This window comes from Panicum virgatum, chromosome 4N, assembly GCF_016808335.1.
Source record: "Panicum virgatum strain AP13 chromosome 4N, P.virgatum_v5, whole genome shotgun sequence".
Classification (NCBI taxonomy): domain Eukaryota; kingdom Viridiplantae; phylum Streptophyta; class Magnoliopsida; order Poales; family Poaceae; genus Panicum; species Panicum virgatum.
In genome coordinates, this window is record NC_053148.1 from 39702175 (window position 1) to 39763122 (window position 60948).

A 60948-nucleotide genomic window follows, 5' to 3' on the forward strand; every position below is an offset into this window, starting at 1 on the left:
ATGCTGGATAATAATGTAGAAGAAGAGGACAGGATTCCTGACTTTGCAGCGAATTATGATGCTTTTTTCTATGACACTGCAATGGGTGAGTCTGAAGAAGATACTGAAGGATATGTTGTAGAAGATGATCTTGGTCAGATGCTGCGCGAAGCCGAGGAAAGTTGCGAAACAGAAAAGGAATCGAGATATCTGAAGCGTATGTTGGAGAACTATAGAATATTGTTGTACCCTGATTGCAAACAAGGCCAAAAGAAGTTGGGTACCACATTGAAATTGTTGCAATGGAAGACATCAAATGGTTTGTCTGACAAGGGATTCGAGGAGTTGCTGAAACTTATAAAAAACTTACTCTCTGAGGGTAACACCTTGCCGGCGACAACATACGAGGCAAAAAAAGTTGTTTGTCCTTTAGAATTAGAGGCACAGAAGATACATGCTTGTCCTAATGACTGCATCCTATATCAAGGTGAGTATGAAAATTTGGATTCATGCCCTGTATGCAATGCATGCCGGTATAAGATCCCTCGAGATGATCCAGGCGACGTTGAGGGGATGCGTGTCAAGAAGAAGGTGCCTGCCAAGGTGATATGGTATTTCCCTCTAATACCACGTCTGAAACGTTTGTTCATGAACAAAACGAATGCTAAATTGATGCGATGGCATAAAGAAGAACGTAAGCAAGACAATATGTTGAGACACCCCGCTGATGGGTCGCAGTGGAGAAAAGTGGACAGAACATTCCCAACATTTGCAAATGATGCAAGGAATATAAGGTTCGGCTTAAGTACGGATGGCATGAACCCTTTCGGTGAGGAGAGCAGTGGCCATAGTACCTGGCATGTGACACTCTGTATATACAACCTTCCTCCCTAGTTGTGTATGAAGCGGAAATTCATTATGATGCCGGTGCTTATCCCCGGCCCGAAGCAACCCGGTAATGATATAGATGTGTATCTGAAACCACTGATTGAGGATCTTCTATTGTTGTGGAAAGAGGAGGATGTTCGTATGTGGGATGCGTACGCAGAGGAACATTTTAACCTTCGTGCATTGCTTTTCGTAACCACCAACGATTGGCCAGCACTAAGCAACCTCTCCGGACAATCCAATAAAGATTATAGGGCATGCACCCATTGTTTAGAAGAAACCAACAACACGTACCTCAAGCACTGTAGGAAGATCGTGTATATGGGTCATCGTCGATTTCTTCCGATCAGGCATCCATTAAGGCGGAGGCATGCTCACTACGATGGAAAGGCAGATCATCGTACCAAGCCTAGGCACCGTTGTGGGAAAATAGTATTTGAAATGGTCAAAGATATAAAAGTACTATTCGGAAAAGGACCCGGCAGCAGATCAGTGCAGAGTGATGACGGACGTGCACCTATGTAGAAGAAGAAGAGTATTTTTTGGGAGTTACCTTATTGGGAAGTCTTATATGTCCGCCACGCAATTGATGTGATGCACCTAACAAAGAATCTTTGTGTGAACCTTCTAGGCTTCCTTGGTGTCTACGATAAGCCAAAGGATACATTGGAAGCGCGGCAAGATCTTCAACGTATGAAACAACGGGCCGCCCTACATCCAGAAAAAGGGATAAAGGACGTCATTACCAAGGTCCGGCGTGCTACACTCTTAGTAAGGAAGAGAAGCAAAGTATGTTCGACTGTTTGAACAATATCAAGGTCCCATCAGGCTACTCTTCGAATATAAAGAGGCTACTCTTCGAATATAAAGAGGCTACTGAACTTGAAAGAGAAGAAATTCGCACACGTAAAGTCCCATGACTGTCATGTGTTGATGACGCAATTGATTCCAGTTGCACTTAGAGGTATTCTACCATCTAATGTTCGATCAACAATCATAAAGCTATGCGTCTTTTTCAATACAATTTCTCAAAAGGCAATCGATCCATCGAGTTTAAGCAGACTACAAGAGGATGTTGTCCAAAGTTTAGTCAGTCTTGAAATGATATTTCCTCCATCATTCTTCAATATTATGACGCATCTTCTAGTTCACCTGGTCAAAGAGATTGGTATTCTCGGTCCTATTTTTCTTCATAATATGTTCATTTTGAACGATAATTTGCAGTCCTAAAGAAATATGTTCGTAATCGGGCTCGTCCAGAAGGAAGCACTGCGAAGGGTTACGTCACAGAGGAGGTCATTGAGTTTTGTGTTGACTATGTGGAAGAACTCTGCCCAATTGGGATTCCAGTATCACGTCATGAGGGGCGGCTGATTGGAAAGGGCACACTTGGAAGGAAATCAGTAAATGCCACAGATCATGCCACGTTAAGCAAAGCACATCTCACAGTTCTACAACAATCAGACTTGGTGGCTCCATACATGGAGGAGCACATGCAAATTGTGCGAAGCATGTACCCTTTGAAGTCTGAGACATGGATTACAAAACATCGTAACGATACATTCGCCACCTGGTTGCAGAAGAAAGTCATGGCCAACGATCAAATTCATGAGCAGCTAGCTTGGCTGGCCAGGGGTCCGGCAAATTCAATCCTGATGTACCAAGGATATGAAATTAATGGTTATACATTTTATACAAGAGCCCAAGATAACAAGAGCACCAATTAAAATAGTGGTGTCCGTATAGTTGCCACTGACTCTAGTGGTCAAACGAAATCATATTTTGGTTACATTGAAGAGATCTAGAAATTCGACTATGGGCCGTTGAAGATCCCTCTATTTCGTTGCCAATGGGTTAAACTCACAGGAAAAGATGTCAATATCGACGAGTACGGGATGACAACGGTAGACCTCAAAGAGCTTGGCTATCGAGACGAACCATTCGTCCTAGATAAAGATGTCACTCAAGTTTTCTATGTGCCGGACATATCTAGCAAACCGAGAAAGGACAAGTCCAGGAATAAATCAAGTTTTGTAGGTGCCGGAGATGAGCCAAAGCGCCATATTGTTCTGGCAGGAAAAAAGAAAATTGTGGGAGTCGACGATGTCACAGATGAAGAAGAATACAATAAGGTTGAAGATATGACTCCGTTCGCAGTGGAGGTTGACACAAATATTCTTTTAGCCGAAGAGGAGGCTCCGTACGCACGTCATGATAATAATGAAGGGACGATTGTAAAGCGAACCATCATTAATATTCTCTTAGTTGAATGATTATGTCTTGTAATATTTTCTGTGAACATTATCAGATTTCTTATGCAATGAATTGGTTTATTGGGCAATTAAATGATTTATTATGCAATTATTTGATTTATTATGATTTATTATGCAATTAAAATGATTAGTTATGCACCTAAATAATTTATCAAGCAGTAATTAGAATTATTGTGCATTTAAATGATTTATTATGCAATTATTTGATTTATTATGCAATTAAAATAATTAGTTATGCACCTAAATGATTTATTATGTAATAATTAAAATTATTGTGTATTTAAATGATTTATTATGCAATTATTTGATTTATTATGTAATTAAAATAATTATTTATGCACCTAAATGATTTCTTATGTAGTAATTAAAATTATTGTGCATTTAAATAATTTATTATGCAATTATTTGATTTATTATGATTTATTATGCAATTAAAATAATTAGTTATGCACCTAAATGATTTATTATGTAGTAATTAAAATTATTGTGCATTTAAATAATTTATTATGCAATTATTTGATTTATTATGATTTATTATGCAATTAATATGATTAGTTATACATTGAAAAGATTTACTATTCAATTAATCGATTTTGTAAATAACCTATTGGCACCAGTTGAAGGTTTCAACCGGTACCAAATTTTTGGCAAAAAAAAAGTGGCGCGCGGGAGTCGAACCCGGGCCTCCGCGGTTAGAAAACTTAGGGTTACCACTGCGTTACACGGTGCTTTCGATAGGTTTGGCGGCAAAAGCTTTAAAGTACAAATATTTCAGCAGCCTTAGACACTGGTTTTTTGTTACTAACCGGTGCCTTAGGCACTTTTCAACTCCCGCCCGTTGTAGCCCTAAGGTACCGGGTGGAATTATCACCCGGTGCCTTTGGGTTAACTAAGGCACCGGGTGGGTTACAAACCGGTGCCTTAGGACCTCAAAGCCAACAGTCGAAATTATCACCCGGTGCCTAAGGCCTTTGGTGTATATAATTCCGTGCCCTGTATTCTTCTCTTCTTCCTCACTTCTTCCTTCCACGCACCAGCGCCGATCCTCCTCTGTCGTCTCCTCCGACACCGATCGTCGTCCGCCGCCCCCTCCGCGCCGCGCCCGGTCGCCCCTTGGCACGCCTACTCGACGCCGCCGCCAATCCTCCACCGACGCGCCTCCTCGACGGCCCCGCGCGGCCCGTTTCTTCGGTGCGCCGCCTCCACGACGCCGCCCCGCGCGCTCTGCCGCCTCGCCTTGACCTCTCCGGCTTCCTCGACGACCCCTCGACGCCGAACCCCAATGCGCCGCCGCCATTCCCCTTGGCGCCTCCTCGACACCGGCCTCCCCTGCGCGCCACCTCGACGCCGGCCGCCTCAACGCTGCCGGCCCTTCGGCCGTCGCCGCCCCCTCGCCGTGTCGACGCCGCCTCGACGCCACCGTCCCTTGGACCGCTGCCACCCCTCCTCGCCGTAAGTGCAGGCCGACCGGGCCGTCAGAGCGCCGCCGCCCCTTTTTTTAATTTTATGACAATTATAAGATAATTAGGATAGAATTATTAGTGATTTGGTAAAGAATTAGGGAATTAGGGAGAATTATTAGTGATTTTATAGAGAAGTAGAGAGAAGTAGAGAATTAGGGAGAATTATTAGAGAATTAGTAGAGAATTAGTGGACAATTAGAGAGATTTAGTAGACAAATAGAGAGAATTTAAAAAATTAGTTAGAGAATTTAGTTATTTTATTTATATACATTAGTTAGAGAATTTAGTTAGACAAGGAAATAGAGAGAATTTAGTTAGAGAGAATGTAGTCATTATTTTTTTGCCATTATTTGATATTATCTAGAATTTAGTTATTTCATATATAGAAGGAAATGAAGAAAATTTAGAGAGAATTTAGTTATTTCTATTATTATGTCTGTAGTGTATAATTGTGTCATTCAAAGATTTTATTTAATGATGTATTTAATGGTTAGACGATGATGACATGTATTGCACTGTATAATGTAACGATGACAATGAGTAATGACGACGACGACGAGTAATGACGAGTAACGACAACGAGTAATAATTTTATGTACAATTCTTGATTACATGTATTGTATTTGTAATTAAGATTGATTTAAATTAATTCTCGAGCTCGAACCCGTTCGTATTCGCTCTCTAACTCACTCACGCATTCGCCGTCCCTCGACCCTCGACCCCGACTCTCAACCCCCATCCCTCGACTCTCGACCTCGACCCTCAACCCTAGACCTCGACCCTCAACCCCGTTCCTCGACCCCGTTCCACGACACACACACACTCCCACTAACACACACACAGACAGACACACAGTCTAATACACTCTAACACACACACACTCTCTCTCTAACACACTCTAACACAATTGTATAAAGTATCGACCCTCGACACACACACACTCTAACACACTCTAATACATTTATATAAAGTATCGATCCTCGACCCTTGACACACACACAGAATCACTCACACACACTCACACACTGACTCACACACACACTAACTCTCTCTCTCTTTTTCTCTGTCCCACTAACACACAAACACACAGACACACACACCCACACACACACTGACTCTCACACACACACTCACTAACTCTCTCTCTCTTTCTCTGTCCCTCTAACATACACACACTCTCTCTCAAACACGCATATTCGTTTAAAGAATTGAATTCTCCTGCTTCATTTAAGGATGGACACATACTCTAACACATTTTTACGATTTCAGTTAAGGATGGACCCCTTCGGTGATGACGAGGTCGCCAGGCAATACATGTTGGACGCAATAAACAAAGACACGAGGGCCAACACCACCCAGCCAATCGCTGAAGAAGATGCTCGGACAGCTTATTCGTTCCTGAATATGTCTGGAGATGCCGATGAAGAAGATGATGACTTTGCGCCGCCGCCCAATCAATAGCAGCATATTCCAGTACGAATCTTAAAACTATATGCATGGTGATTTCGGTAGATTATTTTTGCGATTAATATATCTTTTCTATAATTTAGTCGACCTCCGCATCGACTTCGTTAAGTCAGTCAAAAGGGAGACGCTAGCCAACCTAGAAAATGGAGGGAAGACAGGTCGTTACAGAAGTGGACGCAGAGGGCTGTCCAATTGCTCCAGAGGCTGCTAGCACAAAATTTGTCAACCAATGTGGGGTTAGGCAAGAATTCCGATCACCACAAGACTATGGAAAACGAGCAAACCTGAAGAATATCAACACGTCGTGCCTGCACATCAGAAGAAAATGCTATGGGCATAACTCAAGGATATGTTCACTCTTCCTGAAGGAGTTGACCAAGAACTTGTGAAGAAATGTGCCTTGAAAAAGATGGCCCTTGCCTTTGCAACTTTCAAGAAGAAGTTGTACATCAATTACATCAAGAAGGATAAGGAGCCGAACTGGGACGATCTTCCTCAGGTAAAACCATACTGGGAGGAGTTCAAACAATACAAACTATCAGAGGAAGCCCAAGAAAAATCCGAACAGGCCAAGGTGAATGCAGCAAATAAGAAGTACAACCACCACCTTGGGGCTGCCGGGTACAAGAAGTCAGTTAAAAAATGGCAGAAGATGGAGCAGGACCTTATGGATAGATGCATCAGGCCGACGACTTGGGACTGGCTGGATAGATCCAAGTGGTGGTTATTTACTAATGGCGTACACTAAACCAGTTGGATGGAAGTTTGGTCGTGCTCGAGCATATGCAAGAAAGTGTCCTGCGATCTAGTCGCTGCAATAGATGAGACCCAACAAGGAACATTCCAGCCTCAAAGGGAGAATGATGAGCTGACAAGGGCATTAAAGAATCCGGAACACCCTAGACGAGCCCGCGGCATCGGCGTGGTCCCATGGAAAGTTGCTTGGGACGGAGATTCCTCTTACAAGACTCACCGAAAGAGCCAAGCCGAACAGGAAGAGAAACTCCGTGCCATACAAGAAGAGATGAACAGGAAGGTTGCGTCCTTGGAATCTCAGATGGACGCCAGGGTCAATGAGGCAGTGCAGCTAGATCTGAGCCAAAGGGGCACTGCTGGGTCGCACCCGGATGTTCTGATAAGTCCGGCCTCTCAGCGACGCAGCAACTGTGCATCCACCGACGTACAAGCGGAACAGCAACCCCAGATTGAGCCGATGGCGGTAGATGACCAGAGGTATCCAGTGTATGAAGTCACCATGCCGACACCGTGCGAACTTCAAGTGCGAGCAAGGAATATATCCATTCATGTCGCATACGGGTCAGCTCTGCCTCTGAATCCTTCTACTACAATTCATGGAAGGCCGATACCCCCTGGCTACATCTCCGTCACAGTCGACCAGATAGTTGGAAACAATAAGGATGTTGAGCTCGACTTCGTTGGAGGGGATGGAGAGAAAACATTGGGAGACGCACTGCACGGGGTCGTTCTATGGCGCAAGGCCGACATCAAACTTACTGCAAGCACAACGGCTCCCGTGCAGACCGATCGCCCGTCTCCGCGGCCTCCCTCACCGCCGTCCCCACAACCACCTCCTTCACCACCGTCTCCACCGTCGCAAAGGGCCACGAATACTCCAACTCCTCCTGCACCAGAAAAAGGAAAGAAAAAGACAGCATCCCTCCCAGCGGCTGGACCCTCAAAGAAGAAGCAGAAAACGGTCGAAAGAAAATTAACCTACGAGAAAACCGCTGAGGAGTTGGAAGAGGAGACTGCTCTATATATAAAAGAACAGTTGAAGCCTAAAGTCCCCCCACTGAGGGAAAAGGTACCTCTAGAACTAGGGAAAAAGCTTCTCGCAAACCTAGACAACCCACCAAAATCGAAAAGCTTACCCTCGGACTATGATCGTACTCTGACAAAGGCACACAAGGTGAGAAATCTGAAGAAAAAATGTGGCAAGACCATTCCTCAGCTTGGCACACAATAAAAAGAACTCGAGCCCCTTCGGGTGCCAGGGTTGACACTCCTACACCCGACGGACGTACAACTCCAGGCGGACCTACAGGCCGCGATATTTCTTTCTGAAACTAGATTAACACTAGAGAATGCAACGGGGCAAGTGGAGGCGGAAATCTCTGTCGCTCCCGTTCTTACTCCATTCCAGCATGAAAAACCTTTTGTCACTGAGGAAGAGGAGAAAAGTCTAGGCACGCAGATGTTCAATTTGCATAGATGGTACCTGCGAATGTCGAATGACGAAGGGAAAATGTTTGGAGTCAAGTATCGTGACCATGATTTCTTCTGCGGGGAGGACGACTTCTGGGTGTACTTCGAAAATTTATATCACATTTACTATCGACAAGCCCTCGACGCCTCTATCATCACCATTTGGGTTTTGTAAGTATCACTTACCTCTACATTAATATTTTTTGTTAACAAGAACATAATTATATGTGTGCATTATAAAATTTCTATTGTATCATTTAGACAGGAGACCCAAAGAAGCTGAAAACATGGATGGCACCATCAGATCGGCTTCATGTCTCATTTGCTAGTCAACCAGAAAGTGCTCATCGAAAATTACAAGGAAACGTGCCAAAACATGTACGATTTGTTGACTAGGCAAAATTACAAATCCTATATATTCATACCATACAACTTTGGTTAAGTCTTGGTCGACTCAATCCTCTGTTATATTAATAAATAAATATTAAGTCGTCTAATGCATATATGTATATATTCTATCTATATCTGCAATTATCATTGAATTTTATTCATACTTTCCGTAGAGACCGGCAATCTTATAGTCTTTGACTCAATGAGAAATCCAAAGTCCGCAATCCAATATATCCTAGACCCCTTGAACAGGTAAGTTCAGTTTGCACAATCAAATCTTTTTTCTGTTAATAACAATTTTTGAATATCAAACTTAAAATTGAGCGCATGGTTTGGAAAAAATTTGTGAAAAATAACAAAGGACGTGGTCAATGGAGGCCCGAACTGAACGTTAACATGGATTATCCGGTATGTTGATTCATAAAGATTTGTCTAGTTAAGTATATAATCCCAAATTATTCTAAATTGAGTAATTTATTTGTTTTTCCTTAGGTGTGCGAGGCAACAACAAGAAACTGATTGGTGCGGGTACTACGTATGCGACTACTTGCACATCATGACTCCATGCGGGAAGGCTACTGATGAAGATACGAGAGTACGTCCAACCCATTCACTAGTACATTTTCATAACTGTACTAACGCACATGATGTTAATCCTTTTTTCCTAAATGATAGATGTCTCAAATGAGGGATGAATGTTACTCTACTGATCGGATCAACGCCGTGTGTGAGCAGCTCGCCGGATTCATTTTGAACGAGATCTTGGATCCTAGAGGCGAGTTCTACCACGACGGTCACATCCATAGAGGACTTCCATCGAGCTCCTGAGGGAACCAGTAGTTGGACTACAAACATGACTTGTACATTTGTAAATATTTTTAAACGTTATGCCTTGATGTTTGTAAATATATTAGTTCATCTAATTAGCTTAATTATATGCTCGCATTTCACTTTTAGTTAGTTTCAAATATTCTCTGAAAACGAACACGAACGACCAATAAACGTATAGTACTGTAGAGCTTGAGTGCGTTTAGCAACTATAAAAAAATAAATAGTAATAAATATAACAAATAAAACTGGATTTGAGAAAAAAAAAGAGAAAATGTCATTGGTACCGGTTGGAAAGACCAACCGGTACCAAAGGGGCTGCCACCTTGCGTCAGCATGGCAGCCTCTTTGGTATCGGTTGGTCTTTCCAACCGGTACCAATGGAAGCCTAAGACACCGGTTGAAAAACCCGGTGTCTAAAGGCGAGGCCATTGATCTCGGTTTGCGAGAACCGGTTGGAAAACCGGTCCCTAAGGCCTTTTCCAACCGGTTCCCATAGCCTGTTTTCTAATAGTGTAAAGAGCCCCTAAAATATAAATTATATTTTATGTATACTAATATAAGAGGCTTCAATTTCATTAATTTGCAGCCCAATGCATAGGAAAACAAGGCCCAAATTGCATCCCAGAAGCTTCCACTCGGCGGCCGTGGCGGCTTTCGACTAAATCACTGACATAGAAGGCAAGACCGACGCCGCTTCCTCTCGTGTCGTGCACTGACACTCGTGTCTCGCGGAGCGGAGCGAACTCGCGCCTGACGGTCGCGATATCGACTCGCTGATGCCGGTTGCAAGCGCCTCAGGTTTCTATTGTTTAATTTTGCTAGGCCACTAGAGCGCATCTTAATATACCGCACTAGCCTCCTATTTGCCCGGGACGCCCCTGGCGCTTGTGCCCTGCCAGCCGGGGTTCGAACCCTCTCGTGGGTGGACTTTCGGCTGGAGAATGTGTGCGTGAAAAAAAAAACTCTCTCATCTGCCCATGCCAAAGCATAGGTCTATGGCCTTCTCGGCCTGTGTGAGAAGATTTTTTTTTAGCAAAAATGCTCGGGAGCTGTCTTACCCCCGCGAGTTGAGTTTTTTATGATGACTTGATCTTCCTTCCATTTCAGAAAATTCTATGGAGCACAGACCGTCTGAAAACTTCAGCTGGCGGTTCAGCTGCAATGGTTCAGAAAAGTTCAGAGCAGATCAACTCGAGCCAACTAACATACTACCATCACTCTGACGACGATCCTTGCATCATCAGCCTCAGAAGAAAAAAAAAAGAAGAAGAAGAAGAACAGCCTGTATGTTACACAATGTCGTCTGACGCAAATCACATACTGTATTGTTTCGCCTAGCTGGCGCTGGATTGTTGTACAGTGCGCGTTCCGGTTCCTTCAGCGTGTTGCCTTGCGACGATCTCTTTCAGTCTGCCGTTGTGGCGGTGCGTCAAGACGCCGACCGACGAGGCGACGACACAGTGGTTGGGCGCACTTTTTACGGTTTTTTTTAGTCTGAATAAAGGCGTCGCGTTTTGACTGATCTCGTCAGGTGGTTCGTCGTCGAGCTTGCATCACGACGCAGGGGGGTCGAGAAAAACCAAAGCCAAACCGCTTCCTCCTTTCGCTTTACACGGAGGCGGTCTGCCGGCCGGCGCTGAAAGCAGACGCGAGATCGCGTCGGCACACGCACTCGCAGTTTGACCCAGCTGCGGCAGAGTGCCGTCCGGAGCCAGCAGAGATCGACTGCTTCTTCGCTCACTTTGTCAGTGTACTTTGCTTAGCTTAGCTAAACCGCCAAGATGCGCCATTGCACTACTATGCATATAACCGAAAGTTTGAGGCCTTTCTGAAAGTTGCTTTCAGAACTGCACTCCAGTTGAGGCTTGAAACGTGTAGGAAAAAAAAAAGAGGGAACACTAGAAATTCCCACAGGAAATGGGACATCCGATCATCGATTTGGTGGACTCAAACGTCATCAACGATAAAAACCATAGGTTATAAATTACCCACATATGCCATTACGAGAAGATTAACCCAAAAGTAGCCACGATTTGCTTCTAAATTTATCATATGTTACATTATGAAAAAAAATGATCTCTGATGCGAATGAAAGATCAATTGTAGTTTAAACTGAAGATATTGAAACCGGATCGGATCAAGCATCGAGTACAAACAACCAAATTCGACGGTAAATTAAAATATACCAAAAATCCATAAAACATCATGTAAAAGAAAGAGAGGAAGGGCAACAATCAATTTATCAGGCACATATATAATTGGAGTGCCGATAGCTTGGAAGCTCTTCCATGATCTATATATGAACGTAGATGGTGATTCGTTTTAAACTTTGTGTGTAAGGAGCAGTAGGACAGATTTTTGTTCTAGGGTTAATAATAGGACAGATTTACACGGGGGCGGATATACAGTACGTGCATGGGGGTACAGCTGTACCTAAAATCCATTTTTTTAAAAAAAACATCTAAAGAAAATTTTTACAATGATTGAAAAAAATAGAAGCCGTCTACACAACGCCTTGCAAATACAAGGTACAAGAGCTAAACGAGAGCGAAACAGTGACAAACAGTCCGCTGTGTTATTCTCCAGAGCAGACACAATGTTATTGGTTTTGTTATTGGAATGTAACCACATTGACAAAGGTAATTTGATTAATAGTTGTGAGGAGAACGCTATGTAGTTCCTTCCAAACTTTAATTAAACCAAGCACAATCGTTTTAGCCTTCTTTATTTAATTTGTTGCTAAAACTGCTACATATCCTTCTTGTTGCTACTAACTGGTAGCTGCGGCAAGGAGCGAGAGTACCTTTTTACAATAAATCATGCAAAGATAAGGTTACTTCCTGGATGTGTTATCAATGAAGATGTTATATCACCTACTAGAATATTAAGAAAAAATATATTTTTCTGCAATATACGATGATATCGTTTCACTTCCACAACCAATATCCTTCAAATTTTAGTGGACCGTTCGTACCCATAGTTGAAATTCTAGATGCGCCACTGAATTCAAATGCAAATACTAGCGTGGAACAACACTAGTCCACTCTCTGCAGTGCGGGTCACGAGATTCAGTGCGGCCGGCCGGCCCTTAATTAAAGTGAACGATGCGATTCGTATCTCTACTTCTCTATCGCGACATGACGTTACCGATCATTGATCGTGATCTACGTTAGTTGTGTTCCACAAGCCAAGTGGCGGCAATAACGTGTCACCCTCAAGCTGTTGGATTTGACGCACGTAGTAGGCAGTATGTTGTGCATGTAGTACTTAGTTTCGAGGGGACAACTAGTCGTCTAATCTACCTTCTACTAAAATTTATCTTTTTTTTCCTTTCTCTACATACTTGTTGAATTTTATGTTCAATTTTGGTGGGTTGTAGGGGACACTATAAGTTATGTTAAAAAATAAATCAAGACTTTTCATGAATAATTTTATATGTTAGGACCATCTAATACAGACTAAGATTAGTCTTAGTAAATATGGAAGAGATCAGTCTTTTTCTAACATGTATCATGCTCTATCATGAGACAAAAACTTAGTTGAAACTCAATTTTTATAGAGAAACAAAAAAGACATATTTCATTGGGGGTTAGATTAAACCAATTAAAATAGTTTATTTGTTGAGGCATGAATTAAACGAAAATATTATTCCGGGCTAAGTTGGGTTGTTCAATGTAGTTAAATTGACATTTTTTTAAAAAAATTTGTTTTGCAGGTTGCGGCTTTCCACTTTAAATGGATAAGAAACAAAAAAAAAGTACTAGCAGTAGAAGGCTAATTTCAGTTAGAACCATCCGGACGAACGAAGTGTACCTGTGACCTGTCGACGATTGATCCGTTTGAGGCGTCGCCGGAACTGGTTCCTTGCCACAGGAGGCAACAGGCGCGGTGAGCACGATGGCGCCCTCGTTGGCAACGAGATGCGTGTGCGTCAGGGCAAGGTCCTGGACGCGAGGCAACGAACATGCATGTGTGTGCACGAGCACGACATGGTCGAGATCGACCGGGCGGCGGACTGACCGATGAGCGGCCATTGTTAACGAGATCAGTTAGAGATCTCCCTACCTCCGATGTCATGAACTGAATAAGTACGGTTAGGCAGTTTAAGTGGAAATGTTATAAGTGTTTTTTAGTATTAAACTTTATGTTCATTATGAAGAGAGAGGAATGAGAGCTTCATAGGATGAGATTCATGTCATTAACATTTCTCCAACTCAGTTATCAAATTCTCAGTCCTAGTAACTGTATAATAGCAAAAATACAATTCACTCCTCCAATCCTTTGGGCCCCCAACATCGACAGGCATGCATGAACCCTAGCTAAAGATAAACGCCTGTACTTAACTTCATCCGAGGCCGAGTACGACAAGCCAAGAGCCCCGTCGTGTCCCGTGCCAACGGGCGACCACGTGCGCCCAGGAATGTTCCTCGCAGCAGGCATGCCGGCCGCGCAGGCCACCGGCGGCGGCAGCGGCAAGCAACCGTCGCCGGGGGTCCGCGCGCCGAGGCCCGGCCCCGAACCCCAGCGTCGTGCTCCGCCCGCGCCCGGCACCGTCCCGCGCGACGCGGCCCTCGCGCCGGGCCGCGGCCGCCGTCTCCATGCGCCGCGCCCGCGCGCGCGCGCCAACGTGCGCGCCGCGACGAGACGTGCCGGCGACACGGGCGCGCCTGCCCCGGCCCGGGCGGGGCCTGTCTTTCCGCGCGCGCCCACCTCGTTTCCCGCCGGGTCCGGCGCGGCCGCTGATCCGTGCGTGCATCGTCATCAGGCCGCAGCGACACCCAGCCATTGTCGGCTGGCATGCATCGCGCGCGCCACGTCGGCTGGCAGGTGGCAGCGCGGCCTGACGACGTGTCACGGGCCCGCCACCGCCTAACGGGCTGCCCTTCGCGACGACGTCAGTCACCCAGACCTCCCAAACGGAGATGCCGCCGCATGCGTCAGCGTCCTTTGAGAGCTCCGATCATGGCGTGCGAGGACCAGACGCTGCTGGGCTTAGCAAGCTAGCTCAGTGATCCGCCAGCATTATGGACGGAACGTGATGCCGGCGGTTGGGCGGGCGCGGCGCCAACGCGGACTCCATGTGGCGCGCGCGCGGCAGCGGCAGCGGCGCCGGCCGCGGTCGCCATCTGCCGCCGCGCGCAACCACCCGGCCGGGCCGGAAAAACCTACCACTGGGTCTCCCTGTCGTCGTACTTGTTTTCCCTTAGATCTTGTACTTGGACCTGGACATGCCACCTCCGGTTGAGTAAGGCTGTCGCCAAACAGATTTCTTCGCAGGATCAGGAAAACCAACTTGGATTATTGATATGTATGATTAGGCCAACGTAATCTCGATTATTCATACATGCATTTTTTTTTCGAACAATTCTTTCATAAACTTTTTTTCGAACAATTCATACATGCATATGGAGAAACACTAACACATACTTGTACATGTGAAGTTCAGGAACAGCTTTTTTATAATAAAAAAACAGAGAGAGAAAAGAAAACACCTTGTATGTATCTGACGGTTGAGGAGATTTTTTTTAATACTGCAACTACTTATTACAGATGATGCCAATTTTATATTGGGAGAATTTCCTCGGGTTTGTGACCACAAGAAAGCAAAGGCCAACGTACGAGCTTAAGCGTGACTTGGACGACAGAACGAGGTGGAGATGTGGGCTCTTGTAGGGGATTGCTTCTTGGCACTTCTGACTTTTGACAAAGATCTGTTCGTCCTTTACCCAAAATAAAGTTGGTAATTGACATGCATATTCTACGAGTACCTGGCTAGACAAAGAACCGCGAATATAACGATATCTCTGGCCTTTGTCTTCAAGTTTACCGCTTTTTCCCCCGTAGTGGAACACTTGTACCGCAGCAAAAAGGGCGTACTAAAGGCATCACAAGTTTCTAAGACAAGGACTTTCAGTGGTATTTTATTACTATACAGGGGGATAAAAGCTAGGGCTTTCAGAGACTTTTCCCCTTTTTTATCTTGTGATAGGAACTACTAGTACTAGGACATTCATCAGTCGCTTGGGCAACTGTTCTAGCACTGAAACACTAATCAAGAACTCTTATTTACATGTTTGATTACTTTATATTCCGGTTTGCTTTCAAAGTAAAATGAAGTTCTTTATATTTCATCAAAATCATGCAGAAATTAGAGGCTACTTGTTACAGACATGCTCGACCTATTTCTTTGTCAGATGTCGACCAACTGATGGACATGGTTGAGACGCGAACGCCTGGAGATTCTGAAACCAGTTGCTCATCAGTGTCCAAGTACAACTAACCGCTCGCCCTCCTGATTTCAACGAGATAAACGGTCATCAGGTCCGGGCGTTCCCAACCAACACGCTAATCCAAACCCCCTTTCATCATTAGCAGGTGATGACAATCATCAGGCGCTCTGACAAAACCACACCAAGGATTGGTAGGTGGTCAGAAGAGGAAGACAACTTGTCCATGGCAGGTCATCACCATCTACCTCCTCTCACACACGCATCTCTCTCTTTAGAGCTTCCTCGTCGTCTCGACTGAGCTGAGCAGAGCAGGAGCAGATGCCATGTCAGCAGGCTGACATGGTCAGTGCATGCAGAGGAAGGTGCCGAGCAGGCGCAAGCAAAAGCAAGCCCACATCGTTGACTCCTCCCGTGTGTGGGGGCGGCGGGGCCGCCAGCAGCTCTGCTATATAACGGCCTCCGGCTTCCCGCCCTCCTGCTTGACTGCTCATCGTCATCGCCTCCAAACAAACACAGGCAGCCTTGCTGCAGTGGTCGGGACACGCACCCGCGAAAGCAGGCGCCGTGTTCCCTTCCTTCCCTCCCGTCGGCAAGCACCCTCGATCGACCTCTCTGTTCCCGGAAGCAGGGGAGGCGCGCGCGATCGATGGCGGCGGCGGCGTACTCGCCGGGGTGGTGGTGGACGTGGAGGGCGGTGGCGGGCGTCGCCGCGGCGGGGGCGTGCCTGCTCCTCCTCCTCCTGCACGTGGCGGCGCGGGTGGCGGACGCGCTCTGGTGGCGCCCGCGGAGGCTGGAGGCGCACTTCGCGCGCCAGGGCGTGCGGGGCCCGCCGTACCGGCTCCTCGTCGGCTGCGTCACGGAGATGGTCGCGCTCATGGCCGAGGCCGCCGCCAAGCCCATGTCGCCGCCGGACTCGCACGACGCGCTCCCCCGGGTGCTCGCCTTCTACCACTACTGGAGGAAGATCTACGGTAACGCGCGCCTTTGCCATGCCCGGCTGTCGTTGATTCGCTTGTCCAGCTCCGGGGTGGTGATCGATTGATTAATGGCGGCGGCGGTGCAGGGCCGATGTTCTTGATATGGTTCGGGCCGACGCCGCGGCTGACGGTGGCGGACCCGGAGCTGGTGCGCGAGATACTCCTGACGCGCGCGGACGCGTTCGACCGGTACGAGGCGCACCCCGTGGTCCGGCAGCTCGAGGGCAACGGCCTCGTCAGCCTCCACGGCGACAAGTGGGCGCTCCACCGCCGCGTCCTCACCCCGGCCTTCTTCCCCGACAACCTCAACGTACGCGCACGCCGCGCTGTCTCCTCCTCCTCCGGTTGCTTTTAATCCGATTGCTGTCGGCAATCAATGGTTCGCGCCTCGCGCGCGACACTGACACGTGCCGTGTCCTTTCCTTCCCTCCGTGCGCAGCGGCTGGCGCCGCACGTCGGCAGGTCGGTGGCGGCGCTGGCGGAGCGGTGGCGGGCGATGGCCTCCGCCGCCGGCGGCGAGGTGGAGGTGGACGTGGCCGAGTGGTTCCAGGCGGTGACCGAGGAGGCCATCACGCGCGCCACGTTCGGGCGCAGCTACGACTCCGGCCGCGCCGTGTTCCGCATGCAGGCGCGCCTCATGGCCTTCGCCTCCGAGGCCTTCCGCAAGGTCCTCGTCCCCGGCTACCGGTACGTCGGCGTCGCCAGCAACCGGAACCGTGAGGTCACCCGCAGGCTGTCTCTCAATCTCTTTGCTCCGGGACTCGAATCGATTCGCAGGTTCCTGCCGACCAAGAAGAACCGGCTGTCGTGGAGCCTGGACAGGGAGATCCGGCGGGGGCTCGTCGCCCTCATCGGCCGCCGCAGCGACGAGGCCGAGGAGGACGAAGACGCGGGCCTCAACGACAAGGAGAGCGACGGCTTCCGGGACCTGCTGGGGCTCATGATCAATGCCGGCGGCAAGAAGGCGCCGGCGATACCCGTGGCGGACATGCTGGAGGAGTGCAAGACCTTCTTCTTCGCCGGCAAGCAGACGACCACCAACCTTCTCACCTGGGCGACCGTGCTCCTCGCCATGCACCCGGACTGGCAGGAGCGCGCCCGCCGGGAGGTCCTCGCCGTGTGCGGCGCCGACGAGCTCCCGTCCAAGGACCAGCTCCCCAAGCTCAAGACGGTACACCCCTTGCACACTGCTTTTCCCCAAATTAAACCACCAACAAACCGGACACATCTGCAGTCCCTTTCATTCCCCAAGGGCATTTCGGTAACTCCGCTACGACAAAAAGTCTCACTTTGTTGTGTTGCTCCCTGCAGCTGGGCATGATCCTGAACGAGACGCTCCGCCTGTACCCGCCAGCGCTGGCCACCATCCGCCGCGCGAAGCGCGACGTCGTCCTCGGCGGCGGCCTGTCCGTCCCGCGGGGCACCGAGCTGCTCATCCCGATCATGGCGATGCACCACGACGCCGCGCTCTGGGGCCCCGGCGCCGCGCGGTTCGACCCGGGCCGCTTCGCCGCCGGCGCGGCGAGGGCGGCGGCGCACCCGCTGGCGTTCGTCCCCTTCGGGCTGGGCCCCCGGATGTGCATCGGGCAGAACCTGGCGCTCCTCGAGGCGAAGCTCACGCTGGCGGTCCTGCTCCAGCGCTTCGAGCTCGCGCGGTCGCCCAACTACGTGCACGCGCCGACGGTGCTGATGCTCCTCTACCCGCAGCACGGCGCGCCGGTGATCTTCCGGCCGGTGGTCACGCCGTCCCCGCCGTCGGACCAACCGGCCGGCGACGGGGATGGCAGGACAGGAAGATGACCCCCGTGCTGCCCCGATGTGCATACGTCATACGAGTAGTAGAAGCGACTAGTGAATAGTGATAGAGCAACAGAAGAGCCAAGGAAATTAAACCGCTAACAAAAGCTTGTCCTGTCGTGTCGTGGCATGGCCGGTGGCCGGCGGCCGGACCTCGCTGCCTGCCGCTGGTGTCGGCCGGGCTGGTTGCCGGAAATGCCCCCCGTTGGTAGACCAGACCAGGCTCCGGAGCAGGAAGGGTGGGAGCAACTTTTGGACCTGACGACGATGGCGTGGACGAACACCAGCAAACCTACCCCACATATGCTGTCGGGTCGGTTCCATTTGTTGGCTTCTCCTTCCCCGGATTCTTTTCTTTCTCATGTGTGTGTATAGTATGCAGCAGCTATGCAGATGTGTGTGTGTGTCTGTACAGGTTTATTTGTTCGTTTATTTATATATATTTACAAAAGTTTTTGCAGTGTATCGTAGATGGATTGATTGGAAGGAGAAAGTCCAGCGAAAAAGGGAATGGGGACGGGATCGATCGACTTTTTTGGTCGCGTTGCGTTGCACGCGGTATTCCGTTCCGGCCAGGCCTGTGTCTCGTCTACTTTTTCGAGTGTGGTTGGTCGGCGGCGTTCAGGTCGGTGCGTGTTGTCGGGTGTGGGCTCCCGTAAGGGTAAGAATGGAAACATGTCGAATATGTATGGAAACAAATTCGAATGTCCAGATATTTATTTTTATATTTTCTTACAATTTCTATCCCTACGTGAGGGTGAGCCGTGACAATTCGATGGAGAATCCGCAGCACCCGGGGCCCTTTGTCCAGCCTCGGCCTCAGCTGCTGGCCTGCCGTGCTGTGCAGACACGTTGGATTCTAACTGAACTCAACTGTAGCCGGCCGGCGTATCCGTACGCCACAGTTCCGTCGTGTTGGGTCTCTTGTCGCCGGCATCGTCTCTGTGTCTCTGACGCTGACACGCGCTCTCACTGCTCACGTCAGCTTGTGGCCGCCCCTCTCCGCGGGCTGCCTGCTTGCCACTGTAGACATGTTTAGCCCGGTAGTCTCGCTAGTGAGCCCTCACCCTGACCGTCTATTGATCTGGGTGGAGGCTTGGCCTACGACGAGGACGAAAGGAGGGCTTGCAAGAAACATGAACCATATAACACGTCAGGATTTTTTTTAAAAAAAAACCACCAGGTGGATGAAAATTCGATCACTCGTTGGCCGAACAAATACTACATATAGGTAGGATTAGCCAAATCTGAAATCTTTTTGTAACAAAAGTCACCGAGAACCAAACTATTGTATGCACGGGTGATCCGCTAGGATCAAACATAGTTTCAAAAAATGTTTACGGCACAATATATATTGGGTCATCAGCATACATCTAGGCCTGCTAATGAGTTGGGTTGAAATGGATTTTATGGGGTGGGTTTTGAAATGGAGTGTGTTTGGATGATTTAAAATGGGTTGTATTAGTTAATGGGGTGGGTCGGGGCGGGTTCTATATAAATACGGGTTGAAGCGGGTTGGGGTGGGTCGAAATGGATACTTTTTACAAAATAGTATAACTATATATAAATGTGGGTCCCACGTGAGAGCTGGACTATGAAATTAAAACCACGTGTTTATATCAGAAAATTTTATCGAAATTGACTGAATTTTGTTGGAGATGACTCAGTACGACTGGCAGCTATTTTGTGCAAAGCAGTGTGGCTAGAACTACCTGTGGGGCCCACATGAAGAGCCGGACCCTAGAATTAAAACCTCGCGTTCACACTATAAAATTTTATCGAAATTGACTGAAATTTGTTGGAGATGACTCAGTACGACTGGCAGCTACTCTGTGTAAAGCAGCGTGGCTAGAACTACACGTGGGCTCCACATCAAGAGCCGGACCCTAGAATTAAAATCTCGCGTTCACACTATAAAATTTTATCGAAATTGACTGAAATTTGTTGGAGATGACTCAGTACGACTGGCAGCTACTCTGTGCAAAGTAGCGTGGCTAGAACTACACGTGGGCTCCACATCAAGACTCGGACTCTGGAATTAAAATCTCGCGTTCACACTATAAAATTTTATCGAAATTGACTGAAATTTTTAGAGATGAGTCAATATGACTGACACATACTCTGTGCAAAGTAGTGTGGCTGGACATATATGTGATCCCCACATTAAGTGTAGAACCACTAAATTCCTCTGCATAGTAGAATCCATGGGTTTTTATGGGTTACCCGCTTATAATGGGGCGGGTTGGTTAGAGTTGAGAAATTAACTAATTGGGTTGGGTAGGGTTGGATATCTAAATATGTTAATTTTGGGTGGGGTTGGGTATGGTGCGGGTTCCAACCCATTAGCAGGGCTACATACATCTCTGCCATCTAGCAACCTCACATTAACATAAATCTAGCATTGACGTGCGAGTCTAGCTGTGCGAGATGGTTAGCTGCGGTAGTGTTTGGACGGTGAGTCGATATGGGTTCCACTCCCTTCAACCCGTGTTTGGTTGTAATTCAAGGTAGGTTCGGATGGACACATAAGAGAATATTCCTTATAGATATGGGTTCACCTGGTCCCCCAAAAATGAAGAAATTAGTACGGCCCACTTTTCCAACCCATTTAAACGGCGTCTCCAATCTGTCTCCTCCAAGCAGCTCTCCGGCATGCCATGCGGCGGGGAAGCGAGCTCCGGCTCCGGAAAGCGAAGAACGAGCAGCACAGGGGGAGGAGTGGCTTGGGGGGCGCTGAGGTCGGGACACGGCGGTGGAGGAGTAGGCAGAGGCGAGGCCAGGGGCGGCGCAGCGAGGTCGGGGCAGGGCAGCTTACCCGTGCCCCGTGCCCCGTGCCCAGCTCTGACTGAGGGGCAGAGCAGGGCAGCTCGCCTACGCCTAGCTCCGGCAGAGTAGCATAGCACAGCGGGGTGAGCTCTGGACGACACGGCTAGCCTGCGCGGAGGAGAGCCGTGTGGCGGGTGAGCTCGGCCCGCTGCGGCCGACCCGGGCAGTGTAGTAGAGCGTGCCCGAGCTCCATTAGGAGGAGGAGATGTGCGAGCTTGGCTCACGGCGGCGTGCCTCTAGTGGAGGACCTGCGGAGAACGGCATGACGCGACCTGTAGCGGCACGACGAGAAAGTGGGCGAGGTCGAAGCAGGCCACCGTGAGCGGATGGTGTGGGCAAGCGGAAGATAGAAGAGGAAGATCGAGGAGGTAGAAGCTGAAGAGAATGATAAGTGGGTACAACATGATGGTCCTAACAGTGGTTTTGTTTGGATACTCCCTTGAAGATACTGAAATGGACTTTGATCGTCTATTAGGGGTGTCAAACAAAGGCAGTTTACAAAACCAACTCCAGAGCCCCTGCGCTAGGAACCTTGAAGAATCTAATGAGATCTTTGACCGTGTGATTAGAGGATAGTTATTGTAGCATCAATATAGCCAATCATAGATTAATTACTATCATTAGATTCGTCGTGAAAAGTTACATTCATTCTTAAAAAAATTGCAAATAGACTTTATTTAGTACTTCATGCGGGCAAGATTCTTTTCTCAGGAAACGTATTCTATGATTTCTAGAAAGAACCAAACACGGCCTGTGTTAAAAAACAGCCACCTCATCCCACATCTATTATTGTAACCAAATACAAAAACAGAGTGCAACCTATTCCAGCTAGCAGACAAGAGATTTGTTCAAACAATACTTAAAAATAGATCCAATCTATCTCCAAACCAAAAACATATACTAAGAGATTCATCTCATTCTCCTTTATTGAACTCTCCTTTTTTTTTAGACTATTGAACACTCCTTCTGCCTTTTCTCTTCCCTTCCTCTCTTTCTCTTCACGGTGCTCCTGTGCACCCCTCCACACATACACACCACCCATCACCCACCCAACACACAGACCATGTGCAACTGTGACAAGCAAATACTACCTCCACCTCAAAAATATAGCAATTTTTAGACTTGACCAAAGTTATCTTTAAATAATAATATTTTTAAAAATAATTACTTTAAAATAGAAAATTATATGTTTTAATAGTTCATCATTATGAATAAATTGATATAACTTTTATGTTTTTAATTTTTATAGTCTTTTTACCATCTACGGTTAAAAAGATTTTACTTGAAGAAAATTTAAAAGTATCTATATTCTCAGATGGAGGTAGTAGCACGTAAAGCTAAATTGATGTCCAGCATCCGATATGATGGGAGACTACCGATCCAAACTGGCCGCGGTTGCAGGAGAGACGCGGGGGCGCCAGCCAGGTCGGGTCTGGATGCAATCCCCCCGGATCGGGCAGCCTGCTGACACCGCTGCCATGACCGGTAAAATCCGCAGGCCGGCGGCCGCGCGGTCACGGACCGTACCCGGTGGCCCGTCCCAGCCCGTGCTCGTCCGCGTCCAGTAACCAGCCAGCCGGCCCCAGCCGCGCGCGGCAGCCTTTGCTCGGTGGCGGGACGGGACGCGACGGCGCGCGCGCTAGCGGCCAGCCACAGACAAGCCAGGAGGGCGGGCTGGCGCGCGACGTCGCGACATGTGGGTGGCAAGCAGGCGGTGACCGTCCGCGCGGGGCGCTTGCGACCACAGAATCCGGCGGGGCCGGCGCTCCGGTCGGGTGTGTGGCGGCGCCCGGCCGCCTGCCTGTGCCTGCCGCGGTGGGGTCGGCTCGCTCGACACGCGCCGGGTTCCACTCCGTCCCTCGCGTGCCCGGCCGGGGGAAGCCCGGGGTCGGGGGGCGGGGCGGGGTCGCCGCGGGCATGTGTTCCGCATGCGCATGCGCGCGTCGTGACCCACCCACACCCTGACCCGGCGACCCGCGGTGGCAGCGGGTGCTGGCCTACCGGCCTGGGCTCCCCAGTGGCCCGCCGCGTACTTGTCGCGGGCTCGCGGCCGCCGCTGGGCGCTGGCGGCTAGCGTCCGGCCCCGATCCCGGACGCCCGCGTGGGGGCCGGGTCGATCGGCGGCATGAGAGGACGACGGCCAGCGCCATCGCGAATCGTAAAGGCGACGGGTGGCGCCGCCCGGTGTTTCCTCTCCTCCGGCGTGACCCGAGACAACGAATGCGCAACTGAATGAAGCCAGGGTCGCGGTCGCTCGCCGGCCTGGTCGCCGCCGTGACCGGTTGCTCGCCGGGCTTTCCGAGGCTGTTGCATCTGATGACCGACCGGGCATGCGGCGCGCCAACGTTAGGCGAAGAAAATTGGGAAACACGAAATCTATCGATCGATGGAGAAGAAGAACGACAGGTTGCGGTTTCTGCATCCGCACAAGTCAATGCAGGGAAGAAATTTTCGGCGTGTGTCTTCCGACAAGGGCACCTCGATCACGTGCTGCGACTGGGATACGAGTACGCTGATTCATGAAGATAACAGCAATGTGCAAGAACAATGACAGAGAAGAAAGAAAGATGTTCTCATAAGGAGCGTCATCACCGTTGTTGCCGAGTCTATACTAGTCACTTGCTAGTTGTTACTGCGAAGAATGTTTACCAGAGATCGTGTAAAAACCAGGCTGCCAGGGCCCTGCTGGCTCTTGGATGGAACAGCAAGCTCAGATCAACTAAAACGTGGTAGGACTTCTAGGCTGCTACGAGACGGACGGTCCCAAAGACATCAGAGCGCCTGCCGTCACCAGCATGCATGCCGGGCGCCCGGCGGGCGGCCGCCGCCACCAAGCCTGCCCGGCCGGCCATGGCCGGAGAGTAGAAGCTAGCAGCAGCAGCGCCGCACGGAAAAGGCGCGCGTCCTCGCGCTCGTCGCCAGATCGCTGGTCCATCTTTCCGGGCATCAATGATTGAGTGGCCGCCGGCCGGGCAGGCAGGCATCAGGCTAGAGAGCGCCCACCGCGGCATGCAGTGCCAGGAAGAGTACTGCAGCCAGCGCCGCGCCACTGCCCACTCTGGCACTACTGCAAAGACGACGACGACCACTCTGGGATCGATAACGATCGACCAGCAGCTAGCGTTTCTTCAGCGTGCAAATCCTGTATATGATTGGCAACGCGTTGTTCATCATTCAGTTCAGTTGCAACATATGCAGATGCAGAGCGAGGGTGTCAGCCTCATCCATCTGGACGAAGCGATGCGAGGTTCATCTATCCAATCATTTTTACCACCGGTTTCAGCCTTTATTTGTTGGTAGGTCGCAGAGAAGTGCTACTGCTATCCATGTCCAAGATGGGCATGCAGAGCTTCCTCGGCATGTGTACTTCAATGGCTATGGTCCCCTAGCTAGCTAGACTGCTAGAGGGCTTTGGGGATCGGAGGCATGTGCTACAGAAACAGTAGAAGCAGGACGAGTCCTTTGCTGCTTCAGTTCCTGGGCGTAGCACTTGCCGCACTACTAGGCGTAGTACTTCCTATCCATAAACTAGCCAGAGAGCAAGACTGACGTAGAGCGTTCAGCGAATAATCTTAGGTGCGTGAGGTTTGAATTTGAATTTGTCTTCCTTTTGTGTAGTGGTGACTGGTGATCTGAAAGAGGCTTTCGTTTCAGTTCCTAGGATGGTAGCCACCACATTCCTCGTTTGCGAAGGACGAACAGACTTATGGCTCAAACATGGGGTGCTTACCTTTCTAGGGACATGGATGGCGTGAGCAGCGTAGAAGCAGCAGATTAGCTAGCTGAAGTTGGCCAGACTTTTTTTTTTGTTTTCAAAAAAAAGTTGGGCAAACTTTTTTTGTTTTCTAATAAAAAAAGTTGGCCAGATTTTTGCTTTCAGCAAAAGGCCTGGGCGACTGAAGTTGATCGGACTTAGAGCAAGGCTAATGATTTAGCCTGCTGCTGGCTGCAACAATTTTTGCAGCTCATATCTCAACCCCCTTTATAGTGATTTAGCTCTTTATCATTAATACATGGTCCACTTGTCTATCTCACCAAATTTCTTAGTTTTTGTGTCGAAACTGGCTGTAAGCCAGCCCACTTCTCCTCTATCTTCTTTTTTCTCTCCTCCACCTCAGCATTCAGTTTGTTTATAGCCACTAACTTCTCCTCTCTCTTCTCTTTTCTCTCCTCCACCTCAGCATTCAGTTTGTTTATAGCCCACTATAATACTTACTCTTACTAGCTGGTGGAGAGATATGGGTTTCTAGCTAGGACTGAAATTAGCCCTGCAATCAAGGAAGACGTGCATTGTCAAGTAGGAAGCTAGAGAGTGAGAGACCCCTTTTAAATTTGGTGGCCCTCACAAGCAGCAGCTTTTACGTCATCTTTAGTGCTCTCTCCTTTCCATTCTGATGATGTCTGAAGCAAGGCCTGCAAATCACACCACCCTAGCTAGAAGTGTGCCGAGGAAACATCACGTGGTCCTTTGAGAGTTCAACAACTGTAAGATGGGATGTGATTGATGCTACCGTCGCATGATTTCATTATTCTAGGTCGCCTGTCACAGTTCCAAATGTGAAGTTTTAGGTTTGCAATGAAACATGGCGCATATGCAAAGCTGAACAGCATGATATATATAGAGAGCAGTATCTGCCTGACTCTCATGAACCAACTCCTGCATGATCACTCTGAAAACAAGAATCCCCTCTATCTAGAAACTGTGCAATGATTCGATCGCACACCGCCATGGATTGAATTACGCTATATATGAATGCTACGGATGAAGATGAGAACAAACTTGTACCAAACAACTGCTCTTACTTCTCAAGCCGCAGACGCCCCATTCCCTTCTGCCTGCCTCTGGGTCATCTGGCAGCCCCACAATACTGTCGTGAAATGAAACTTGCAAGACGTGGCATATCATCGATCATGTGCAGTTAAGGGGTTGGTACTTGGTACGGTTGTCCTGCGCATCGGTTCTGAATTCTGAATCCCAGTACGGACATGCAATCATCTGTGATCCAGTGAAAGAAACTCATGGAGTCATGGTGCAGTGGAATCACGAGGATGAACTAAGAGCAAGTATTATGAGGCTGATTCAGCTGGCGAAATACGACATGGCGGAGAGAGAAGGTAGGAGAGAGAAGAAAGCATGCGACTCCCTTCACGCCGGCTCAAAGCGGGCGATTGCACAGTTGGGCAGTTTTTGAGCCTGCCATCACTATTCCTTCGTCGCCACGTTGCTGCTGAACCTGCAGAGCATTTAATTTTGTGTGGGGTCCGCCACCACCGCTTCGTGACATGGCATCTCTCCCAGCCGGCACTCGGCGTAACATAAGCCATGCTCTAAGCAGATGCGTTGGGAAGGAACAATGATGAAATACATGTTGCCGGGAGAGGCATGCTTCTTGAGCACTAAGAAAAATGCCGCACCAAAATAAGGACAACTTGGTACTAATGTACTAACTGACTACTCCCTACGACCCCCTACCAAACAGTCCAGAAACAAAAACTGACAAGATTAAGGGGTTACTGGCCCGTGATCCAAAGGACAACTATTTATCTTGCGTGTTCTTACTTTAAGCTATCATCAGCACATGACAGCGAACAAAATTAGCTGTAGCCTTGTAGGCATGACAAGTCCTGAAATAGTGACACTAACTACTCGAACACAGTGGCACACTAACTACTACCAAAGTAAGGGCTGGATGGAGCTGGCCGGCATCTATGGGTTAACCGACAGAATGGTGGTTGACCATGGTTTTAACTTATTGGCTAAACTGCAGTATCAAGATCACCATGCGTGCCGGCCAGTGCTTGCTGTGTACTTCATAAATCCAGTAATAGGGCACATGAACAATTTGCTAGTTGGTACAACACAACTTGATTTTTTTTTGAAAGGACAATACAACTTTATTGATAACATGACTCGTGGTTCATCAGTAGTTTTGTTTACTGGTATTGATTCCATAGCCGCCTATGGTGGGCTAGCTGAGCGATTATGTGACGGAACCGCCAAATTAAAACTCTAAATTAAACGTAATGGCCGTCATTTGAACACATCGGGCGCATTAGCTTAATGGTTTAATTTGACAGCCCTTTCTCAGCCCACGTCCCGATCGAAACATCACCGATAGTCTCACGCGAAGGTGAGCGCAGATAGTACAAGCACGACACATATTTGAAAATACAACAATATACACGAGATTCTGCCATAAGTTTTTCAAACCAAGTTTAAATACCTGCATAATCTACAAACTTTACATCACCGAATCTAGAGTTCGAACAGATGTAAAAGGCCTACATCTGCCACAAGTGTACAACGAGAAATCCCCTAACTAGGCGTCGGGCTCCACAACCTCCCATCCCACTGCGTCCCGACGGATGAACTTAACGCAGCAGGGACAGAAGTCAACGTCCGGGTGTCCTGAAATAATTGTGGCAACAAACCCTGAGTATACTAATACTCAGCAAGGCTTACCCGACCAGGGGTATACATAGCCCCTATCTAGACATGCACGGCTTTCTGGCCAGCGGGTTGTTTTGCAGAAAAGCATCTATAGTTGAATCCTTACTTTCAATGTTTTAGCCACATGTTCTATATAGAAAGACTCTCATCTAATGTTGGCATATCTACAACAATCATGTTGGAGCATTACAATAATGATTCAAAATAGTTCCATCATTTATCACTAACATTTCTAATTCATTTCGACGAGGCGACAAAGAGACCGAGGCCATCATATCCGCGAGACACGGTGAATCGATTCGATTTAACCTTGCAAGGTAGACCTAACCAACACGGCACGCTTAGGCCCCGTCGGACCACACGCACGTTCCCCTCCCCGCCACGAACTATAGGACCGCCCCACCAGCGTATAGTCAGCCGAGCCCTACGAGAGACCACCAAAAGTAAATACATGCAAGCCAATTCTCCGCGGCCACTCGACTAACCTAAGGGGTGGGAAGGAGTCCTGTACTTTTGAAGCAGGGCAGTACTAGACTTACTGGTTTCGACTACCTCCTACTCCCGGTATGCGGTTAGTACAGTTCCATCCCCGATCAGCACTGTCAACAACGGACGGTCCTTAATCGACACAGACGGGGCTAAGACACTCAGGAACCCTGTCTTGCTGCCATACCTATACATTATCATCATTTCCCCGTCCGGTCTCACATTATCCATTTATCTCAAATCATACTCAAATATTCATGTACTGAAATAGCCATATATCATATATCTCGCGAGTAACCGGAAATTACTCGACTTCTAATCATCTTATATCTCGCGAGTGGCAGGAGAGCACTCGTCTTCTACCGGAAACCATTAAGCATAGCACTTCTATCGTCCTATACATACTAGTATAACTCAAGGAGACATAGGGATCATGCAACTAGGGTTTCAAACAATTTCCTAAACCTAATGCACAAATAATAGAGACATATAAATGTGTCATAATTTGAAATAATCGGATGTGCACCGGGGCTTGCCTTCGGGCTGTTGCTCAGAGCTAGGGTCAGGCGGGCCTTGGGCCGGGTTCTCATGCCTCTCCTCCTGGGCTTGCTCTGGTTGCTCCTGCGGTGCCGCAATCACCTCAAACACGACGTCCTCAACGGCGGATGCTACACGAATGCATATGAAATAATTGAGTGCAGCTCAATGATACAACTACCATACTTCAAACTGAAATGCCCTGCGGACTGTCCGCACCCAAGTGGCGGACCGTCCGCGGTTCAACTCTGCAGACCCACCAGAACCAACTACCTCTCTGGACAATTTCAAATCTATACGGCGGACTGTCCGCTCCAAAATAGCGGACTGTCCGCAGTTTAACCTCGTAAAACCACCAGAGGCAACGATGCCTCTGGACAAATTTTTAATTTTTACGGCGGACTGTCCGGCCCTCCTTGGCGGACCGTCCGCAGTTCACTCTGCCAATTCCACCAGAGACGATAACGTCTCCGGACAAAATTCTAGACTCTACGGCGGACTGTCCGCTCTCCATTAGCGGACCGTCCGCAGTTCAACCCTGTGAAACCCACCAGAGACAACATCGTCTCTGGACAAATTTCGAACTCAACGGCGGACTGTCCGCTCTCCAATAGCGGACCGTCCGCAGTTCAATTCTATGAAAACACCAGAGACAACATCATCTCTGGACAACTTCTAACTTGACCTGCGGACTGTCCGGCCCTCCTAGGCGGACCGTCCGCGATTCCTATCTTTTGACACAACGCGCTGCCACCAGTGAGGCCGGCGTGGCGCCGCGGCGCGCCGTTCCCGCCGACGGTGGTCCGACCGACGGCGAGGCTAGCACTACACCATCTACTGGACGAGGCACACATAGGCATGGGTGATGCACGCGAAGAACTCAAGCCTAACCTAGTCGGCGACGTGCGGCCCGTGGCGGTCAAAACGACATCGTCGTGAACGTGTGTGGAAACAACAAGAACGTGGAGGAACGAGGGGAGCATGAGCATTAGCGACTCACTTACAATCGATTTGAGCCCTTGGGCGAATGAAACGGTGCTCGGACGATGGAGTTCCACGGTGAGGTCGAGTTTGGACAAAACTAAGACCGACGGCCGGGGAATCCGAGATTCCAGGCGAGGTGGGGGTTGTGGCTGTGGTTGGAGGGGTTGAGGAGGGAGCTAGGGAGGTGATCGAGCTTCCGGTGCGGTGGATTTGAAATCCATGGGGGAAATGCGCGGATTTGGCCGGTGAAGGGGAGGGCGCTCAAACGTCGCCCATGGCGTCGGGAGGGAGAGGGAGAGTGAACCGAGAGAGAGAGAGAGAGAGAGAGAGAGAGAGAGAGTGTGTGAGGGAGTGGGCGCGGGGTGGGTGGGGGCAGTGTGCGACTTCAATGCGGCATACGGGAATGGGCAGGGACGAGCTCGTCGGTCGGCACGTGGCGGCGACCGACGAACCTTGGTCTTGGAGTGGTTGAAGCAGGGCCGTCGCGGACCGTCCGCAGCCCCAAGCGGACTGTCCGCGAGGCTGGATGTTACAGATTACCTCTGGGCTGCCCTAGATTCTTGCTAATCTTTCACCAACTAACACATGCTGGCGCGTTGACAAGAAATTAATCTCACACGTGGACGATATTATTGTATACATACACTCTGAGCTAACACACAATGTGCTATGACCACGAGCCTAGGAGTCGGATGACGAATCATATAGTCAGTACGTGGTATCACAAGAACATTGTAGATGTATCAAACCTTTGCTTACCTGCTTGTAACTTGTCAATTTAGTTTTTTGAAACCCTCAGTAAATTTTTAGATAAAATCAGTAAATTTTCATAAAAATATTTTGATACGGCTTAGTAGCTGAGTACTGGGGTGTACTCACCTGACCTGCATCTCCGTCGTATATATATATCCAGTAGTTAGGTCATTGCCGACACATGAATGAACTGGCCTAAACTGAAACCGAGCTCCATTATTCCGTTGCCGGATGACCAATCTTCCGTTATCCGTCAGCATCAGAGCCCCAGCAGAACACACTGGAAATCCGCGGCTTCTGAAGAGATGTCACTCTCTACGCTGCTAGCGTGTGCGTCGCGCACCCATGTGACACAATCAACACTCGGAAAGCAATCAGCTGACCCGGTTCACAAAGGATCAGTCGGACAACGAGTGTCATGGCTTACGCGATCCGCAACTTTATTTTCCAATCAAGTGCCTAATCATGCCGGCAGCATCAGCCTCTCGAGCATCACATGCCGGCCGGGCACATGGCAAGACAGGGGCGGACGGGCGGGCTCGACCTTCAGAAACATGAGTTGCTCCAAACGGACAGGTGAAGTGGAGCTTGTCATGGATGCAGCTATCTATTCTAGGAGAGCGAAAGCTACACACACGGCAGGTCCACAGCTAGCAGCAGCAGCAGCAAGCACACCTCGTAAGTTTCTTTTCTTTGTTGCAAATGCAATGCATGCAACGTACTCTGCATGATCACCTGTCATGAGACTGAATGATGGATCTTTTTTTTTAACTTAATGACTGAATGATGGATCAAGGTGTTGCCAGCCGCCACATTCTTGCCTGCAGAGTACTGACACGGAGTGAGTGTACTCTGCATGTGCAGAGTACTAGCAGAAGGATATTGCGCAGAAGCCTTTACGGTGATGCTTCTGTTGGTCAGAAGGAGTTGCCCCGGAGCACGACGCATCAGCAGCTAGCTGAGCAGCCATCCCAGGCCCATGACGCGCTGCGGCGGCAGACGCGGCACGGGGTCAGAGAGCAGAGCGCTGAGGAGTTCGTTAGGGTGGTGGCGGCAGCGCTGCTGGTGCAGTGCTGGCTGTCTGCAGCAACGCACCGATCATTATGGCTGACGGCGACGTTGTTTGTCGTCGTCGGCGGCGGCAGCCGCGGCGGCGGCAGAGTGCAGATGGGCACCACCGGGACCGGCCGGATCGGAGAGCGGCAGCCTGGTCCCCGCCGCGCCGGCCGGTCGCGCCGCTGTCGCCTGATCCCCGCGCCGGCGCGGCCCCAGCTTCTCTGAACCTGCTGCAGTGCTGCCGGGCGACGAGATATGCTTGTCAGCTTGTGGAGGTGGCTTGGCTCATTGATCGATCTCACATGCAGGCTGCAGAGTGCAGAGGCAGCCTTCCCGGAACAGGCCGGGCGGGCTTCCTTCCACTTGGCTGGCACTGGCCTTGAAAGACGGGCACGTCGGGCGTGCCTTCCATGGAGTGGAAACTGAGGCGCCCGCCATATATGGCCATGCCCGATTCTTGGTGGTGGTGCTCTACTGCGATGCTATGAGTATCTATAGTTGGCCAAATGGCCCAAAGCCCGTGGGGGCCCGAGGCACGGCCCAATAAAGCCCGACCCAAGCACAGGCCAAGCACGATGAATTTAGGACCCGGGCCGGCACGGGCCCATAGGTGGGCTGTGCCTGGGCCTCAACCTCGACACGCTGGACGCGTCCACGGTGGGCCGGCACGGCCCAAGGCCCGCTCCTAGTGTCAGTTTGATATATATAGATGTCATGAAGTATTATATATGATGGATGGATTAGGTATGTACTGGTGACAATTTGTTATATATATATATATATATGTCAATTTGTTATATTTTGTTGATTTTCTACCAATGCTTTGTGAATCACGATAAAAAACTGTGTTGAATCAGTGTTTTAGTGCCCTGTGGTGCTTGGGCCTGATGGGCGGCACGGGCACGATGGGCGGCACGGCACGGCACGTCACGAAATCATTTCGGGCCGTGCCTGGGCCTCAGGATCGGCACGGTGGGCGGCATGGCACGAAAAGGCTTTCATGCCGTGCCCAAGCAGGCCGTGCCTAGGCGTGCCTGGGCCGGGTCGGGCCGTGCCGCCCATTTGGCCACCTATATGAGTATCATCCAAAGCATAAACTTGTTTTTTTTTTTTGCTTTTGTGAAAGAATCCAAAGCAGAAACATCAACAGGGAGAGCATCACTTGATAAAAAGGAAAGGAAAATGCTTCGTTGTTCGTTCCATGACTGATGATTCTATTAATGGACGGACGATGGTGCGGTGAAAATTTTCTTACTTGTTTGGATTGAACACAAAGATTTCAGAAAGGAATATTTTTTGCTCTAAAATCAAACAGCAACGACCAAGTTTGGTGCAAACTAAGTGTAGTTATGTTGGTTTGGTTTCTTTGTGAATTGTGATGGTGCAGCATTTATAGAGGTGAGTAACATCCGTGAATGTGAGCATCTGCATCTGTGTTTCGAAAAGAGTAAATTGCACCCACCATACAACAATTTGGTAGGTGGGTGTAAATTAGTCCAACAACTTGTAAAATACTCAATTTAGTGCAATTACTTGACGGTGGGTGCAGATCGGTCTAACAACTTGTAAAATATCTAATTTAATGCAATAACTTGGCAAATATGTGCATTTACAGTCCAAACATTACACGGCAATGTAACTAACGCAAAGTCTCAATAAAGAGTATATTCATGTTAGAACAAATTATTAAGTATTATTTGACCATTGATTTTTGTGTTGCGCCTGCGTGTCAATGTATTTGGCCAGGATAAAAACCCTCACTATTTAGAAATTAATATTATGTCTTTACATTAATTATTTTTGTATAGTGATTGAGTTTTAATTAAAACTATCTAATTTGATATTCAATATTGAAAAATTCACCCTCATTATTTCCGATATGTTTGATTATATGCACTGTTAAACTAAAAAAGCCAATACGTTGATACAAACTATCGATACCTTTTAGGAGCTTGGTGCACATATTTTTAAAGCCTCATATATTCGTTAGAAAGAAAAAATGAGCTAAATAAATAGAAACAAACATGAGCAGAAGCACACAAGAAATCTAAGGTTTCAGAGTCTCTCTTATCAACTTCAGTGTTTAAGTGATGATAATGGTGTAATTTTAAAATTTATTTGTATTTGAACTAATAAAAAATTGTACATAGTTGAAAAGCAACGACCGGATCACCATCAATAATTTCCATTTACAAAATTTAAGAATTATTGACGTTCATCTATTTTGCTTAATATGTTGATGTTGTAATGGTGGTTAAATAATATATTATTTTTAATAAAATCATAATTAATTTATTCTGAGAATAAAATTATTGGTGTCCATTATGACACAAAAATCTATGGTAAAATAATACGTTCCGACGTGAATATACTCTTTATTGTGACTTGACGTTAGCAAATATATTGTCGTGTAATGTTTGGACTGTGAATGCACCAATTTACCAAGTTATTACACTAAATTAAGAATTTTCGAAGTTGTTGGATCAATCTGCACCCAGCTATTAACTTATTGTGCTAAATTGAGCACTTTACAAGTTATTAGACCAATTTGTACCCACATGTCAAGTTGTTGTATAATGGGTGCAATTTACTCTTTCGAAAATACAACAACCGATTTTGGTACTTGGGCCTGATGAGTTAGATCTGGCCCAGCTAAATTCGGTCTACGAAGTTTGGATGTGCCCAGCTGGGTTATCCCATTAAGTCTACAAAGTTTTCAATGAGCCCTGGCTTTTTAAATCTGGCTCAAGCTAGGTTAGCCCATTGGGCCAACGAAATTTCGACGAGCCCAGGCCTGATCGGTAGGCCCTTTAGGCCTACGAAGTTATAGAAGTGCGTACATTGATACATGCACTGGGCTTGGACTTGGTCATTGGCACTGGGCTTGGACTTAGCGAAGTTATACCCATAAAAATTCCCTGAATCAGCGAAGGGAATACGAGCATCAGTTCGGCAGCCTGGAACCAATAGAAGTACAGCGAAGTGAACTGTGCTCCTGAGCGAACAAACAAATACAATCCCAGACGTGTGACTCCAAAGTGCTGATGAGCAAGGTTGAAATCAAGAAAAGAATGCAGTAGGTTGGAATGGTAACTAGGAGAAATGGAATTCATGAGGATGGAGACGGAAATTCATGTAGCATTCCTACATGGGTAATTCTGAATACTATAACCCAAGCTTAATACAACTACGTTTTAAACAATCTGTGAAGTAATAACTTGACATTAGAGGTGAAGTACAGAGCAGAGATCTGGTCATTCCAGCCAAGAGAGTTAAGCTACCATATCAAAGCATTAACCATTCCATCAAGATAACCCAAGCATTCAGAGGAGCAATCAGTGTTCAGTATCCAGGAGGAGTAGCTGCTGTCAAAAACTTTCCTTCTCAAATGCCAGAAGACAATGATCTAGATGTATCCATTTCCTCGGCAAATTAAAGCCAAAGGCATTCGAGTGGATTTAACCCGACTTGATACATCTAAGCAGACAATATTCACCAATCGCTCGAGAGTATAGTGTATAGACCACAACTTCTGTTCTACAATTAACTGCCCACGAGAATGGTGTGACAGAATTTGACTAAATAGTACAACATAAACTCGTTGCGAGCAAATAGTTACCACAAACAAATAATTCTGAAGCACTATAGAAAACAGGCTGCTGTTCAGTATTAGGATGAAGCTAAAAGATTCATGTAGGGCTGCTTTACGCCCAGCTTATTTTGTTTCATCAAACGTCAATGTCTCCATGAGTTCTTCATTGATACGTATGTCTACATGAAGCCCCCAGCTCTTTGCCCCCCGACGTGGATTTACAGTAAGTATTCCCCTGAGATCAGAAATATACAATAAGCTGACTACTTAATAGTAAAATTTCAGTGGGTATTTTACAGTAAGCGCTTTCTGGTTGGGTAAAAACAAATTACAGGAGTGGATGGTACCTTGAATTCTTGACAGCCAACTCATCCTTTGGGGAGACCTACAGGTTGTCAAATACTGTCATTCACAAGATGCATGCACATACAAAATCATAGTACATTTTAGAAGTTCACACCAAGTCTGGGAAGCTTACTAAAGAGCAAAGCATAAGAATAAGAAAAGAGAACTTCACCGAACTATAAGAAAGAAGTGGGTATTCACAGGTAGGAGGACGTCAATCCGCTACCGTCCACGTCATGTCGCCCTCGAAGATCCAGTGGCACACCTCGACCTCACCGGGCTTCCCGCCGAGCGCGACGAACGCGCCGTGCGTCGGGCTCCAGTCGGACGTGTCGAGGTGGCAGATGGCAACGCCGTGGTTGATCTTCTCGCGAGGGCCGTCGGCCGCGGTGATGTCGGCCTCGTACACCCGCACCTTGGGCACCGAGTGGCAGTAGTACACCAGGTACGGGAACAGGCTCTGGTGGCACGACACGGACCGGGTCACCCTGCCGCCGTCCACGCCCGTGACGGCGCCGAGCTGGATGTCCCCGCCGCCGCCGGCCGTGGAGGCCGTGCTGCGCACCACGACGTCGTTGCCCAGCATCTCCACGGCGAAGTCCACGACGTCCTCGGCCGAGGTCGCGCACCGCTTCGTCTCGCCCTTGCTGGGCGCGCGCTGGCACTCGGCCACCGTGGACGCCACGGCTTTCCCCATCGCCGTGTCGAGGGGCACCCCGAACACCTCCGAGACAGCATCGGACTCGAATGGTATCCTGGTGGCGATCTCCCTGGGCAGGAACGCGCGGGGCGGCATCTTGTCCCTGATGTCCGGCATTGGCATCCGGTTCCCGGCCACGAGCTCCCGCTCCCTGAAGAATTTCTCGGGCTCCGGCGACCACCTGAGGTGCTGGTGCTGCATCGACGTCGCTGCCTCCGCCGACACCGTCAGCGCCGCCGCCGCGGAGCTGGAGGTGTTGTGGTACTCCTTGAAGTCGACGCCGCTCTCGGCGTAGCCCTTGAAGGTGTTGTTCTCGCCAGCGTACTCCTTGAAGCCAATGTGATGGTTGGCGTTGGTGCCCTCGCCGTACCCCTTGAAGGTGGTGCTGCCCGGGTTGGCCGAGTTCCCGTAGCTCTGGAACTCGGCGGCGCCGCCGTTGGCGCCCTTGGCGTAGGAGGAGAACCTGTCGTCGCCGACATTGGCGTCGTCGCGGTACTTCTTGAAGGTATCGACGCCTGCATTGGCGCCGGCGCCGTAGCTCCGGAACGTGTTCTCGGGGACGTTCCCCTCGACGCCGTAGCTCGTGAAGGTGTCGGTGGCGCCGTTGGCGGACTCGCCGTAGTTGGCGAAGGCGGAGGCCAGGACGTTGGACTCGTTGCCGTAGGACGCGAATGTCTCCCGCACGCCGTTGCCGCCCTTGCCGTAGCCGGAGAAGCCGTTGCCCCCGTGGTTGGCCTCCTGGGAGTAGGACGCGAAGCCGCGGCGGCGGCCGTTGGCGGCGGCGTCGTAGTTGGTGAAGGTGGAGTCCGGGACGTTGGTCTCGGAGGCGTAGGCGGCGAAGGAGCCCGAGCCGCCCGTGGCGCCGCCGGCGTAGGAGGTGAAGTTGGCGGTGACGACGTTGCCGTCGGCCTCGTAGGACTCGAAGCGGTCGGTGCGGCCGGACGAGTCGCGCCCGTAGCGGCGGAAGGAATCGGCCGCGATGTTGAGGTCCGGGGAGTAGTTCCGGAACGCGTCGGCCCCCGCGTCGCCGCCGGTGCCGTAGTTGGAGAAGTTGGCGTTGCTGTAGCCCGTGAACGGGCCCGCGGCCGCGGCGAGCGACGCCGCGGCTGCGTCGGCCGGGCCGGCGCAGAGGAGGCCGGCCCTGGAGCAGAGCGCGGGGAGGCGGGCGCGGATGTCGGGCAGTGCGGAGGGGAAGGAGGCGGTGTCGGCGGCCGGGAGCGGGGAGAGCTTGGCGACGAAGAAGGCGGGGTGCGGGCGGTTGTTGGGCACCTTGCGGTTCCAGTAGCGGATGAAGGCCGCCTTCGCCGTGAACGGGTTCACCGCCGATGACGCGCCGGCAGCGGCGGCGGCGGCATTGTGCGGGAGGAGCAGCAGTAGGAGTAGGAGGACGGCGCGGGGAGGCGGAGGGGGAGAAGGCATTGCCGAGTTGGAGATTGTGGGGTGGGGAATTTGGGGATTGAGAGTAGAGTGAGCCAGAGTGCGGAGGGAAGGAGTGAGTTCCAGGGTGGCAAAAAGCAGATTTTCGAAAGAATTGGAAATTCTTTGACTCTCTTTCTCTCTAACCTTGTTTATTTTCGTTTAGGAAATTTGGTTTATTTTCTCTTTCCCTAAAACATTGTACTAAATTTGGTTTATTTTCTCTCTAAGAATTAAATCTGTACTAGAGAAAAAGAAAAGAAAACAGTGAAATTTGCATTCGAATTTGATCTTTGAGAGGACGCGTTTTCAGCTGTGAGGCCACGCGTTTGACGGTAATGGGCATTGTTCTTTTGCGAAGGACTAGTGCGCTTTTTACCGTAATAACAGTTCAGACAAAGAACAAAAACTGTATATATGAAGACAGAAACGCTACAAACTTGTCAAACACATACACATCTGAATTTCATAGGGTAATAACGAGGTTCAAATGCAACAAGGTACATGGATTTTCCCGACGAGAGAACAGCGTAGCCGCGGGCACATGCGGCAGCCGGCATGCCGCCGCAAGTCTTTCACGGGCCTCCCGTTCCTCCCGAGAGCTTTGCATTTGCATGCGTCGTCTGCCAGCTAATGTGTCGTCCGCATGCATCATGAGACCAATCAGCTAAAACAAGTACAAGCTCAGAGCCATGTCACAGTAATCTTCTGATACTACCTGATAAATCCACAATGCTCTTTACCTTTTTGGCGATATCAAGTACCTGCGAATCCCAAACGAAACCTGAGATCATCCAACTGTTAAGAAATGAGAGTCAACTTTACTAAATGAACCAGCATATGCTCCATATGGACAGCACATTTGAACATAAATGTAGCAGGCAGGATGAGCACCACATACAGAACCTAAAAGTTCTCTGAGCAAGCATGTTATGGTTGCTTTTAATCTGGAGCAAGGTCCTAAAAATACCATATCTCCAGGTTTTGTAACACTGAACAAGAGCAAGATTGTACTGCAGCCTGCAAATGCTGGGAAATATTATAATCCCGTATCTCCAGGTTTGATAAGTGGATATGGAGTAGTACACAAGGTGAGAGATCATATGCCCAAGTGTGTTTCAAATTTTAAACTAAACCTTAATCTTCAGACTCTGAGTTGTATATGGAACAACATCAGTAGTCATCATTGATTGGACTCGGGCGGTGGCAAGAGCTGAATACCCTGCAAATACAATTTACAAGAGATAAAAAATTCAGGCACTGTTTAGTTCAAGCATGGCCAAATCAAGATCCAACATAAATAACTTTTCTTTCCAATGTCATTGTACCAACCAAGAAATCATCAACAAACTAGTCAAATAATAATGAGTTTGAGGGAAAGTTGACTGGAACTACAAGAATTTAATAGTGAGCAACCAAAGCAAACAAAACTGCACCAGGCTATTCATTGACCTGGCTGCAGTTCAATGTGATTTTGTGATTAACAAGTTAGGAGAGTTCATGCAAGCTGCCGATAACAGATGCATCGTACAAAGAGTTTTGAAGCACAAATTTTGTGCTACCTCAGTGTCCAGTTCTGTATGTGGATGACAAAGTTACTACCTTACCACGCATTTGTCCTTAGTGTAAATCATATATGTAAAGAGAAAAAATGCATTTTGCAGCACCAAGATTCACTGCAAAATCAGTTCCCCATTGAAGCGCAGATTCCTACAATACCAATCTTTTGGCAAATCATATGCATATGCAGTAGATAAAGTATGTGAAACAATCGAAGTCGTCTATCGAGTATCATCACAAACAATTGCAGAGGAATCAGATAGTGAAAAGGCAAACCTCTTTCTTCTTACACCCCTTGTAATAGTCAAACTGCTGCTGCCATATGCACTTGTCTTGGTTGGCCTCCAAACTATGGCCAACCTCTTTCTTCTACATGTTCGAGAAGAAAGATTGCAGTGATACGCAGATCTCCTACGTGTTCGAGAAGAAAGATTGCAATGATACACAGATCTCCTACGTGTTCGAGAAGAAAGATTGCAGTGATATAGCAAACCTCTTTCTTCTTACACCTCTTTCTTCTTCTATTATTGCAATGATACGCAGATCTGCGTGTTCGAGAAAAAAAAACACATTGCGCATTGAAAAGCTCATCAAAGCAGAAAATTGTTCAGGATTGTCCTTTGCAATAACGATGTGATAATCGGTTAAAATCTTGTTAAAAAATTGGCACTACACCATTATACCGTATCCTTACATAGCATCTGTCTGCAATTGACCCTTAGGAGATCGCAGAAGCAATGATCTAAAAGAGAGAGTATGCATCAATTTTTAGTTATAAGTATTGAGTTGTGCCCTGCAATGCATTTCAAGAGTCCAATACAACATTTCGTGCATGGAGTACAAGACAATTTTATGCCATAAATAGTATTTAAAAACCGCCTAGTGTTCAACACAAAACCTGTTACTCACACAGAACAAGCATATTGTGTAATGCAAAGTTATTGTGAAGGTGGTTGCTAAGAAAGATCTTCAATGTGGATCTCCAAATATTTCAAGCATATATGGGATATTACTATTCCATTATCTGGCAAAGGCTTCAACTAAATGATGATCCATTCATGGAACGATATCTTATCCTGATGCATGATTTCTTAAGTGAATACCCCCTAATGGTAGTATAGCCCAAGTCTGTTGGTCGAAGTTGAAGTAACATGTTCTAGCCCTAGTCCACATTTTACCATTTCTATGACTTTTAACTTAAACAATCTGGCAATCTGCATACTGTAACATGTCTTGAAATAAAGACTTCTTAGCTTCAACAGAATGAATCTGTGAACTTTATTCAAGCGACCAAAAACACTGCTGACATCAATAACTGCTACTTTTGCTGAAGAGTATGTATCAATTGCAATTTAACTTACTGAAAATTTGAGCACTGTTTACCATAATGTGCATAAAAATTGCAAGACTGTTGGTTGTGTAATTACCTGAAAGGAGTAGTATTGCGTCCTCAAAAAGGTGTTAAAATAAAAGAGTTCCGGTAGCACTTACCAAAGAGGGAACATGCTCATTCTCTCAAAAATCACCAACAGACAGATTACCCTTTTGTCTTTGGATCATAAAACCAATCCAAATTGACCTTTTCCATCCAGCAACCATCATTAATTTGGAACCGCAATTCTGATCCTGCTTGACCTTAGTTTGGAACAAAAAGATCATAATAAATCTTCAGGTCCAAGTTTGAGGTAAGTAGATACTAGCAGCCACACAGGTTCTGTGTTACTATACTTGTATTTATAAGTAATCAAACTGAGTGCTCCTTAGATCGTTGTTCTAGTGTTGTGAACGTTATGGAAGCTCACATGGAAAGTACAGTTCATTAATGTTGCATTGAATTATCTTGGCACACTACCCTAAAAAGAAAAAAAATAAAATGAATGAAGTACCAATGGAAGTTCGATGGAAATGTTGCCACATTTATCGCACTGCAAACCATGTGGCAGACTCCTCCATCGACATGAACCTATGGAAGGATGCTTTACAAGCCTCCAACCTCGGCCCTGGAAAGTTCATGAGAAGTATCAGATTTCCTTTCTCCAAATTTAAGAACAATCTTAAAGTGGAACTTCCCATTCAAAACAGCTGCTACTAAATAACAGAAAAATGCATTAGGAATTAGTCAACTCACTAGAAAACAGAATGTCAACAGTATATACAGTATTTCACTCTCCATTCTCACAAATTTTCATGACATTCGGCGACAAGTATAGCACAACATGAGTAAGAACCGTTGACACCACAAAGACTACCATGTACACAACTTCACTTCCTGAAGAAGACTTATATTGTACCTTTGAGATAATAGTAGCTGCTTGCACATGCTTTGATCAAAATATTATAATTTTCAGTCATAAGCAGTCAAAGATATTTTGGTATTACAGTACAGTGCTAAACATCAAAATAAGTTAATGCAAAGCTAAAAAGAGGCATTTCAGTATGAAGAACATAAACAGATGGAGACTCTTGCAAAATTTCAGAAATCTTGGCATAACTGTAGTACAAAATTTCCCCACTAACTCTTTTCACAAGTAATACTACATATGAAGTACTCCAACACCTCAAATCCATAATGAGATTTCCCAACTGACAATAGTTTCAAGATAGAAGATATGAAAATATCGCCAAGAAAGTAACTACAATAGCTATCTGGAAGTAACAGCATGGGTAACCAAACTCCTCAATTCAGCTAGATGTTCATCAGTTGAGATGTTCAATGTTAACCTTAGGTTAGTCAACAAAGCCTCTTGCTCCCAGCTAATTGACCCACAAGCATACAAGGCTAACATTGTTGCACGATAAGCATGCAACTCCAGCAAATGAGTTTCTTCCCTTGATCCATCATTATCATGTTCTGATGTTTCTCTTTCAGATGTAGAAGCCTCATCATCATCAGTTCTACTACAGGTATCTCCAGTTTCGTAGACCAAATTATAATGCTGAGATTTACGGGGGCTACTGTTAGGACTACAGCTAGCAACAGAGGATGATATACTCTCAGTGTCACTAAAATCTTCAGCTGTTATAGTACGCCCTTTATAATTAGCATGCATGTATTTTTCACCCAGCATAAAGCATGGGGAATCAACAGCATCTACCTTTTCAGCCAAACGGAGGGAACCTCTATCAACCAGCTTCGAGTGCCTTCCATCTCTTTGCGGCGTCTGCAATCTCTTTGTGATTTCACTACATTGAGGATGTGTTGTCATAGCAGACGATTTTCTCTTTATGCCTCTAGATGTAGCACCCTCAAAGGCATTCTTGTTTTCAAGTTGAATATGGCTGTCCATTCCAAAGTTGCAGCCTAAATTTCCATCTTTCAATCGACCTCTGAATGAACCATCCAAGCATTTTGCGGAATACTGAAAATGATTGGAAAGACAACTCATTAGGATCTAGGGTATTCCAATTAATACTTGCGACAAAATTGGAACAAAATTAACTGCTAATGGGTGACCACCACAGAACCACAAAGTTAAGGTAATTCATTGGACGTACAACAGTAAGACCAGGTGAACCTTTTGATTGAGCTAATGGACATAATAATAACATCTTTATATTGATAATTTATTATAAATAAATATAATTTAATATGAGAATTTAAGGAACAAAGTATTACCTTCTGAGTCACAATCCATTTGTCATCTACCCAAAGCTTCCTCAATCGAAGATCTGATGCCTGTGCCATCAACTCCAGGGAGGACCCAAGGAGACGGACAAGATACTGCTTCTTGCCAAGCACTCTCACTACCTCTGCAACCTTCCACGAGTAGCTATCAAAGGCCTCAAGAATACTACCCACAACCCAGCATACTGGATCATCCGCAGGTGGGCTAGGTCTCATCAACCTTCTTGGCACCCTTTCAACAGCCACGCCAGAGTCAACAGGGCTTTCATCGTATTGCACCAAGTAGGTGTGCCCGTTCCCCGAGACGATCTCACCGGGCCTCCAAGAACCAAAAGGCACCTCTGCCTCCTGCAACACCTCCACCTTGCTCCCCTTGAAGAATCTCATCGGATCGGTTCGCTTCCAGAACTCTGTTGCAAACGTTAAATCAAAGATATTATCAGTAATCGAACAAATCGTTTAACAGACTTCAGAATATTGGAGAAAAAATTAGATTAACAGGAGTCAAAATACGAATTTCAAACCCACAAGAGCCCCTTGAAGGTTTTCTGGAAAGAAATCGCACCCTTGGCTCGAACAGCGCAAAACTAACAACAGACAAATCGAGTGAAGGAACCGTTATAGCGCAGGCATATCGGCGTACCGTACCAACAGAAGAACAAAATCGAAGCGAATCGGTTGAGGTGTTCCAAACACCCAACAAAAACATGAGCCAGCGAATCCACCGTGGGCGGACTTAGCCTTGGGCATGAACGCTCAAGTAAAACACCCGTTCGTTTGTTTTTTCTCTTTCGAGAAATTTGGACTCGATTGCTCACGGGAGCAGGTAATAGATCGATCTACGCAACAAACTAGTCTCAGGAAAAAAAATTGAGCGAACATCAATCCAAGCAAAGTTAGGGCCCCTTACCAACAAACGGAAGCAATGGATCGGCAAATCCAATGCCAATCGACGCGGCGCGGGGCGCGCGACTTGCCGCCTGCCTGCCGTTCTTCGGCGGTACTGCCAGAGGCCCGCGGCTCCCGTTCTCCTTCTCCGGCGGGCGGCGGAGGGCGGCTGCCGGTCCGAGCGGGGCGATTCGACGACTCGCCGTCGGGGGGAAAGGGCTCTCGGTGGTTCGCCGGCGAGAGGAACTGCCGCACGGCGAGGAGGATTTGACGAGAGGAGGAATTAGGGGGCGGTTTCAAGAGCCGGAAATAGGAAATTTAGCCGATTTTGTGTAAAAAAATTCTAATTAATTGACGAGACTGCGGCTGGAGGCGGTTTATATACGTGGGGTGGGCTGCGATGGGTCGCGTTGTTGCGCTGCGCCTCTCCCCCGAGTCCGATCCGAGGCGGCAAGTGTGCAGTCTCGTCACCGCCGTCGGATTGAAACGGCCCGGGAGCCTCGATTGGGCCGGTGCCAGCCCACCGCTCCCGGCCTGTCTGATCGGGGTTCGACGGCTGAGATCGGAGGATGGAGGTTCTTGGTGGTCATCCATTGCTGTTGTCAACGGTCTTATGGTTGTTCTCTTAATAATAATGTGGTTCTTGTAATAGAATAGTCTCATAGTTGTCGGATGTCTTTTTAACCATGGTATGCCCAAACTCCAATTTGTTATCCACGTTTAATGTATTTTCTTAACATGGTACATGCACTTCTATAAAATACACGTATCCAAACCTACCGATATAATCACCTTCAAAAAAATTAAGATTGATAAAGTCACTACAAACGTCTCATTTTCGACCGGTAAGTAGCTTACCACCGAAAGAATAGCATCGTCAAGCATCGTCCATGTTTTTAACCTAATTGTCCAACTGTAACAAAAGTCCTTTTGATTAGTTCATTTCCTTTACTTCAACAAAATAGCATGGTTTAGTTATTTAGTTGAGGATGCATGATCCTGAAGCTCCTACTTGTATTATGTGAATTTATTAGAACTCGTTTGATTTCAAATAAAAAGGAACTAGTCATCAACATATAAATAGCCAAAAAATAATGATGAAAGCATGCAAACGTTACCACTTCAATTCAAAGGAAGTTAAAAAACCAATGTTTCAAACAACGAGCTATAGGATTTAGCGGCAGTGTCCTCAAAGTGCTATTAGTGCCGCTATAGCACAGTATTTTATACTGCAGTGACCATAGTGGCAGCTCCGAGAAACCGCTATAGCATCACTATAGACCGCTATCTAAAACACTGTAAAAAAATGAGGTGAAAACCAAATATTCAACTTCATAGTTTTTTGGGGGAGGAATGATATAGCATCTTGCTTGTAAAATAAGCGCTATTTGATTTTTTATTATTTATTTGGTCTTTAAGTTACCTCTACCTTTTCTTCGTGACATGGTCACACGACAAAATTGTAATATTGTGATACATTAGCAATATACTTTCTCCATTTTAAATTGTAGGTTGTTTTGGCAAATCTAGATACTAGATATATAGATTTTGCTATACACATAGATAACAATGTATCTAGGTACATAACAAAATTATGTATCTATAGATTTGTCAAAATGACCTACAATTTATAACGGAGGGAGTAACATACTCACCGTTACTACTTTTGACCTCCAACTCCAAGTATTCGTAAGATAAGGAAGAAGATTATATTGTTGCCTCTTACTGTACAAGGGAAGAGTAGATTGACGGTTTACCATGTGACTGTAATAATAACTAGTAATTCTTTTCGCTCACGTTTTCGTGGCCGTCAAGCTATAGTCTGCCCGATGCCATACGCCCATACTCCTCTCCATCCGGTGCGGCGCGGTGCTGGCTTGGCCGGCACGTTTGGCATGCAGCTGCCATACGGTTCTTTGTTGTCTTTTTTTTTTCTTTTCTTTTCTTTTTTTTTGTTTCTATGATGACATTAGCTATTTAGCTGGTGACGGTTTTGCTTTGCTTCGTTACCTGGCTTTCATATTCCTTGCGTGCGAGAAAGATGGCCCCACAACAGCAGACAAAAAAAATACAAACACCACACGCACAGCACAAAGGTTACCTCTTTTCACTACTAAAAAAAAACCTCTTTTCACAACCCATATCCTTTCCAAACAAAGCTGTCCACTTAATCATTGGGAAAACAGAAATTTTGTGGTACCAGTAGCTTTCAGGTCATGGTTTGGTTGGGGGCAACGAATGGCTGCCATTGGGCTTTTTTTTTTCCTTTTTGGATTTGGAAAGAATGCATTGCGTTTCCTGGAGGCGGTTGCAGACAGAGCGGCCAAGTTTAGACGGGGACGACGCCTCGGCCCGCGTCTGAGAGCGACGCGTGCGTGCGTCCGTCCGGGGCTCGATCGGGAAATCTTGGCGGGCGGTCACGTCACGTGTCGAGGCGGGGCACGCGCGGATTCGCTTCACTTCACGCATGGAGCAACGCCAGCCCAGCGGGCGGCGGCGGGATATCCCCAGCCCCACTCTATCGGGAATTTCGGGACGTGATGATCTCGCGGAACGGGCGTATCGCCACGTAGGCACACGGCGCCCACTTTTTTTTTTCTTTTTTGGTGTCTGAAGACGTCGGTTAGGGGGGAGGGGGCGATCGTGGAGACAGACGGTTTAGTTTGCAGACCAGGCGAGTGTTTATTCCGCCGTCGCTCTCTGCCAAAAAAAACATGCAGAGAAATTTGGTGATGGAACATCTTTGAAGACAGGGGCGGAGCCAGGATTGAAACATAGAGGGGCCAATTTACTAATGTCGACAATTAGGAGGGGCCACACCTTACTAATGAGCAACATTAGCAATGAGATTAGGGGGAATTTTATGTGTAGTTACACCAACATTAGGGGGGCCATGGCCCCTGCCCGCCCCCCTTGTCTCCGCCCCTGTTTGAAGGGCACCTTTAGAGTGTCGCCAGCATCTCCAAAAATTTGCCATATTCTACTTTACAAATTCTGTGATGCGCCAACTCTCAAAACTATTTATCAAGTAAAAAATAGTTCGATCTCCAATAGTTTACTATTTCAGATTTGCTAAAATGAAAAAAAAACAATAGGCAGCATGCAAGCAGGGAGAAGACTTTATTTTCGTGGTCAGTACCCAGCATGCAAGCAGAAAGAGGATTTGCCAAGCCCTTTCGCAAGTTGTCATATATGTGCGGTGAGGGAGAGGGTTCTTGGAACAGTTGGCAAATGGAGTTGGCAACCTTCATTTTTTGCAAAAACGCTTAAAACACCCCTCCAACAGTTTGGCAAATGACCTGGCAAAATATGGCAACTTAGCAAAAATTCTCCCTCACCGCGCATATATGGCAACTTGAGAAAGGGCTTGACAAATCCTCTTTCTGCTTGCATGCTGGGCACTAACCACGAAAATAAAATCTTCTCCCTGCTTGCATGCTATTTATTGCCTTTTTTGTTGCCAAGTCCGAAATAACAAATTATTGGAGATCGAACTGTTTTTTACTTGGCAAATAGTTTTAACAAATAGAATATGGCAAAACAGCTGCAAATACATGTATGTCATGTCAAGATTTTGGTTATGGTTACAATGATGCTGCTTTCAAGCCTAGAAATTGGTTTTCGAACAGATACCATTTTACATTTCCTTAGGGGCATCATTTCCCACCAAACCACCCATAAAAAAAATAAACGGCATAAAAGTGCAGATAACTGTGGTTTAGATTTGAGACTTGGGAGAGAGAATGGTCACTAGTTCCTTCATATGAAGATGGACAGATGTAATTTATTCCAAATCCGCATGCGCTAAGTACAGAATGCCTTGTTCATACATACAAACAGAGGTAGATATATTTTATTCAAAAAAAAAAGAGGTAGATATGTCAAGTACAAGCTGGAGGTGGATTACTTGCAAGACAAATAGACAAAGGTGCTTCCAGTCAGAAGCTTCTTTGAGGCAAATTCAAGCAAGCAACTGCATGCGGTTGGGCTACCAATAACAAATTATGGCGTTCACATGTATAGAATGAGCAACGAATGACAATTGACAACTTGTACAGAAAGAATATTAGAACATGAGCTGTACGCATAGTGTTGGGGAAGAAACACCATGCCATTTTGTATACAATATGTAACACTGAGCCAAATCAGCTCAACTCAATATGGTCTCAAATGAATAGAATGTGCCATGCCTACGTATTGCCAGATCATATCTGATCTAGTTTACCTATTTTTTCCCCTTTCTGTTTTTTGAACTCACAACGCTGCTTCACTTGTATTACAGAACCAGATTCTAGCTGTCCGCTCCACTAAAGATTCCCACTAAATCTCAATCTGCATACATAGCAAAATCTTGACATTAGAAAGGCTTTGAGTAGCATAAACACACACAGAAAAAGAAAATTTTTATGCTGTACTTTATTGTCAGCGGTGGGTGACCATCAAACCCATTGAAGAACTTGAAATACCATAATCAACGAAAGTGTAATTTTCCAAATACAACTTATGCGCATTTCAAAATACACTTTGAGCTGGAGACAGATATCCAGATCAAATATATGATGTTTTAAATTGGTCATGAGTTCTGAAATAGTAATCATATGGTTAACTTGTTATGCGATCTTGCAGTGTTGGCATACACAACACTGTTTCAAGAACATGTGCATTCCGTGCCCTGTTGTAGTGCACGGCTACTCTACAAGAAAGCATGTTCTGTACAGCTATATCGTGCAACAAGCTAACATGGAGACAGAACAAAACGATGCAAATAACGACACAAGGAGCAAACGACTTGATATAGGAAGAAGCATGGGAGGCTGGCTGCAGGAAACAGGGCAATGGCCTGCATTTAACAGGGATGGACATCCACAAACCTGAAGATGCCCGTCCACCGCACGCTACCCCATGTTCTGGCTTCTCAGGTTGGTGGTGCTTGTCTGCTAGATACTTTCCTCCTTGGTGACAACTAGGAATTGAGGTTGTGCCTTGAAAATTTTTAGTGCATCCATTTCACGGAGCAAAAGGAACACTTTGTAAACTATAATTGGGTTAATCTAAGAGAATAAATGTTTTCTCCGTGTTTCCTGAACTTGCAAGACTGAAGCAGACTAGGAGAGTCAAGGGCAGCCACATTCTTCAGTTTCTCTTATTGAAATTTTGAACTTGGGTTTTTCTTTCTAACTTGTTAAGCTCTTTCTAGTTAATTTTGCATCGTTAGTATTAGGGGCATCGGATCGATATGTTTGGCACATTGCCCACCAGCTGAAATGTTCCTCTCGCGCCCTAATCGTTGCTGGAACTGGGACACAATCAGGCCCCGTTTTTCCGGCGCCGAATGCTATAATCTCAGCGAAAGCTCCCCGGCCCCAACACATCGCAGTTCAGATCACGAGCACTACCGCCCTAGGCAATCGCCAATTCACCACCGGCTCACGCTAAATTGGGAAGAGGAAAAGGTAGTCCCCCCAGGGCGAGGGGGGAAGTCTGGACTCTGAAGTCTGAACCTTACCGAGGTGGGTGTGGGAGGAGGCGGACAGCCAGAGGAGGAAGGCGCAGACGAGCAGCACCGCGGGGATGCAGTGCACGGCGCGCGCCAGCGCCCGGGTCCGCGCCGCCTCCCGCCGCCCCGCCGCCGACAGCGGGTCGTACGTCGGCAGCGCCGCCTCGCTCACGCCGACGCCGCCGCCTCCCTCCGCCACGCGCGCCCCGCTCGACGACCGCCTCATCGCCCGCGCGAAACCCACCCGCAACGGTCTCGGCCGGCGGCTGGGCGGACGGATGGGGTCCTCGCCCCCCCTTCGGCAGCCGATCCCTAGGGATCGGGCCGGCCGCGACGCGCGCTCGAGGTGCCCTGGCGCGCGGCACGACGTAAGGACGCGCGGCGGTGGGTGAACCGTGAACGCAGCCGCCGGTGCGCCGGGGGTGGGTGGAGGGGAGACGAGCGGGCGCGCGCTTTGACGTCGCGACGCGGCCGCTTTTTGGTGCCGCGTCAGCGTAGGCAGGCAGCCGCGCAGCTTCGCGCTGGTCTGGCTCGTGGACGCGGTCCTGTTCCCATCCGGCGGCCTCCGCGTCGGCGAGATTTTTTTGTGTGTTGTTTCTTTTTTATTTATAAAAAAGATTTTTTAGGTAGATTAGAGAATCTCTGTATACCATTTTTGGAACAAAAGAAGGCCAACCAACGTGGCCACGTCGCCGGTGATTCTCGGCCGTCGGATCGGTCAGGTGAACGCTCTCCTATCGCGCCACCTCCACCGCGCCGCTCCGTTACTGTAGCCGTCCCCCTTTCCCCCGCACCGCCGCCTCCGCACGCCACCCCATTGTCGCATCCTCCATTTGGTCGCCGCGTGCGCACTCCCGCGCAGCCGTTCGTGCTGGTGGCAGACACCAGCAGCGACCTCACCTGGATCAAGTGTCGTGGCGCCGCCGGATCGCCGCCGGACGCGGAGCCGCAGGCTCTCCAGTGCCCACCGCCCGCCTCCAGCCGCCGGCCGCAGCCCGTAGCCGCCGCCACCGCCCACCGCCCACCACCCACCGCCCGCGGCCGCCGCCCGAAACCGCCACAGCCGTCCGCAGCCTCCCCCGGCCGCTAGCGCCCGCGAACGCACCCACCCGCGAACACCACCGCCCGCATCCGCAGCGTCCGCCGCCGCCGGAAATGCCTCCAGCCGTCAACCGCTCTGGCCATTCGGGGTGGGGTGGGGGACACTGCTTTGATCACTTCGCTAGCTCCTCTCATGTCTTCACCCTCCGTCTTCACCAAGCTAGGAGCCTAGGAGGAAGCCTGGTTGGGGCTCTTGCCAGCCACCGCCCCTAGTCCTAGAGAGGCTACACTGCACAGACAGCGCACCAGACCCGACACCGGTCGATCGGCGCCTCGCGCCATGCCCATCCCTGCCCTGATGCCTCATCTAATTGGATGACGCCCAGCCGCCCACCAACTGCTCGAGGAAATGCCATCAAGAACATAGGCCGAGAATCCTCCGTCCGGATGAAGCCCATCAATCACAAATAAATGTGATACCATTTTCATGCTATCATATGCTTAATGCAATTCCAGCAATTAAACTGTCAATCTATATCTTCAAATATTTTACGCTTTCATGTTCATATATCATGAATTTATGGTAAACTGTATAGACTACATACCAATAGCATATGTATCTTATCTTATATTATACAGATGAATCACATTTGATTCTTCAATTTATATGTAACTGAGATGTTTCTTGGATTTGCATACACAGAGCCTACATATATACAATTAGTATGTCTTAATTGCATAACAACATGTGCACAAAACCATAATATACTCTTACAGATATGTCGATTTCAATTACTTCAATTTCAATACTAATTATTCTAACAAAATATTACCATGTATTTTCAAGAACTAGCACAGGAAGTAATCCCAAATAAGCAACAACCAGAAGTGAAGAAAAAAAGGTACAAAATACCAACAAGCTCATGCTTCCGCGGTTCTGCCTTCCCAGATTTCATGCGCTCTTTTCCCCTAGATTTGGCAGCTTGAGCTCTGAGATTACAACACTCACTGTACCTGCATATTCCTCCTGGTGATATTCCTTCTTTGTCATGTAGGATCAAGCTGACATTAGGATTATACAAGTATTATCATTTTGCATTTACAGAATATGGTCTTTCTATTTTTACAGGTCTTGCAAAAGCACCTTTAGAGGTAGTTGTGTCCTTCCATGCTGCTCAAGACATTGGCAGGTACTATGAGCTACTTTTCTTCAATCCTATTAATTATGCAAGTTCTAGGACCAGATTTGGTTGATGCGGGAATTTTGTATTTGAAAAATAAAATAGAGTGCCATATATAAGACACATCTATTCTTTTTCATATATGTGCATGGTTATTGTTTAGTTTAGAAAATGCCCTGTCAGTTCAGCATTTCCATTGACAATCTGATCGACGGATATTCCTATTCATATAAGTGAATTATTGTTTATGGTACAAACACAAGTCCAGTTGTATTATTTCCCAATATGTTTGGGCATTAAGAACATTGCATTAGGCCTCCAAGTATACTCTGTATTTTTAAAGCAAACACAAACTTAAATTATTCTGTTCCATTTCCATTTCAAGATTTAGAGTTGAGAGAATTGCCGGTCAAGTAAATATTTATAGTTTGCTTTGTTAGACATGCAATTCTAATGTGGACGTGGTTGACGTTTAGATGTTCCACTAAATGCATTCTGTCATGAAATTTAGAGTGAATATATGATACATGTAACTTAGGAAAAAGAACAATGTGTCAGACCTCATTATATTTCCTCAGGTCATTAGTAGTTTACGAAAAAGAACCCTGGATACATTTCCCAAGGTCATCAATAGTTTATTCACGCTTTCATATCTACAGCATGGACCGCCAAAAGTATGCAGTGCCCTGTGTTGTCGGTGGGCAGAGGAAGGATAGTTTTTTCCATGCTTTCATACTCATGGGATAGTTTTGAGCAATGTGTTAAGTGATATGGCAATTTACTTGAACCCAGGAAATCTTGATCACCTAACCAAAACTCTAATGTAGTTTCAATTCGATTGGTGGACAGCACAAAGGTGTCATTATATTTGGTTTCAGCTTCAATTTGAGCATCTTGAGATGTGCGTTTAACAGAAAGAAGGAGGGTACATGAGGGCCCATTCATTTTGATTTCAAGTAGCCAAGTAGGGAACTGGAGAATCTCCATATCTGAACCCATAATTTCAGTTCAGTCACCACAAAGCATGTAGTTTCAATGAATTTAACTAGGATTTGGAGGACTCTTCAGATTCATCAGCAGGAAACCACATCCTGGTCTGTTACGGGCACTGCCCACTGGCTGATCTGCAGAAGCTTGAAAGAGTAAGAGAATAACGAATTGTAAGGCTGCATCATAAAGTTGGAATTCAAATTATTTCCCCCTTATCTCCAACGGTTCCATATTGTAGCAAAACGAAACTTTTTGAACAACTGACAAGGAGTGAATATATTAGAGAATTGAAAGTTGTTCAAAGAAAGAATAGCGTCTTAACCATATTGGCATTCCTAAATCTAATTTAAAAGAAGAGGAAAAAAAAGTTCACATCTTTTTATGTACTTGCAATATTTTTACGTATGAATCGGGGAATGACATTTCTTGTAACTAAATATACATAGCGAGTTAGTCATTGGTGCATAGTTCATCTCCCTCATAAAGGCTGTTTCAGCTTCTACACATTCCTGGCTTTGACATACAATGATTGAAATGTGAACCTGGCTTTCAGATTCGTACATTAAAATACAAAGGCCTAACCAACTGATCTTCCACCCTTTGCAGGTATCATGCCGAATAAAATAAATGGGCTTGCACCCTTTCCAGGTATCAAGTCGAAAAAACTAATTGGTCTTACATCATTTCCTGGTACCAAGTCTTGCGCCGCCAACAAAGAAGACGGCAACAATGTTTCTAGCTCTTTGCCAAAACATCTGTTTCATTGTAATATATGTAATCCACAATTCCATGTATGTACTATTGGTTTGCTAAACACAGCATTTATCCACCAAAAACACTGTTCTGTTTCTATGAGGACAACTGTATGCCTCATTTGACCCTGTACAAATATAGCATCCAACCACCTTAAATTGCAGGCCATCTGACATTAATCTGTTTAAATGCCGATCTGTACAATTTATTATGCATTTGCCATCATGTCCAATTGTCCATGACGGGCTTCTGTGTTCATTTTTTAACAGAAAACTACTTCCAAGTTTCAACTGTGTACTTAGGCCGCATTTGCTACTGGGCTACCAAATACAGACGGAAGCCCACCACTCCCATAACAGCTTCTCGTGCCACATGATACAATTATCTCTATATACAATTCTTGAAACAAAAGGAGGCCAACCAGCGTCGCCATGTCACCAGCGATTCTCAATCGTCGGATCGGTCAGGTAGACGGCTTGGATCGTACCTTTCTCAGATCTTTTTTGCAAAAAAGCCCTTGAACTTCAAAGAAATCAACCCGCAGTTCGGCCTCCTCTCTCAATCAATTTTGCGAAAAAGCTCCCAATTTTTTACAGAATCAACTTGCAGTCCAACAAGCAAGGTTTATAGAAATTTGCAAAGAAGACCTTAAGTTTTCGTTGAATCAACCCGCCATCCTGGTCCTCTCTAAGCAATTTTTTTAAAAAAACCCTCGAATTTTAATTAAAACAATCCACAACTCTTTTGCATCTGTTACTTCTATAGGCGCAACATTATACGTACAATTGAAACCCCAAAATGTGTTGAAATCAAGTGTTGCTCATCATTGAATTGGATCAAGAATTCAAAAACTACAAATTCATTGTAGTGCAAATTTTTAAATTTATAATGTTTTCACAATTTATTTGCACAAATGCTTACTTGCAACCTGTTGTACCTACAATTTGAACACCAAAACATCTTCAAATCAACAAATGATAAACACAAAAGTTGGCTACAATTTAAAATCTACAACTTCACTATATAATAAAATTTTGTAAATTCAAAATATTTTCCTAATTCGTTCAACACAACATCTTAATTTGCTAAAAATATAATATTGCACCATCATTCTTCTATAGCTTCTTATGCTACATCCTCAATAACACGCCATATTTTAATATAATAGCTACTTCCTTCAAGAAAACAATACAACTATTAATTGCCATTTGATTTGCAAATACATTAAGCTTCCTACTGATTGCGCTCTGCAATCTCTAATAAATTATTTTACCCTTTCTTTCATCACAATAAAATACAACAACAAATACCATACCTCCATTTCGATATCCAAAATAATATATGTCGGTATCCTACAGCTGGGGTACCCACTCCTACTGTGCAAAGACTCGCGTAGTTATCCGTAACTACGCCCTAAGCAGCTGAGCAGCCGGACCCTTTGGGTCCGACTCCATCTCACCGACCAACGGTCCCGGACCCGCTTCCCGCTCGGGGACGGGTCCGGTGTCACCACGTGTCCCAGAGGTGGAAATGCTCAGCACCTGTGACCGCGGACCCGGACCCCCGCAGGTGGGTCCGAGACCTCCACGTGCCATCCGGACTCCCGCAGATGGGTCCGGGACCTCCACGTGCCTATCCGGACCCCCGTGAGCTCTCGGCTCAGCTAGCTGCTCAGGAGGGGTCCGGAGCCGCCACGTGTCACGCAGATGCGGGCGCGGGCGCAAGCCTTCCGCTGGAAGCTCCCTCACCCACCCGCATTAAGTGCGAGTGGTTGAGGCAGGCTTTGCTGCTTCTGGGCACGGGGCAGCTTTTGTCAGTCCACACTGTGGATCGCCAGTTACCGAGGCGGCTCATCAGTTACCAAAACAAGCATTAAAGACTCAGCGCCGTGCGCATGGGCGACGAGTCATGATGACCAGCTACTGACTAGAGCAACAGTGCACGCTGCTACAGTGGACTGAGTCAGTAGTTCGGCGCTTCATCATGACCTCGACACGCGGCTGCAGAGGCTAGACTCTACTCTGACAGGACAGCTCAAGACCATCCCTGGTCAGAAGCTACGCACGGAAGCCAACGACAAGATCTCCGGATCTGAGGCATTGAAGGCCAAAGTGTAGTTTATAATACATCGCCGGATCTACATGTCGGGGCCCCGCTTAGTGTACGTGCTCCCCTTAGACATATAAAAGGGAGAGCACGCCCGCTAGAACACATATACACACAGATCCTCAGACACACACTGGACTCAGGACCAGAGACGCCAAGACTCTCTCGAGACTAAGGCAATACAACACACAGTGGACGTAGAGTATTACGCTTCGGTGGCCCGAACCACTCTAAACCTGTTGTGTTCATCGTGTTCTTCCTGCGAGATCGAACTAGTCCGTGAGAACAATTGCCATGTTTAGATCATGCAAATACAAGTAGATCAAGCATATACAAGAGCAGATCTAATATATACGAGTAAATCAAAGCATATGCGAGTAGATCAGTGCAGTGGATTGAGGACTGTAACAGCCCATGAGCCAGTTGGGCCGAGCTGAATTGCGAGTTACTGTAGCGGGCTACTGTAGCACTGGAGCAATTGTCCCGTATTGGAAGTTGAAAGTGAGACATACCAGCTTAAATACCAAGCTCGAGGAAGGCTAGTAATTCCGGGTTAACCTTTTTTGCGCGAAGCAAGGACGAAAGCGCAAGCGAGTTACTAGCAGGTGTGGCCCGTTCAACGTGTAGAGTGGGTCTTAGCCGTTTTCCTGGGCCGGTTGTTACAAGGACGAAGAGCAAGGCACTGGCGTTGGGGGCGTGGCCGTCTGTGCGCATCGTCTGTGCGCGTCCCCTGGGAGGGAATCGGGGGCCTGGCCCTGGCGGCCTGGCCGAGTGGCCTCCTGCCGCAGGCGTTGCCTCTAGGCTCGATGAGGGAAGGCGTCAGGGCTCTGGCCGCTCGCTTTCGCCTGGGCGTCTCGCCTCGGTCCGAGCTCCGAGGAGGAAGGAGGGAGCAGTGGCCGGTGGCCCGAGGAGGGTGCGGCGGAGCGGCGAGGTTGCTGGGGCCTGGGCGCGCCGTCGCGAGGGTCTGAGGGATGAAGGGCGCGGCGCTGGGGATGGTGGCGCCGACGGGTGCTACGCCAGGGGTGGGGGCGGCTGCTGGGAGTGGGGAGTTGGGAGGAAAATATGGAGAACCCTAGAGATGATATATGGGGGTACTAGGGACCACGTGTCAGCAGGGTTGCAGATTTTCGGGTTTGGGTATTAAATTTTCAAACTCGTTATAAAATACATGTTGGGTTTAGAGTCGTACCCGCGTCCGCGCCCGTGGGTACAAATCCAGATCCGAATCTATGCCCAGCGGGTCGGGTATCTGCGGATATGCGGGTATTTCATACGCGTTGCCATCTTTAGCCGAGAGGCGGCGAGGTCGAGGGTTTCACTTGAACCCACAAACCGAAACAAACCCCCGAAAGCTCGGAAGATCTCGCGGCGCTGCACCCTCCTCTCCTCTCGACTGCCCACTCGTCGCCGCTGTCGCGAGACTACTATGGCGTTGCACGCTGTAACACCCAGGAAACTTCGGACGGTCCGCCCAGGTAACACCCAGATATTTATCTGGTTGTGGGCCCCGGTTGTCATCTCCTCCTTCCTCCTCCTCCCATCGATCAGAGACGAGCTCCGTTCGTCCGCTCGCTCCGCCGTCGCCCCCTTCCTTCGATCTCCCTCCTCCGGCCATCATACCTCGATTCCTTGTGTGAGCATCTTCCCCAGCACCTCCTCCACCTTCCCCAACCCCCAGCCTAGCTTCTCCCGACCGGAATCGCCCCCGCCACCGTCGATCCGCTTCTCCGGTCATCCTCCGCCCGAATGGATTCGTGGTGAGTTGTTTGTGCTCCCCGGCCTTTTTCCCCTTCCGTTGTGCGCCGCTGGTGCCGGTGAACGGCCGCCGGCGTGCTTGCTGCCGCCTGTCGTGCGATGTTAAAAAGACGAACCGCGGACGGTCCGCCCAGGAGGGCCGGACAGTCCGCAAGTTAGGTTAGAGTTTGTCCAGAGGCGTTGTATCTCTGGTGGATTGACAGAGTGAACTACGGACGGTCCGCTAATGGGGAGCGGACAGTCCGCCGTAGAGCTTGAATTTCGTCCAGAGACGTTGTTGGTTCTGGTGAGTTTGCAAGGGTGTACTGCGGACAGTCCGCTATCGGATTGCGAACAGTCCGCGGTATAATTTTAAGTTTATCCAGAACCGTTGGTAGTTCTGGTAGGTCGGCAAGGTTGAGCTGCGGACAGTCCGAAGCGGCATAGCGGACAGTCCGCCAGCTAGTTCATTTTGAGTATGGTTCTTTTGTAAGTAGGGAATTTTAGTTGCACTAATTTATATCCTATGCATATGCATTAATTGACATTTCATATATATTCATGCATATGCATTATTGCACCTCATTTAGGTACGCTAGATATACACGTGTGGACGTGAAGCACGCGATGTTGGAGCCGAACCACAAGGCGGTGTTCGGTGGACATATCCAGAAGATGGAAGGACCTGCTGAAGCAACCGAAGACCCGGCCCAAGGTCGGAAGGGCCTAAGGCCTTGATAGAATTAACACTAATTTAGTGTTACCCCTAGGCAAGCCCCGATGCATAACCTAATATTTTAAATTATGAATTATTATATAATTATTACTTGTGCATTACATTTTTAGGAATTGTCTAGAACCTTAGTTGCATGATCCCTAGGTTCCCTTGGTCTTATACTAGTATGTGTAGGTCGATAGCACTGCTATGCTTAATAGATTTCGGTAGAAGTCGAGTGATTCCTTGTCACTCGCGAGCTATAAGATAGAAGTCGAGTAATCTCCTGTTACTCGCGAGATATAGAATATTTTTATATTTTAGTATATGAGCTATTGGAATAATAATGGAACGAAGGAAAATTGAGACCGGACGGGGAATGATGATGAGATGTAGGTATGGCAACAAGACAGAGTTCTTGATTATTCTAGCACCGTCTGTGTCAATTGAGGACCGTACCGTTGTTGGCCCTGGTGATCATGTTTAAACTGTACTAACCGCATGCCGGGAGTAGGAGGTAGTCGAAACCAGTAAGCCGAGTACTGCCTCACTTCGAAAGTACAGGACTCCTTCCCACCCCTTAGGGCGAGCCGAGTAGTCGCGGAGAATTGGGATGCATGTATTTACTTTTGGTGGTCTCTTGTTGAGCTCGGCTGACTATACGCTGGTGGGGCAGTCCTGTAGTTCGAGGCAGAGAGGGGAATGGTTGGCTCGTATAGTCTGACGGGGCAAATACGTGTCATGTTGGTTAGGTCCACCTTGTAAGGTTAAATCGGATCGATTCACCGCCAGTCGCTCTCGGATATGAGCACCTTGATCAACTGCGTCACATCATAGTAATATGATATGGAACATGAATTATATTATATATGTTGATGTCTACTTTGAATTGTGATTTAATACTCTACCATGTTTGCTCTAGTTTGATTTATGCAAATATTAGATTATGGTTAATCTATATAGAACCTGGAGCTAAAATATTGATAATAAGGATCCACTTTTAGACGTCTTTCTGCAAAATAAACCACCAGACAAAAACCTTTGCATGTCTAGATATGTGGATTAAGTATACCCAATAATCGGGTAAGTCTTGCTGAGTATTAGTTGCTCATGATTGGTTATTTACCCTATTTCAGGTATAGGAGCTAACCCGGATTCACATCGGTGGGCTCGATGTGACGTCCTCACGTCTTCGTAGTTATCGCTGTATTTCATTTTATTTCATTTGGTTTCTAATGAAAATTTTCCACATGATAGACTCTCTTCCGCTGCTATCATTTATTATGCGAACCTTAGTTTGAAAAGTCATTTTTGTAAATGCCTTAATATTAATTACTATTTTTGTAAGATTTTATCATGTACCGTCTGCGCTCGCCGTCGTGCGGGACTACTGGTGTGTTTCGATCGGCCTGTGGGTTGGAAACAGGCTATCAGGTTACATTTAATTAAGCTAATACGTCTGATGCGTTCAAATAATTACAGTTACACTTAATTAAGTATTTTATATTGGCGGTTCTGTCACACACGCCCTTGTCCTCGTGATGAGTATGCGCTTCCCTCTTCCTCCTCCGTGCGCACCGCCATTTTTGTGCCTGGTTTTCCGATTACGAGATAGTGTTTTCTTGCTCCTCCTAGGTTTTAGTGTAGGCTTTTTCCGTGGGTTCTTCGTGTCGATACCCTCTTGATCTCGCTGTTGGGACCCGCGATTCGGTTTGTTGTTTCGGGTTTTAGGGTTCTGCTTAGGCTGATCTGATCTGTCCCGTTTGGGTTTGTGCGAAATTTTGCCTGATCTCTTTTATGGTTTGATTTGAGCAGAGGACTCAATGAAGCGGGAGTCGGGCGCGAAGGCGCACCAGGCCAATATCCAGGCTGCCAAGGTGAGTGCTTCTACGATTTCTTTCACCCGCTCTGCTTTGGTGGTAGACTGGTAGTTTGGCAGTGTGACAGTCAATCTCTGCATGCAGGTCACCCTGTTAATGGTTTGGGTTGAAATGAGTTTTGTGGATTGGATTTTAAAATGGATTATGTTTGGGTGGGTTGAAATGGGTTGAATTAAGTAGTGGGTTGGATTGGAGTGGGTTCTATATAAATACGGGTTGAGATGGGTTGGAATGGATTGAAATGGATATTTTGTCCAAAATAGTATGGACCCTAAAACTAAAAATTCACACCATATAATTTTTGAAATTGACTTAAATTTATTGAAGATGGCTCAATATGACTCGCAGATACTCTTGGTAAGGCAGTGTGGTTAGATCTAAACGTGAGCCCCACATAAAGAGCCGGACCACAAAAATAAAACATCGCGTTCACACTATAAAATTTTATCGCAATTGACTGAAACTTGTTGGACATGACTCAGTATGACTGGCAGCTACTCTGTGCAAAACAGTGTGGCTAAAACTAGACGTGGGTCTCATGTCAAGAGTCGGACCCTAGATATAAAACATCGCGTTCACATTATAAAATTTTATCGAAATTGACCAAAACTTGTTGGAGATGACTCAGTATGACTGACAGCTACTCTGTGCAAAGCAGTGTGGATAAAACTACATGTGGGCCCCACATCAAGGGTCGGATCCTAAAAATAAAACCTCGTGTTCACACTATAAAATTTTATCAGAATTGACTGAAACTTGTTGGAGATGACTCAGTATGACTGGCAGCTACTTTATGCAAACAGTGTGGCTAAAAATACACGTGGGCCCCACGTCAAGTGTCGGACCCTGGAAATAAAACCTCGCGTTCACACTATAAATTTTTATCGAAATTGACTTGAACTTGTTGGAGATGACTCAGCATGACTGGCAGCTACTCTGTGCAAAACAGTGTGGCTAAAACTACACGTGGACCCCACGTCAAGAGTCGGACCCTGGAAATAAAACCTCGCGTTCACACTATAAAATTTTATCGAAATTGACTGAAACTTGTTGGAGATGACTCAATATGGCTGGCAGCTACTCTATGAAAAGCAGTGTGGCAAATACTACACGTGAGCCCCATGTCAAGAGTGGATGCACTAAACTAGTTGAAGAGAATTAGACGCAGCAGTTCAAAACCGGTTTGCTTGGGTTGAAACTATTGATTTGGTTTGCTTTGGGAGTAAATAGGAATTAGTTTGGATTGGTTTGGGTGGAATAGCAAGTGGATGGAGTTGGTTTGGTTTCTAAAGTATATTGATAATGAAATGG

General features: G+C 47.4%; 3 protein-coding genes across 24 annotated transcripts; 1 reads left to right on the top strand and 2 right to left on the bottom strand.

Annotated features, from left to right (window-relative positions):
- The first annotated feature begins 15980 nt into the window (after positions 1–15980).
- LOC120668709 (cytochrome P450 734A4-like) lies at positions 15981–18984 on the top strand. The gene is made up of 5 exons (XM_039948463.1): positions 15981–16718; positions 16811–17034; positions 17164–17411; positions 17502–17895; positions 18036–18984. The coding sequence occupies exons 1-5, from the start codon at positions 16394–16396 to the stop codon at positions 18522–18524; spliced, it is 1680 nt and encodes a 559-aa protein (XP_039804397.1). The 5' UTR covers positions 15981–16393; the 3' UTR covers positions 18525–18984.
- Positions 18985–34980: 15996 nt separating this feature from the next.
- LOC120671087 (BURP domain-containing protein 12-like) lies at positions 34981–37748 on the bottom strand. 3 transcript variants are annotated; one of them, XM_039951325.1, is made up of 3 exons: positions 35753–37748; positions 35554–35591; positions 34981–35441 (listed from the first exon to the last, which is right to left on the bottom strand). In XM_039951325.1, exon 1 carries the CDS (start codon positions 37668–37670, stop codon positions 35766–35768), a length of 1905 nt encoding a protein of 634 aa, XP_039807259.1. In that variant the 5' UTR covers positions 37671–37748; the 3' UTR covers positions 34981–35441; positions 35554–35591; positions 35753–35765. The 3 variants fall into 3 exon arrangements, with proteins under 3 accessions (XP_039807259.1, XP_039807257.1, XP_039807258.1); XM_039951323.1 differs by having other exon boundaries at positions 35729–37747; XM_039951324.1 differs by having other exon boundaries at positions 35724–37747.
- A 309-nt stretch (positions 37749–38057) lies between these two features.
- On the bottom strand, positions 38058–44088 carry LOC120671088. 20 transcript variants are annotated; one of them, XR_005673501.1, is made up of 9 exons: positions 43763–44088; positions 42844–43262; positions 42323–42586; positions 41114–41227; positions 39504–40862; positions 38804–38889; positions 38569–38687; positions 38411–38465; positions 38058–38334 (listed from the first exon to the last, which is right to left on the bottom strand). XR_005673501.1 is itself a non-coding variant. In XM_039951328.1 (5 exons), exons 2-5 carry the CDS (start codon positions 43237–43239, stop codon positions 40743–40745), a joined length of 894 nt encoding a protein of 297 aa, XP_039807262.1. In that variant the 5' UTR covers positions 43240–43262; positions 43763–44088; the 3' UTR covers positions 38062–40742. The 20 variants fall into 20 exon arrangements, 1 of the variants encoding a protein (XP_039807262.1); XR_005673505.1 differs by lacking the exon at positions 38569–38687 and having other exon boundaries at positions 38411–38431; XR_005673500.1 differs by having other exon boundaries at positions 38058–38465; positions 38574–38687.
- Between the last annotated feature and the right edge of the window lie 16860 nt (positions 44089–60948).

What these genes read in the sequence shown, in the direction of transcription:
- LOC120671087 (XM_039951325.1), bottom strand. Translation starts at nt 37,670, where the DNA reads ATGCCTTCTCCCCCTCCGCCTCCCCGCGCCGTCCTCCTACTCCTACTG.
- LOC120668709 (XM_039948463.1), top strand. Translation starts at nt 16,394, where the DNA reads ATGGCGGCGGCGGCGTACTCGCCGGGGTGGTGGTGGACGTGGAGGGCG. An exon ending in CTACTGGAGGAAGATCTACG is followed by an intron (nt 16,719 to 16,810) that starts GTAACGCGCGCC and finishes GCGGCGGTGCAG; the next exon opens with GGCCGATGTTCTTGATATGG. An exon ending in GTCCTCGTCCCCGGCTACCG is followed by an intron (nt 17,412 to 17,501) that starts GTACGTCGGCGT and finishes ATCGATTCGCAG; the next exon opens with GTTCCTGCCGACCAAGAAGA.
- LOC120671088 (XM_039951328.1), bottom strand. Translation starts at nt 43,239, where the DNA reads ATGAGATTCTTCAAGGGGAGCAAGGTGGAGGTGTTGCAGGAGGCAGAG. An exon ending in AATGGATTGTGACTCAGAAG is followed by an intron (nt 42,587 to 42,843) that starts GTAATACTTTGT and finishes AATCATTTTCAG; the next exon opens with TATTCCGCAAAATGCTTGGA. An exon ending in CCCTCCGTTTGGCTGAAAAG is followed by an intron (nt 41,228 to 42,322) that starts GTAGATGCTGTT and finishes TGAACTTTCCAG; the next exon opens with GGCCGAGGTTGGAGGCTTGT.